The 61,512-nt window shown below is 38.5% G+C and overlaps 3 protein-coding genes and 2 long non-coding RNA genes across 6 annotated transcripts; 3 read left to right on the plus strand and 2 right to left on the minus strand.

Annotated features, from left to right (window-relative positions):
- Positions 1-27,930: 27,930 nt before the first annotated feature.
- On the minus strand, positions 27,931-30,265 carry LOC136340621 (putative inorganic phosphate cotransporter). The gene is made up of 9 exons (XM_066284841.1): positions 30,032-30,265; positions 29,837-29,976; positions 29,463-29,775; positions 29,182-29,411; positions 28,985-29,134; positions 28,800-28,932; positions 28,503-28,747; positions 28,316-28,448; positions 27,931-28,258 (listed from the first exon to the last, which is right to left on the minus strand). Exons 1-9 carry the CDS (start codon positions 30,102-30,104, stop codon positions 28,233-28,235), a joined length of 1,443 nt encoding a protein of 480 aa, XP_066140938.1. The 5' UTR covers positions 30,105-30,265; the 3' UTR covers positions 27,931-28,232.
- A 110-nt stretch (positions 30,266-30,375) lies between these two features.
- Positions 30,376-31,577, plus strand: LOC136340622 (uncharacterized). Of its 2 annotated transcripts, none has more exons than XR_010732335.1 (3): positions 30,376-30,516; positions 30,571-31,346; positions 31,408-31,577. It is a non-coding gene; the product is annotated as an uncharacterized lncRNA (long non-coding RNA). The 2 variants fall into 2 exon arrangements; XR_010732336.1 differs by lacking the exon at positions 30,376-30,516 and having other exon boundaries at positions 30,713-30,839; positions 30,892-31,346.
- Positions 31,578-32,837: 1,260 nt separating this feature from the next.
- On the plus strand, positions 32,838-34,840 carry LOC136340650 (putative inorganic phosphate cotransporter). Its single transcript, XM_066284875.1, has 8 exons — positions 32,838-33,002; positions 33,058-33,197; positions 33,254-33,569; positions 33,625-33,845; positions 33,898-34,047; positions 34,103-34,235; positions 34,289-34,533; positions 34,587-34,840. Exons 1-8 carry the CDS (start codon positions 32,933-32,935, stop codon positions 34,725-34,727), a joined length of 1,416 nt encoding a protein of 471 aa, XP_066140972.1. The 5' UTR covers positions 32,838-32,932; the 3' UTR covers positions 34,728-34,840.
- A 2,825-nt stretch (positions 34,841-37,665) lies between these two features.
- LOC136340631 (putative inorganic phosphate cotransporter) lies at positions 37,666-41,039 on the plus strand. The gene is made up of 9 exons (XM_066284854.1): positions 37,666-37,911; positions 38,278-38,417; positions 38,466-38,613; positions 38,670-38,837; positions 38,890-39,110; positions 39,505-39,654; positions 39,710-39,842; positions 39,894-40,138; positions 40,198-41,039. Exons 1-9 carry the CDS (start codon positions 37,800-37,802, stop codon positions 40,324-40,326), a joined length of 1,446 nt encoding a protein of 481 aa, XP_066140951.1. The 5' UTR covers positions 37,666-37,799; the 3' UTR covers positions 40,327-41,039.
- Positions 41,040-52,471: 11,432 nt separating this feature from the next.
- LOC136340927 (uncharacterized) lies at positions 52,472-60,382 on the minus strand. Its single transcript, XR_010732403.1, has 3 exons — positions 59,379-60,382; positions 59,183-59,326; positions 52,472-52,562 (listed from the first exon to the last, which is right to left on the minus strand). It is a non-coding gene; the product is annotated as an uncharacterized lncRNA (long non-coding RNA).
- Between the last annotated feature and the right edge of the window lie 1,130 nt (positions 60,383-61,512).

The raw sequence follows: 61,512 nt of genomic DNA on the forward strand, positions 1-61,512 counted from the left end.
CTTCCGTTTATCATGTATTCATTTGTTATGCATGTAAAAAGTTAGAGTGCGTTTATCACTGAATTTAGTTCTTTAATTTAAATATCTTGGAAAATGGAATAATTAAGTCTTTTAACTTACTCCCACCCTTGACACGTTTATACAGCACGTTGATTGGTCCCAGGCAAAACAATATCATTCCTTATTGCGCTTTACAAGTATTCCAGGTGGCACTGTAACTAAAGCGTTATTCTAGCACCTAAAACACCATTCTTATTCTCAAGAATAAGCCCACCGTTAAAACGTCTGAAAATGTATTTTACCTAAATGCCTAAATTAAGGGGCGCCTCAGAGCTTGACGTTATAATCGCGCATTTTAATGTGCCATTTCGAAACAAAACGAACAATAAAAAAAATCTTTATTTAAAAACAGAAAGCTCGAAACGAGAATATGGAAAGTTGAAAAATTTGCCCATGTACCGGCCAAGAAACTGTTGATTCGCAAAAGGAATCGAGCGGTCAAATTAAAATGAAAGAGGACGTTGGGCGATGCCGCGACGCGTGTTTCTACTTCCTGGCTTCATCGGGCATGGCTCCACATGAAGTAGAATCACACACGTCATGCCGCACATGTCAAGATATGCGCAACGTTCGGGTATTTAAAATTTTTTGCAGCCCAAAATCACGGCGGGTGTTCGTGGTGAAGTTGCTAACCTGAACTAACCGAAACACATTCCCCCTAAGTGGAAGAACATTCGGTGTTTTCACAGAAGGGCGACGCCCGGTGGTAGTTCCCGCCTTTTCCCCTCCCGTCCAGTCCATGCCACACTCACACGTTCTGTAGCTACTTTATACACACACATGCCCGATGAAGCTAATAATTGGAGGCGGTATTTATCTGAGCAACCTTTATTCCCTAAGTAACATCCCCTATTTCTATCCCCCCATCCCCCTCCATCTATCCCTGACCCGCCATTTGGTGTTTCTGGCCTTGTTAGAATAGTTTGTCTAATGGTATGTTGTTTTACCCATATGTTACATAAAGACAGTTGAAACGGAGGTTGAAATAATTTTAGGTTTGCTCAAAATGCTCTCCTAGGACGAACGGGGGGGAGGGAAAGCGGAATTTTCTCGTTTGTCCTGTTAAGCAAAGCGGATTTTCCATGTTCCAGTTATGATGGTTGTTTTCCCACTTTGTCTCCATTTATAGTAATCTTTTAGTGCCATTTTAGGGCATGCGCATGGAGGTTCCTTGGATGGGTTGTCGATTGTCTAGCAGTGGTCTACAGGTGAATTTGAGAATTCTTCTTGTAGCTTTGATGCTGACGTCTGTGTTTTCCTTCGTTCCTGATCTAAAAAGTTTTGCGCTTTTAGTCGCTACGATCCCGATGTTTTGTACTTTTTCGTTAAATTTAGGTTTTTCGTCTGTTGTTGCTCCCACGACGTAGTCTTTAGGTTCACTTAGATGTCCATCTGCGGTTATTCTCAGCGAGTTAGTTCTAATCTAAGGGTTCGATTGATGGCAGGAGCTGATTTTCCTCTGTTGAACCTCCGTCCGTAGGCCCATGCCATTGCGTTTAATTAAGAATAATAATGCCATTAAGCTGCTTTCAGCGACTTCGATGTTTGTCATGTCCTGTTTTTAATATAAATAGCCAATAAACCGAAAATGAACTTGCATGGAGGATTTTGGACGGAACTATGTCAGCGGTCCAATTAGCCAACTTTCGGGCTAAAGATATTCACCCTGTCTCTTAAGAAGAACGCACGACTAAATCAGTTTATCGGTACTAAATCTCATTTCGATTTGCACATCAAAAGAAAGTTATTATTATTAATATTTTCATAATTCTTTAACAAGAACGGTCGGTTTTAATTGGATGAAATACCACTGTACCAAATTTAATTACGTGCAACCTGTAAGGTTTTGCAGCTTCTTTATTGAATTTACAAAAAGAAGTTGCAGCTCCCTGTATCAATACCTGTAGAGCTGGGCAGTTAATAATTCGTCGACGTTAAATTTTGAATAACTTTCAGCTAAGCTTTGAATGAATAAAATAAAGGTCACATTTTATGTAAACTCTCTTTCATACTTGAGACGATTCAAAATGAAATTGAGGCAAATACCGAGCATTTTCCCAATTCGAGACTGCCCATTACTACAACGAGGTTATTTATGCCCATTAAATCGAAACATACAATAACAAGACGTTGCGTTTTAAACGATTCTCTCGGAAAACACATTGTTAGGAGGCCGCGATGCGTCTCGAATTTTAATCGGACCTCTCTGAAGGTGGCTCTCCTCCATTCACTTTTCGTTCATTCAGTGGTCTTCTAACGTAGATGTAACCGTATATTTTTTATGAGTTATGCTGCATAATTAAGCAATTTGATACGTGAGTACCATACCGGTGGTACCACTTACGCCCGCTTAAGCGGAAGCAGTTTAGAGGTCTCTGCTTACCACCGGTTCTGGGTCATCGTCGCGAGATAAATGAGTTTAAATTGAGGATTTGACTTGTCATCACACGGAAAATTTAATGGTACACAGAGTCGCAGAAAGTGTAATCTGTTTATTAATTGACAGCGTAATATCGCAGATCAGGAAAGTGAAAAATTAACATATCACGGAGGTTTCGGTGTTTTTGAGATAGTCACTTGTGGGATATAGGAAACTGGGTCAATCGCATATTTTGATCATCGAGTATTGATTTAATGTCATGAAGGAAGCCAATAATACGCAACGCAGCTGCAAAAATCTTGTTAATTGCCCCAAAAATTGCGTTTTACTAATTAGGCAGTGATGTAATCCGGCATAATAATTATTAATATAAATCCAACTATAATGTTGTTAATTACTGGTGATAAGATCGGTCGTTTAATTATCATTAAGTTGAGAAATTGCGTTCACATTGGATTAAGTTTCTTTGCAGGTCTCAAAGCACCTACTCAATGAGACTGTTCTACCTACGTGATCTTTTTATGCGAACTGAGAAAATGGTATCTCGTTGATCCATCACTTACAGGATGATTTGCCATAAGGGATACGCACGACGAGAGATGTAGTACTCCTGTTTATATTTGTTCACGCACCTATTACTGAAATCTTGAATTCGATCTGCACTCCCGGGAAATATCGAATCCCTGTTACTAGACCAGTTTTGTTACTAAAAAATCAAACTTAAAGGCATCGAAATTACGTTACATAATAGAGCAGTCCGAATTAACATAAAGTTTGGTATTAATAGCTTCCCGAGGAAGCTATAAAGTTACTTATTTATATAATAAAGGATCGCCAATATTATTAAGTATCAAGATTTAATGGGAAAAAATCGGCAATCGCAAAGGACAGCCCGCAGCTATGATATAATAACAATACCGACTGTTTACCCATGACGTCTTAATATATGGATAAATGGTTAATATAGTGCACTTGAGATTTGGTGTGCAGTCACGATGCCCAATAAAAAATGACTTGCACCTGATTTATCTCCTCTGTTGCATTGGTTCCCTCACTACCGCCCAGGGAAATTTTCCCATATAGAACACCCGTCACATCTTGACATCCTTCCCGAAAAGGAAGCCTGCTCCACTGTATTACGCACTTCCTGAAAACCATCAGCGGGTAATTACCGTGGGGTGCGACGTAGGAAAGGTGCTACATTTCCGAAATAGAATGACCCCTTTTCACGTTTTAAATGTGGCGAACAACAAACTCTTATATTAATTAAACCCATTTGATATTTTTAATATTCAATGCAAGCATCCTCGAAGACCAAGCTGCACATCTTGGATATGCCACGCGTCAAAGAGCAGGTGTTGAAAAGGACCACCTGAGCGATGGGCCATATGCTACCGAAGCATTGTCACGTTGAAATGTCGATAGATCTCAACCCTTTCTATTCTCCAGCAGTGCCAAAATAAGTGTAAAACTTACCACAAAAGGGTAAATAATGCCTGAGAATCGTGGGCGATTAAGGTTTTGTGGGAAAACCTTCGATTGAAGAAACCCATCGTTTATCGGAGTTCAAAGTGTCCGCTTTGATCTACGCTTTTGTTCAGTATCGCTCGCAAAGAACTTTCAGTATTAAAAGCGTGGGTTAAGACCCAGAAGGTAGGCTTCACAATCAAATTAATTGGCACTATTTCCATTAATTACACGCGGCTTTAATTTACGCGATATTTTACAAGCAAGTGTATTCTTGTTACCTCGGGGTATTCAGTTTCATTAATTATTTATGCAACTGTTCAAGCAACGCACTAATGGCAGGCAATATACGGGGCGAATTATTTAAAATTATCTATACCAATATCTTGAAATTGTACCGACAATGGAAACATCCAAAAACATATCTACCGTACATATACATACATTTATACATATATAATGAGGAAAATTTTTGGGGATATGAGGAACCCATTACTCTCTACGAAGGCACCCCAAGTAATTTTTTTAATGTCACGAGCACGGTTGCAACATGTCGTCGAAAAACATTTGCAATGGTGCCATAGTTTCTGGAATTTGGCTCTCAAATGTATCCGATAATGCCTTAAATGCAAAATCCATGAGTGAGACACCTAGACGTAAAATTGAATGATTTTCAATCAGGAATAAGTCCTACAACTGCTGATTAATTCATAGTTTTATTGTGACTAAATCGAAACGTTAGATTTGCCGTTCAATATTAATAATTTTTTATAATAGTTATTCGTTATTCCCTAATTAATTTATTTGTTAATTAATAATAATGTCAAATGTAAAACATTAGGTATTTTCATGTATCAATACTTGTAAACGTTTTTCTATGCAGTAAATCCTCCAATCGTGTTTACTATCTGGGTTTCACTTTACACTTCTTTTCGCAAATTTTCAATCGAGACGTGATTTTTTCAATTACACAACGAGTCGAAATCGCTTTTATTTACGGCCCCCAGGAACGTTGTTTTTTACCAACCACCGAATTTGCTCGCCAGCCATGTCCTGGAACGAACGTTAATCCTTCCTATGTTAGGACATGAATACAGAAATTTCATGAAACCGGGTCTGTGGCCCATAAAAAGGGCATCAACTTAGGATATTAGATGAGCTTACTCAAATCGAAGTTCTCGGACAATCGGCCCACAATCCATCATTGTCTGTCCGTCAAACATCTACTTTAACCGGACTATCAAGGACATCAGTTCCAAAAGTCCTAAAATTGCACAAATTTCATTCGTATAAAATCGAGCTTCATCAGGAATTGAAGGAAGCTTATGCAGACCGAGGAATTGGATATTGCGACGTGATGCAAGCTTTGAGTACCGACTCAGCCCCAATTACTGTTAAGCGTTTGCTTCAGTGAGAAGTGAGCATTTTACCTGAATGATACTCTCAATAAGCACGATTTTACACTTTGGAGTGATTCATACTCTCATATCATGAAAGAAGGAACCACTCAACATCCACAAAAACTGAATTTTTGGGCCGGATTCTTTGGGCATGGTCTCATGGGACCTTCATTTATTGACGGTAATTTTTAGACAGTACTATTTAACTATTGATAATCGATGAGCTAGAGAATCATTACGACGAAAGTGGCGAATTACAACTGGACGAAAACTTACTGAGATTTTAACAGGACGGAGTATCGCCACATTTTGCTTTTCCCGTTAGGAGTGGTTGGATAGGAGGAGAGGAGCGATAGAAGGGTCTCCTAAGTCTCCCGATCTTATGCCCTCGGACACTTCTGTGGGGGCAGTGGAAATCTGTAGTGGTCAAAACCCAACCAGAAACAGTTGAAGAGTTGAGACAACGAATTATTACTGGATGTCGTGTAATTCCTAAGGAAACTTTGCGTCGAGTGCGTGAGTATCCTTTGTGCACTTGAATGGGAAGTACGGAACATAAATTATGAAAAATTACAAATATTCTTATATATTTAACACGCCTCAGTGCTTTTCTCGTGAGTTTTGCATTTTAGACATTATCGCACACATTTAAAGGCAAAATTCCAGAAACTTTGGTATCATGGAAAGCTCATTGAAAATGCTTTCCGACGACATGTCACAACCATTTCCGTGCCATTGAAGAAATATTACTTGGAGTGGCCGGAGTGCATTTCGTAGACGGTAGCGGGTTCTTCATACCCTGAACCATCTTCCGCCCTCATATTATGGTAGACGTCCTTTAGGACTTTTCCACTGCGGGAGTTCCCAAACGAATAATTTATTGTCAAGGTTACTAGACGTTGCTCACGCCGCAATATAAGATTCACTTAAGCAGCAGGATCTCTTTTATTCCCATATGTCGACTGCGTTGAAGGCGCAGCAAACAGCAGCAGAACCTGGCATACGAAAGCCGAAACAATAAAATAATATCAATTTGTTATCTTTTCAGCCATAACTCAATCAAAAAGAAAGCAAAACGAGCGGCTTATTGTAAATTAGATCAGAGGAGGCAGATAGCCCATCTGGATTTGAATACGCCCAAAATGTTGGCAGAAATATAGCGGACACGTCTATCAACCGGAGGTCGATTTAAATAAAAGACGCCCGACTAAAGACACTGGACTATTTTGCATGTGTACTGTTGTTGAGCCCCAAATCTCCCACGTAGAGAAACGATAATCTCGAAATGCAAATGGCTGGCATGGATGCGTTTTCAATGAAATAACTCCACCCGAATTACATTGAAATGTCACATGAGAAGAGACGTCGGTCCACCGGGCGACAACTTGACGAATCCAAATAAAACGCCTTAAAACGTAGTGCCAACTGATTCCATGTATCTTTCACCACTCTCCAGCTCTGATGAATTTATGTGAGAAGAGACCTTATGTAAATTTTTGCTTCGAAAAGTGCCAACAACGCTGTTTTTTACTTTGTTTACGTCAATATGTTAATGAGCCGTGGGTAGACATCACGAGATTATTTTCCCAGTAGACTGCCTTAATTAGCGCTTGTGGGAAAATAGAGTATGCGACCAAATATATCTTCGTTAGATTTAAAGAAGATGTAAATTAATCTCGTTGCCAGGGATACCAAGGGCAGAGACAATAGAGACGGAAAACTAAACTAAATCACCGAATAGGTTCACTTTCAAAAATCATCGTTGTCCTTGTTCCGCATATAGATGTTTCCGTAAAGGCATCTGCGTTGAACAGTTGGAGCATTTTGCCAAGATAGCGCTGCGATCGGGATTCGGAAGTTCCATTTCAACATCATGTTATCTCTGTCTGATAATGACATTGATTGGTCGCTGGCTTCGGCTGATCTAACAAGTGACATTTGTCGTTTCCGCCTTCGCAATTTTGATTTTGATTTCGGAAAGCGTCCTTTTTATATTTTTTGTGTACGATGCCGCGGACTCTGTGCCTTGTTTGCGGATATAACGTTAACGATGTGAACAAATGTGGAGCAAAGGAAATAGAAGGTATTTGTAACTTATATTTTAAAACAGAACCAACATACTTGAAAGAACAAGGAAGCACGAAGAACCACAGTTAACTGTCAACAAGAATTGATCAAACTCTCGGTGAACTGTCCATTTTCATCGTTCTTCGGGAACATGCAGGAAATGATAGCTTCTTATATAGCTTCCATCTTAATGTGCCATATTCATCATTAAATCTTCAGCCTCCTCAAAATACTCCGAATCGGAAGCAATAACTTAAAATCGCTTGAAGCGCACATTGATTTAATTCAAACATCCTTTATAAAATATAGCGAACGTTGAGCATAAGTGGGACTTTTTTAACGATCTAAAGCTCAAAATCCTACCAGATAGAGGGAAATTACTGCTTTTTTTAGGAGGTAGAAGAATTTCTTTAAGCACCCTAAATTCAATTTCGCATAGGTTTCCATAAACATTTTGTCATTTGTACTTTACATGATTCTTGTTTCACTTTGTCGTTAGAATAAATGGCAAAAATGGCATTTTTATATCTAAGCATGATACATGATGTATATCATGACATATCAGGGGTTTTCCGCGAAAACACTCCAAAACTGACGATCAACTTGGGCATACATACACTGTGTGACATAGAAAAGAGAACACCCCGTATCAATCGTTTTGTTTAAATAATTTTTGGTATGCATGTGTCTTACGCTAAAACAAACACTTCATTAAAGAATTGAACACATTTAATCGTTAAAAACAAGAAGAAAACATTTGTCGATCCTCCGCGGTGCCTTATAGATTCCTGTATACGTCTAAGCATGGATCTAATGAGGTGATTGATGTCTTCTTGGGGGATCTCGTGCCAAGGTAACTGGACAGCATGACGTAGCACCGCAAGGGTTTGTGGATGATGGGGTAAATTATGCAACATTTTACCTACGAAGGTTTCCAGATAAGGCACGAGATGAGATTTCGGGACTTCTTAGATGTATCGTTGGGCTGTGATACCGTCTTTAATGAAAATTGAAGATGACCTGCCATCATAACCAATAGCATCCCAAACCATTACCCCCAACAATCTGATGGACATGCCTCTGTATTGTAAACTGAGGATCTCGTCTTTCACCCCGCCTCCTTCTTACTCTTGCCCGACCATCATGCTTACTCAAACAGAACCTGAGTTCGTCAGTAAACACGATATTGTCCCATTCCAAATTCCAATGTATCCGTTCTCTACATCACCGCAGTCGATTTTGTCGATGATTTAAGGTGCGAGGTAACACAAAATGGAGACGGTAGGAAATCAGTCCACAACTTTTTATCGGGCTATAAATGACCTTTCATACTGAGCAAACCATTGATCTGCCGGCGATCTCGGCAAGACGAACGTATCTCTTAGGGTCATAACTCGAAGGCGACAATTTTGGCATTCTGTAATTCTTCAGAATCGTCCAGTTTGGTCTTCTTGGAACCATGCCTGACAATATTTCGCTTTAGTGATTACACTACGGTTTCATTTACTGGCGATTTTTCTAAACGACCGAGCAGCCTCTCGTAGCCCCACAATTCGACCTCTCCCGAGCTCGCTCAATTGATGAAAATTTTGCTGCATTCTGCATCTAAACATATTTGATTTAAATTAAAAGCACTTTCTAAGCACTAAACATCAACGATTATTGTTGATATTTTATTGCAATTTTTATAGTAAAAAATTTTTTTTTCATTCCTGACAACTCCTAAATACATTGATAAATTTGTCTGAAAATTTGATCGTTTTTTGTTTCCATATACATATTAACAATTCTTCCTCCGTACGAAGTGAACGAAAATTCTACATCTCTCATTAATTTACGTGAGTATGAGAACGGAAGCCTTTTCAATGTGATGCTCGCAGTATCGTATTGCTTCCATATAGATTTATGGAAATTCGCAAATATCTTAAATGGAGACTGATCGAGTTTACGTCTTGATGTAGCCTTATCAAGTGAATTACAGGTTGAAAGTCCCACTAAAAACAAGTTTCACCAGGGCATGTTAAATTCTGCGACAAATTTTTCTCACATTTTGTGCGAAAGCCTGCGACCAATGGTGCATATCCCACATAACTGTCATAGCTCTGTGGAAACCACTAGCTGGCTTCCAATTAAGTGAATAATGCATCCTGTATGTGAAAGAAATAATGGTACTGCGCGTATGACAAAATTTTGATTAATGTCTCGTAGAGGGCTTTCGTTTGTGGGAATTTTAACGACGACGCGCGCAAAGGCGATTTTAGCTTGCTCGTATGCCGCTTATTATAGATAAAGTTCAAATGACGTTTTAATTGAGGCAATTGCCAGTGATCCCCGTTTCTGAAAATCAGCCATATAATTTATTTCCATAAGAATTGAAACTCTAAAAAATACTTTGGACGCTTTGCGGTGCACTTTTTACGTAAAACTAAACGCTTGCGCAGAGGGTAACTTTTAATTAATTAATTTGCAGTAAATTAGCGTTCACGCGATTGGAAAGGGTCCACGTTGCCCGAACTAAAACTAAACACGTACTTATTGGAGGAGCACCAGCGACTTTGAAACGTTCTCCATGCGGCCCCCCGGGCGAAACTTGATTCCAAGCTGAGATCGAACGTGAGAAGGGTGACTGCACAATTTTGGGCAGCTTTCTTATGTCTCAATCGAGAGGAAGATTCTCGAGAGCTATTTTTGCCTCAATTTCTCGATTTAAGTTCGAATCTAGTGCGCTCCTCTTTTTTGAAGTTGTCATGAACGAAAGTACAGCGTTTTTACAAGGTATTGCGACACGCTTATAACTCTCACAAACCTGACATTTTTTTTAAAACGCTTAAAAACGTCTAATTTCATTAAAAAAAAACGAATTTAATGCATTATTTTCGATTTACAAATTTTTCACACCTATGTAGCTGCCCCTAGAAACTTTTTACTTTCAAATGGAAAGGGACGCCTTGTGATATATCAAATGGAAGATAATCCGCAAAGGAATACAACCGTGTACTCGTTCCTTATGGAATAAAATTGCCAGATGCAAAATAAACTAACCCACCACTTTCATCGACAAAACTGAAACTCAATTTGAACTCCAGTGACAGTTTAGCAGTGACTCAATCGTTTCTCGAACTCTTTTAAGCACTTATCCAGTGTTGCTTCTGTTGTTAACTTTAATTCCGTTTGAATTGTAGCTCATAAATCGTCTAAATTTTGCCGTTTATTTTCGCAAACAGAGCCTTTTAAGTGAACTCACAAAAAAAGTCAACGAGCGTAAAATCTGGAGACCGTGGGGGCCATCTATCGCGCCGCCAGCTTCTCGGAAGCGAATGTTCTCGGGACTTTGTTCCCCATTTTCTCCAGGAAAACTTGCGACAATTGATAAAACCGTTTCGTTTAGCAATAAGTGCAAGTATGATCAAATTTTCGGTGACGTCAAATAAATAATCGCAAAATAATCGCAATGTATACAAGACGATGGTGAGTAATTAGTTACTTTGCATCGGTCTTGGTACTGAAGTGGATAAAATGTGATCGTTACATCGCAGCCTAATTTTAGGACATAACGAAGCAAAATTCGCAAGAATTTATACTCGACTCTGTGAATGTCCCTGTTATTTAGTTTCCATTAATAAAAATAATGTTGTTTTTTTTTTATTAATGATCTTTAATTCTGTACAATTTTGTTGACTTGAACTTGAAGATCTTCAATAATTTCTCGACAAAAATCCCTACCAAATTAATTCTCGCTTTAACGCAGTTATAATAACCGCGTAATCTATCATTTCTTATTACGTCTTACGTCCACGGCAGTGCTGTCAAAAGCAATACCTGGAAATAGTCTTGAAGCGAGCATATAACGGTGTAAAAAAAACCTTTAATGAGTGCAATTTTAATTGGAAGTAAACATCTTAAATGCTGTAATATTATAAGAAGAGGAGCAGTGCATTTTCGTAAGATTCATCCTTTTAAGGAGACAGTTCCGCTGGTCCTGGTCGGATTAGCACTTAATTTTAAAGCGGACTTTTTGGCGAACTCCGGTTCGCTTTATTTGGCTGCCCCTTGAAACAGGTGCCGGTAATGCTTTAATATTATCAGTTTTAATTTAAATTACTACAATAAAAAAACTGGGCCCGAAAAGTGGCTCGAAATCGATTAATATATCGAGTTACTTGGCACAAGATCTCCATAATAATAAGTGGCTCACTTGCATATCAAAATTAATACAGCCCCTACCGATATTAAGATAAAAGATCTGACACATACTTAGCATAAACATAAATTCCTTCACCCTCTGGGCAGCTCATGTGAATTCTTGAACAGGACAGGGCGAAATATTTCCTGTAATTTAGAAATTTTTATGTTCTTTTAATAACCCCAAACCCAAATTATATGTAAATTAGCGAAATGATGAACTGAAAAAAAATTAGTTTTAATAGCACGTTTTGTTTGTACAAGACGCCTAAGAGCTCCGCAATTAGTGGATGTTGGAAGCTCTTTTTAAAAGCAGCCATTGAGCAGCGGGCCTTCATTTGTTCTTTCCTTTAATATAATTTAATTTTGGGCCCCTTTAATGCGAACCCTCTTTAGATATTTGCAATATCATGGCATTGCTAATTTGACGGTTTGTTATGTTGCCTTAACATGCCACTGTGTTTATTTTTGATGTTCATTTGATGAGTGCTCGTTTAAAACATTATAAGTGATTTTTTGGGCCTTAACTTCTATCTCCCCAACGATTTACACAACAATTGATTAATTTATATGTTCACAACTTATAAATTCTCGTACCGTTTACGCAAATGAGATTTCCAACTTCTGGAAGGTCAGACGATCGAATGCTAAAAGGTGTTAAAATCATTAAAACCTTGAATACTTTTTCCAGTCAAGTTTTGTCACCTGCATTGTAGGAGATGTGACCGCAATGGTAATACTGAAATAAACTATTGCAAAAAAGTATAGTTCGTCTCAATGCCGATTTTCTTATCAAATAACGTTTTCGGTTTACGAATTGAAAGAGTCATAAATTATATATTCAATAAGACTTTATTTTTGTCAACTGAAGCAGAGATAAAACAATATTCATGTAAGATAATGAGTTACTATAGGCCCCTTGGTTAGCCACAGTTCTTCACGAGTTTTAGTGAAGCGACCACGCGTTTTACCCAACTATTTTCTGTGCTGCATACCGCCACCTGCATCTACGGGCAAACATCCAGGAATAGTTTCCTTCCCATTCCAGCCATCTTCTTTGTTTATTTTCCCTCCAACTTTCACCCCTAACCTGAACCAACCCCTTCCTCTATATTTTAATTAGCAAGAAAATTCCCATAGGTGTTTCCGTGGCAAGCCACAATCACGAGCACCCCCACATTCATCGCCCTAGCTTCCTGAAGTTAGACGGAATTCTCGTTCAGCTGAGGCGATTTGCTTTGCAACTGAAAAAAAAAAGATAAAAAACTTATCATATTAACCTTTCTATTGAATAATTCAGATAAAACTTATACCGGTGCAAGTTTCCATTTATTGCTAGAACTTTTTGTTTTAGGGCCAGTTTTCAATGTTCAGGCAGGAAGAGACAGCTGTTGGTCAACTGTGCCGCATAGCAGATGATGCGTTTTTCAAATTCAACTTAGACGCGCATGTATTCCTCGGTTTAATCCCTACCTGGAGTTAAACCCGAGATTGGACCAGGGAATAAAATTAAAAAAAAAAAAAGGGATATAGGTCAAATTCGATGTCTAAGCAACAGTTGATGTGTGAAACACCCCCGCAACGGACAGGGATACTTTCATTATTATCCGTGGTTTTAGGTATCAACGCTTAATCAGAGGCATTAACTAAACATTATGCGGGCGAAAATTAGAAAACTCTAACTATTTTCCACTGGTTTTCCCAGTGAAAATGCTGTGAGTTTGGCCTTCACGCAATTTTTTTTTTTTCTCGGTGTAAATTTAATATCGCTTTTTGTTCTTAACATTATTTTCCTCGCTCTTGTGCCGTCTGCTCCCTGTCGTTGACTTTCTGACGGCGGTTTCTTGAAGAAAGACGGACAGCAGCACTCGCAGAAGAAATGTGTTTCTCAAAATCACTCGGTTTTGCACTAATCTGAAATTTGGCCCGTTTCATCCAAAACTGCCGTACACTTTTGAAAAGACTAGACTACAGAATAAATTTACTCCCTTTTAAGGCTTAGCATTGTCTTGGAAAGAATAGGAAGAAATAGTATGGTTGCAGTTATAATATTTTTGATAAAGATCGAGATGCAATCTCCATTGAAAAAATGAACCAACCGTGCACTCCCACGAAATTTTTATTGACCCTAATATAATCTGATTACGGGTAAAAAACGATGACGGCTTTGTTGAGCCTTTCGTGGTGACGTGTATCAAACTGGGCATGAGAATTTGATAAATGTATTCTTTCAGCCTCAGTTCAGATCATAACTCTCTCGTGGTCTTATGAGTTCCAGAATTTATTAGTGAAAACATCTTATCACTTCGAAAACGCGCTTATTGTTTGCTCTTCAATCGAAAGAACATGTGCGTGTGATCGATTCGAGGGGGAGAATGAAAAATAACGGTTAGATAAGGGGCGGACATATACAGCATATGTCACACAAAAAAAAAGTATGCACAAAGTGTAACGGTCCGTATAATATGCAGGTAGCGGTACTGATTCAAATCGGTAGTATTGTTCACCCCCGTAGGTGCAAAGTGCTTCAAGCTGTTGAATCTGGGGCACCAGGGGTGGTTTCCATTAAAAAATTTATGAAGTTTAAAGACATTACCGAATTGTATTGTGTGGTTCTGCATCTCAGAACAAATAGAGTATCAAATACGGGGGGGATGCCGAAATCAAATCTAATGAAGGGACCTGAATGGTCGGAAATCGTCTGGAAGGCATGATATTCTTCAAAGTTCTGAAGAGGTTGCCACAACAAGCGTTAGTTAGAAAATCGATGGAAGTTCAATGACAAAATCAAAAAGCTTCTAAAGAAGGCAAAAAGGTGTCAGGACGTTGTCACGAAAATCTAGGAACGGGAAACTTCTATACACTTATTTATTATATTGTACCCCTGCGATCTGGCTCAGATGAGGGTGAACAACAGCATGGGGATCTGAGAAGCGGCGATAGATTCAAAATGGTTTAAATGAGTACGATTTTATAAATTAGTTTAGATACGTACCGCCGTATCTGTTCCCATATCGCATTTACTGAGGTAACTCACAGTTCTTATGAATTTTAGTGGTACCACACTCGCGCTCAATATTACAATAATATTTTGAAAAATCCTTGAAGAGACTTACTAGAACCTGTTACATCTTTGACCTCCCATCCTGTGTATGTTTTAAGTCCTATTTAAAGAACACAGTCGTGTGCAGCCCGAAGGCTGGGCCCTTGAAATTAGAGCTAAATATCTCAAAAACTCTAGGCAGTTCAAGACGGAAAATCGCAGAAAAATTTTAAACTTTAGCGTTCTACTTGACACGCAAATACATTACTCATCAGTAATACTCACTTTCCGGCGTATTCAATCGATATCAGTGTTACTACACATTCTACTGTAATCTGCATTGTGATGTCTCACAATCCAAAGAAACAGATCAGTGTTCCCGACGTCCTAATCTTCAAGGCTGTTGATCATGTCCATAACATCGAAAATTTGATAACTTTATACATCTTTATGTTTCCACCACATCTGATATCTCATTAAAACGGCTCGGGTCTTGAATGGACTTCCAGTATTTAATCTAAGAAACGTTTTTTGTCTGGCTGCTACCTTCGGGCTACTTGGCCATCAAGTATTTCGACACGCCCGTCATTTTTGGTTAGCAGTGAAGACCGCTTAGACTCGGTTTTAAAATTAATTAGGCTTAGGCAATTACGACTTGTTCTAATTAATTTCGTCTCGTTGTTTTATCAGGTCGGGATAAAACCATCCACACGAAACCCTCATAAAAGGAGTTGTCTTTGGGCAATAACCAAAACTCCGTATAAGGTTCCAGAAAGGGAGTTCGTGCTACCTCATATCAATACAATGGGACATACTTATGGAATGCGGCAAATATTTATTAATTGGAAGAAAATAACTTGTTATGAGTTTTATATGTCGTTGTTAGGGAGCAAGCAGAGAGACAAAACCGATCATTACTTCGGGCCATTTTCGGAAATGTATAACAGTACTCGGCTTATTAAAAGAACGACGTTTTCCTTTAATATTAACTGAGATAATTACGACTTGTTACCTCTTTAAGTTCAATTTGGCGACATTAAATCAAAAGGCTCGACTACAGAATATTTTACCGTGTAATTCTCGTTTGTACGGGTTTCGGTAAGCAAGACAAGGTGATTGCCACGTTAACTGAATATTTCACCAAAAATGAGGAAAATTACGTTGTTTCTGTCATTTACTACATTTATGATGCCTTTTAAGCAACTTTGTCGCAAGTGGATGACGAACTATTTGCGGCCATGAATTCGAATAAACTAATTAATTAAAATAACCAGTGAAGCAAGACTTCTTAACATGAGTAGCAAAACACAAAGATGGTCCCAGAGGTATTTGACCTGACGCATGGATGGAGATTTTTTGTTAAAAATTCGCCTATACGACAAAGACTTAACTCTAAAAAACTTACGTCCAAACGTCCTTCGTTAACAACTGCATCGGATGGCAGAGTTTAAATGCTGTCGTACGAGCCACCACGGATAACTCCGCAGTGGTCGACCCCATGACAGGCCAGATCCGACCGCTCCAGATATTTTAGTGAAATTTCACAAAACTGAACTCGAAGACCTTCGGCCAAAATTGCGCAAGTTGGCAAACGTAACAGATATTTCAAAAAGTACTGTACATCGAATTTCGTCCGAACAACTGGACGTGAGAAACCTCTCCGCAAAATGAAGAAGAACAGCGACGTGAGGGTGACTCAAGGGAGAGTTTTGCAACGATACTGTCGAGTTTTTGTCCCGATTCATAACCATGCGCGAATCATTTCACACCTGAGACCAAAGGGCACTCACGGTTTCAACGAAGGCGAAAACCGTTCTATCTTCAGGAAAAGTGATGGCGTCAGCGAGATAATTTTTATTGATTATTTCCCGAAAGAGAAAACGATAAAATATTGTAAAAATTTATTGCTGCGTTTGGGCGAGGATATTAAGAAAAAGCGATCGCATTTGGCGAAAGGGGGACTTTTGTTCGTGTGAAACTGAGATATGAAGTCGTGCACGTACTGAGAAGTTGAAGAGACGCAACTTAGCTTTTGAACCATCCTGTATGCAGAATTCAGCTCAGCAAAGAGAGATATTTGTCCCGAAGTTGACGCTCTGAAAGAACTCCGGGTATTCTCATACATCATTATTTAGTGTTTTTTTGGATAAACCCTGACATCGAAACGCGAAGTATTCATGTATTACATTACGGACTTCCCAAACACGCCTAGAAAACTTCCTGTTTTCTGCGCTGTTGATGAACCAGAATGCGTTCTCATGGCATGGTGTAACGACCGCCTCAAACTATCGCGAACATTTTTTAACGTCCGGAAGGAATTTTGTAAAATTGTTGCATGAACTTGCGCAAAGAACTAGTAAAAACCTAAATTTTATTAAGTTCAAAGGGATATTCTCGAAATTCTGGGATTCCGAACGTGCCACCATACACTCCACGACGAACGTCCCATTGCACACTTTCAAAAATTAGCTACTAAATGGCTATTAGGACACCAGCTTAATGGAAGCATAAATTAGGCCCCTGGGGCGATGTCATTACCATAAACCTGAGTAAATCTTCAGTTAGAGACCCACATATTCTCATATTTTTTTACTTGCACTTTCAGTTCTTTGCCCAGACGTAATAATTGCTTCCAGCAGACGACCCGCAGCATTAAGCCAACTAACCCAGAGCGCCAGCAAGCTCAGATACCTATTTATCTATTTTTCATTTCTTGTATTTCTTAAAAGTTATTATAGGGGCATACGTTTAGTTTTGCAGATGCTCATAGCAGCTGTTACAAGGACACTAGCTTGTACTTATAAATTTCATATACATAAGCCGGTCGATAACAGAAAAACAGAGCCACATCTCCATCACTGTCATTCAGAAGTTTTTGTTATTTAATTTCGGTACTTTCATTAATTTTTAAATGGGCGTACCGAATTGGTAAATGCGAGATGCCCCAATCGGTACATACGTGCTTTATGGAGCCGGTTTACTGAAGGTGCCGCTAAAATAATAGCGGCCAAACATGCCCCCGAACTATCGCCGAGATTAACACCCACCGTATTAATTCGGACAGGTCCATGGGAAAGTACGATGGACTGCATTTGCATGAGTTGTTTATTATGTCTGAGCAGGAAGAACCAGCAGGAATGTTGAACAACAGTGAGGAGAGGTAGCAGTGGTGTCCGTAAGAGTTGAAGAAGCGAGTAGCTGGTGGTTCTCAGAACCTGCAGACAACGTATGAAAATACCTATTATTACGGATGGTTTGGCCCGAATCTGAAATCGACACAAATACCGGAAAATTTTGTAAATGGATCCCGTTCTCTGTGTCATTGCCTCCTTTGAGCCATATACAGGATGTCGTTTAAGTGCGCGGCCAACTTTCGCGGAGTGATTCTGGGACGAAAAGTTTAGGTAAACAGAGGCCTGACAATGCTTTGTTTCCAAGATACCGGGCGTCAAACTTTTCCCAAAAAACATTTTTTCGTAAAAATTTCAATAATCCTTTAGTCGATTTCATTGAAATTTGGCAATGTTGTTTATGGTTATTGTTGTCATTCCTGCGCCACTGACTTTTTAAAACTATTTATATTTTTTCGCGTTAAGCACAGTCATGGCCACCCGGATCACCAGATTTAAATCCCTTAGACTTTTTCTTTTGGGTGCACGCAAAGTCCTTCATTTGTAGAATCTCCGGTCGACACTGAAAAAGAATTAATCCGACGGTTACAGGAATTATGTAATCAAATAAGACATACGCCGGGAATATTTCAAAGTGTTTACACTCAACTCTGTGTACAGGGTGTCCCAGAAACATTCCGAACGCCGTAGGGTTCGGGTTGGTTCAGGGTGCGTGTGTCTCTTTCCCCTCCCAATTACGTACAAATAGCTAAAGTTCTTTTAAGTGAACAGAATTTGACTCTAAAAAACTGAAGTGATATGGGAAGGGTCTGGTTTCAGTAACATCAAATTGATTAACGTTTCAGCAAAATCAACAACAAATCGAGATGAAATTAATTCGAATTTGACTATATGAATTTGAAGCAACTTACCAGGCGAGCTTCACCGTGTTCTGAATACCCCTAACAAGTTTCGTCCTCGATAGTTGCAAAAAAACTTTGAAAAGCGTCTTTTTGTGACACTGGAATCAGCTGACTAAAATTTCTTATTAGTTGTAAATGAACTCACATTTTGACCTCACATAAACAGAGTGCGTTTCTGACCTTGAGCTCTGTGAGTTCCTTTTTAGGAAACGTCAAGTAAAACAAACAAGTTTCATCTGCAAATGTGATTTTATTCCCTCGGAATAGCGAAACAACCTATATAAAGTGTAATTTTAACTCATCGAAATGTTACTTGATGAAATTTCCCGTTGAACCGAGATAATATCAATAGTCCGCTCCAACATATGCGCATAAATGGAAAGCAGATGAACATACCGGATGGTTTTAATCAACATAAGCGCCGTAGGAGTGGAAATACAACACCCTGTATTTGTTAAACTTGTCTCTCTCCGAACATCACCGCAGATTCTTCTACGTCAAACAGGTCGTCAATGTGGGTAATGGAACCTCAAGGCCGCGATATCGTGTTGGCAGTCACTCGGTCATAGATCTGGGTATCTGGGTGTCCACACGGGGAATCCGCACGAGCCCATCCACCTAGTCGAAGTATTTTTAGAAGATGCGGGCGCCCTCACCGTATACTGTCTAGATAATGGCAAATATCCTTTTTATTAGGTATTTCTTGTTAATGGCGCATACCGCTAATTACAGCGAAAATGTGGCGAGTGCTCTGCTAAAGGGCTATTTTTCAATTCTCCCGACCATTAGATTTAATCAGCCGATCATCTGAAACTATTACTTTACTCAGCTACGTATAAAGATTGAGATTAAGTTCTTACTGAACGATGACATTCGAACAACAGACAATGGAACCCCTTTGACGATTAATCTTCTTAAAAAACAGAAGCATCGTGTCCTTGGCTTGTCCATGGGGGTAGTTCTTGTCGCTTGTCACACTGTATTTTATTAATTCGTTTTAACCAGAAATCGTCGTCGGATATCAACTTCAGGCTGAATTATTCTCAGTAAATAGTCTGGGTGCCAAGGAGCTGCAACGCTATAATATATTAATCGAAATCATGCGATATACCCATCCATGGACTATAAAAATCGACCTGAGAAGAGCAACGAAATACGTCAACCCCTTCTGTGAGTAGAAAGGGTTTGTATCACGGAGGGACAAAACCGACCCGCAGCGTGGGAGTTTTTCCTGTCCCATACAATTTATGGTCGAAATTTACCAAACAGGACCATAAAGGAGACATGTTTACGGAAACGACATATGAAATATTATAATATCGTTTTTGCGGAAGTCTAGAATACAAAAAACCTCACTTCTGGGTGGCAGGGGCCAAATGGCTCAATTTAAATTCGGTTTTTGTTTTGTTAAATATGTCGCAAAGGAGGTCAACGCTCAGGAGATTTATTTGCATTTGCTTTAATCGTTTCGTAGTTACATCACAAGAAGTTTAAACGCCTTAAGAGGTTCCACCCTCGCTTTTCACCTGTTGTTGCTCATTTGAATTGCAGATGTCTGCACAACGGGTATAATAACGTTTGGGGGCTTTTAGTACGAGAAATCGGATCATGATTCTCCTATTATTGCTGTGACATTATGTGAGCGCTCTGCTCAACGTGCGAATGCTCCGTACCCACGATACTTCTGAAGCGTTTTAGGGTATCTTGTAAGAGTACATGTATTTTCGCACCTCCGTATTTTTCATATTGGCGAGCTCTTCTGGCCTGAAACCCTGTACAATTTTCTTTCTTTTTTCCTCTGGAAATATTTTTATTTTCACTGGGTACTATGCCTCACTACGTTTATTGGAATTTACTCCAACGACACTCAGAATGCAGCAAGGGCGTTTGAGACTTCACGTCCATTGCTTCATTAAATATAAGTAGGTAATATGTTTGCATACATAATGTTTACGGTTAGATACTTTAACAGCATCTTGGATTAATGTTTATCTGAAGTGATCGATAATGCATCGTTATCTAAGTGGCGTGGATATTCTATCAACAAGGTGACTGTCTTTCTATTAAATGCGTTCATTTGTATGGAAAATAAGCAACGTTAGGTTACTTCAGGTTAGGTTCAGTTAGCATTTGAAGCGAAAGTTCTGTTATTATATCAACTAATTTCTAGAGTTGGAAATGCACTGAACAGGACTGGCCTTGAGGATTTTTCAAAAGTGCATTTGTCAATTTCTTTTATTGATGATTTTACGTACTTTACCTCGGAACCTCTTAGAACAATTATCTTAAAAAGACATCACTAAAATTAATAATCTTGATGACGTTTACAAGCTTGCATTGACCAGGCTGCAATCCATTTATTAGGTCAGGTTGAGAGACGAAGTCGTTTGACGCCTCTTTTCGCGATATCGAGAAGGTGCCTCAACCGACATTTTCAAGGCTCAGCGCACCAACTGATCCAGGTCCAGTATGGGACCTAGATAAAACTGGGTAGAAGTGCAACACTTGAATTTTTTTCTTTTTTTGTCGAAGTCGAGTGGTTAGGTATCTGCCGTTCCTTATTTTCAAATTTTGAGTGCCGGTATTTCGGAAATCAGCGAAGCAATTCCCTCACCGAATCCTTCGATCAATCGTCTGAGTGACCCCCGTAATCCTATTTAAACGGGGTTATACCGCCTCTTTTAGTTTCTAAAATAATCATTTTTGCGATTTTTTAAAGTTCCTAACCACGACAGATACTTGCCCTCATTATAGGATGCTTTCGCTAGGTTAGACCGGAAAATACGCAGCTCGAAAACTTGTCAAGTACGAGGTGTAAATAGCTACTTTTTCGCCGCCACCGAACCAGGGAATTTTGTTTCCTTCGATCTGGTGCGCCCCTTCGTTGTTCGCGAACACCTCCATGATTCAAATTGCGTTTGCTCTGAGGTAACTAACAAACCCTGCGATTTGGGCCCTGTCCATATGTAATTCTGCATAGCTTCTGCCAATTCTGAAAAAAATGCCACTAAATACAATATAATGATGTAGTAAAATCCACACAAAGCTTCGCCACGCCAGTTATTACCCGAGTATCTTGACCAACCTCAAAGTTAATCCCACGCCGAATTATCCCAAAAAAGTACCCGAAACTTTCGTTTATCATTTTTTCAATTTGCTCCCATTTCCCTTTTTAATATAAAATAATAACCAGGAGCCAAAAATTCGACAGGGCAAGGTCAGCCAGTGAAGTACAAAGTAGTCGACGCTGAAACAAAAATTTCAGAATGGGCTTGTGGGGCCCGATCCATTAATCTAAATTTTGCCATATCACTGTTTGTTTTAAAAATGTATTTTTAATTTTTGGGGAGGAAATTGAATCTGAAATTCGGGTGTAATAGAAAAACACTAAAAAGCATGCCTAATTCCCAAAAATGCAAATCATTTCACGCACCCGAAATGCATGTGTATGGTACTTTAGGTACCCACGCTGTGATTTTATCCTACAGGAGATTTCTATCAACAAATATTTACTACTTCAGAATTTCTATGCTGAAATACCGAGATTATAGTTGATCCGATTTTGAACGAAAATAATATATTGTTTGCGTACCTCATACCATGCCGAACCCGCTCGATACCTTTGGTGCATCAGTATTGTCCCCGTTTCTAAAGCTGCGGGTCTGAATGGATCATAAATTCAATAACCCTTTCTTTCGAGTGATATTCTCAAAAATCGAAATGACATTTTCTGGTTTTGTCCAAATTTTGTAAAGAGTACTAATAATAGGCCCGAAACGCCTTAGTTTATCGGCAGAGATTCCCCTCCACCTAGAGATATTTATATTTAGGAAGGAAATGCTATAAGTTGTTTTTGTTTCAAATTTGTCCTCCCAAAATCCGGCGAGGCCCCATTTTACGTAACACGAAATTTCAGAAAAGCCTTCCTGTCCCCTGCCCGAAACTTCACTTATTCACAGTCAAATCCTATTTACTCACAATAAGCCCTAAAATGCGGTTAGCCAAAGATTTCGGTAATCTCTTAGGTAAACATAAAAGCATGTACCGGCCCGGTAAGAGGTTTTTTTGTAATTATGTACAAAGGCGTTATTTTCTTTAAGAGATGGACCGCTTTGTGGTTGCAAAGAATTTTTTTCTGCCTGGCGAACTTTTGAAGAACGTCCGAAAGACGCTCATAATTTCTAGAGAAAAGGAAAGTAATTCCAGTTTTGAAAGGCAGTGAAAAGAAGTCAGATGCAGTTAACAAAGCTCAATAACCGAAAGGACTCAAAGCAAATATTGACTTTAATTATGTAGGCATGAATCCTGCATTAAAATCCTTTTAATGCCTAACCGATTATATGTCGAGTAGCAATTTCTTTCATCTCAATGCGCTAAAGATTCATAAATCCAATATTTTTTTTATAGATCGAATCGTAAACGTCTTAAAAGCTTATATCGCTAATCCACTTTTGATATATTTATCGAGGGCAATCTCTTAATATTTTAGTATCTCCTTTGTTTGAGGGATCAACCGGAGGTTGTAGGTACAAAGAGATATTTTATTTTACTTCATACCTGAAGGAATACGAAAAAGGATAATGGATCTTGGTCGAGCTCAGAATCTCTCTATTCCGTTAGGTTCCCACGGGGCAAGCTAGTTCTGATTAAATGCAAGGTGCTCGTGTAAACTGCCCCTCGATAATTTCGGCTAGCGCACATTCAAAGAACTGCGTCTTGCGCGATATACCGAGTGTCCAAGCTTCGCCTTGACGTCGGAGATTAACGTGGGAAATCGATTTGTGTTTTTTCTGCACCTACGCGGATTATTCGTTCGAAAAAATTTTATGCGGAGGTCATAGCGCTCGAGGTCGGCCATCATTCGTAAGTTAGTTTAATCCCACTTACGTTTAACTTATTAACATTAGTTCGGAGGTAACTCACTGGAAAGCGCAGCCCTCACTTTAAACAGACACTCGATAGCTCGGCTGACGCAGGGTGTCCCAGAAACGAGGCAGATTTGAATTTGGGGGCGCCAGAGGGCGGAAACTAAAGCGATGCACGGGAGCGTGCGAGGGAAACGTGCCTTACACAAAAAACCCTGGTTTTCTTTCCGGAGGATGTGTGAGGGCGTGCTTTCTGACTTGTAAAATTTAATAGATTCTAAATTACCGGCTGAAAAGCATGTTTAGCTGACCCCTCCGGTTTTTACGCCCCACCACTCTATAACACTTTTCTTATAGCAATTTTTCTCAAACACTCTGCATATTCTTCTACGTTCGATATTTTCCTATCCAAATAAGGAGACGAGAGCAAACGTAAAGGCTGAAATTAGTAATTTACTTCGCTGTCACTGATGGCCCAGGGAAGCCCCCAGGATGCACATTTTTTGACATTGAGGAGTTGTAGCGCCAGAAAATTTGACACAAGTTCACCTCCAACCTGGGTTTCGTGTAAAATGGTACACGATAAATTTTATGAATAAATCGGATTTGAAGTCAAGCTGGTGCCAAGTTTTTTGGTGCCTCTGCCCGTGATTATGGCATTTGTGCAAGTGCCCTTCGATTCTGCACCTTCTGAATTAACCCAAGATAACACATAATTGCACTATATGCTTTCTCAGCCGTATGTAACATATGTACATATTTTTATGCCGCTCTAAGACCTATCTAGTTCTGTAAATAAATCTCACAGAGGCACGCGTCTTGCTGTACCTGAACTACTGAAATGCTGAGATAAAATTCGCAGGTAGTCAGAACATCCCTAATCAAAAACTTGTCTAAACTGCATTTACTCTTGGAGTACCCCTAAGTGTACTCAATTTTGCTCAATTGCCTCGATAAGATCTACAAGCTGAAATTTGCGAAAGCTCTTTAGTAAATCTTTGTATCGGCTTCGCTTTGAATGTTGCCGATACCTTGCAGGGTGCTTAGATACTTTAAGTAAGTACCTTTCCTTGTTTGCCTTGATCAAGCATTGTCTTCGTGTTATTCTTGCGAGAGGATCATTGTTTTGACATGTTTAAAATTGTAGATTCATGATAAGTTTGGAAAAAGGGTGCCGATTTAAAGGTACGTGTCTGCACGTCAGGCAAACTTAGATTAGTTTCACTGTAATCTCATGTGAACTAGCCAAACTCATTTTTGCTCCTGAAATAACATCGCTAAATATTATTCAAATGCAACAATTGTAATGTCTCAGAAAAATACGACTATCGAATTTGAGTACTCTGGAGCACGACAAGAAGTCAAGAAAGAAGAGCAGTTGGAGGATATACAGAGCCAGGTAAATCAAAGCTAATTTGCCGATTCTGTTTCCATACCGCATGCAGTACCATTATTCGGAGTAAAGAACCTCCAAGTAATTCTGCACTTCCTCTTAGGCTTCATAGCTTACACCTTTCGTGTAAGCTTATCTCCCGGTATTCTTGCGAGGGTCGTGCAACGGAATTGCTCAGACTACTGGAACCATTGCTCCACTTGTAGTGAAGCTAATATGTAGTGTCAAATGCGAGAAGTACTGAAATCAGCATGAAAATAGATGTATGTATTTGAGTCAAATGATTTTAGACTGATCCTCCTCAATTGAGGACTGTGTTTTTCATCAGAGCAGACCTGAATTTTACCACATTAATGTCTTCGGCTCGGGAAAGGTGCCACCATGGAATGAAAACACAGACTTAAATCTGAATGCTTTAGCACTGGTATGAAAAATAAAATGTCTGGTTTAGTAAAAGTGCTACGGTGTTTTATTGCCTGCTTCACGTGACAAGAGTGAGATTTCTCTTAAAAATCGTGTTTCTGGTAGCGCCCAACGTAGTATAAGGCAATCGATCACCCCGAACCATAGCGTACAATTTATAAACGGCATTAATAAAGTCGTACATCGGTACCACCACAGAGAACCACTCGCACTAAAAACCTTAACACGTAACAAATTTGTATTTTATTCATGAACCTTTCTTATACGTATTTGATACCGACTGTTAAGCAGCGTGGTGCTTTTGAACCTCGTAGATTCTCCCGGATATTTATTCCATTTTTTTTTTGGTTTTGTTGCACTACTGGTCGCCTTCTGTGGGAAACGGTAACTGTTTACCTCAATTAAAATATCAGGTAGAATTGTAAATAAACTGGACAAACAAACTTCAAAAGGTCCGTTTCGATAAAACACGTGCCTCGGCTTCAAGACAATTTAAAAAAAGTGCCAAAAAGATGCCGACCACACACTTCCGACACTAATTGAATTAGCACGGTGACTGTAGACTACGGCAGACGTGTTAACATGTAACGTCTATGTTTCCCATCGGAATTTGGACAGCTATTTAAACATAGCTAATGTGGAATTTAAGTATCCATTAGTAAGTTTGAAGAAGCTTAAATAATATTCCTATTCAGCAAGATGAAATTGAAAATTAATAATATCCAGTTAGGGAGCCTATCAGCAACTGAATTCATTCCAACTGTCCGGGGCAAGGCGGGGAATACTTCAGTGAGTTTGTCCGCACCGCGTCCTGCCGAATTTTAAGAGTCTTTCAATATATAACAGACTTTGATGATTTAGTAGAGAAACCTAGGGAGAGTCCATTCGTGGAGTGTGAATGGATTCGAACTAGGGACCCTTCTACCTTATAAATATAAAATAAAGAATTATGACACGAAAAGTTTCCATTAAGATTCTAAAAGTCTTTATTGACTTCCGATGGAATTTATCAAAGTTAAGCGAATAACTTGTGTTACTTCCTAAGTTTTCTCTTAAAAATTTCACTCAAGCTTTAGCTTACCGGAACACGTCTCCAGCTCCTTATAAGCATCCAGATCGTTGTCCATCTTCCAGCCATTCAATAAATATACAGGATGTTTATTAAGTACTTGTGCCAACTTTAATGAGTGAATCTTTGACTAATTTTAAGATGAAAAGTTTATGTGAACATGGAACCGGATCGCTTTGGTTGGTGAGATACAGGGCTTAAAAAAAAATTGTTTTATATTTTGATTATATTTTTATTCAGTGACATGCCAGTTTGACAGAATTCGGAATACTGGAAGTATCGGTGATGAGAAACTCAAATGTTTGCTTAGTTTTTGTTTAACGCTAGAGGGCGCCACAGGTACAGTGTTGTACCTGGGTTTGGATACTCTTAGTATTTACTGTATACACTGTATGTGCCGCCCTCTAACATTAAACAAAAACTAAATAAATATTTGAATTCTCATCACCGATATTCTGTGTATCTAAAATTTCGTCAAATTTACATGTTATTGAATAAAAACACAACCAAAATACCAAACAATATTTTTTTGAAGCTCGGTATTTCTAGAACCAAGCCGATGCAGATCCACATTCATTAGAACTTTTTTTATCTTAAAATTAGTCGAAGATTAAATCTTTAAAGTTTATACGAATACTTAATAAACACCATGTATATTGCATGGGTAATTGGTAACTTGTAAGGCGAAATGTGAGATTTCTGTCTCGTTACCTTTTTAACTCACATTCCTGGATTTGGGCAAATAGCTTTGATGGGTGCAGATTTGAGTTCAGCGTGCTTTCGTCACTTCTTCATCCTACCTCTATTCCCCTTGCGTTCCTCAGTAACTTTTCAGCCGTATTTTGCTTTGGAACGCGGCTCAAGTTAATAAGGATTTTTATCTACTTTATCGTGAATTTGATTTGCAGTTTGAGACTGACGCTGACGGGACACGCAAAAGTTCCTCATTTAAGATATTCAGGTTACCAGTTCAAGTCGCTAGTCGGAAAATGTTGGAAGAAAGTAGAGCAGCGAACCAGAAGATCAGAGTTAAAATAAGTTAAAAACCTGAAACTATCGAATTGTGGAAGATCAATTTACAAGAAAGTAACATTGAAATCAGCAAGAGAGATAATAAAATATAAAGATGAAAATAATACATTTTGAAACATAGGTATTTTGTCAGTGCTTAGAGATATGATATCAACGGACACCTTCGTGTATCACGTCATAACATTGTAGATTCACGAAACAAATTTAAAGATTGAATTTGAAGAATCACCTCACGAGAATTCGGAAATTTCTATCAGCCTTCTTAATGAAAATAGTTATATTGTTGGAGCATCTACTCCTAGCCTAGAAATGATTAGGTTTTTACATAACAAATAGAGCTTTCTCTATTAAAATCACCACCATCAGAAGTTCCAATTTAATTTCCCTAATGCCTCAATTTATATAACCCATCCGTTTCAAAAAACCCTTCGAAGGAATGTTGCTCTTAAGGGTAAACTTTTATCAAACCGAACTAATTGCAATGGCTCCTGAAGAAATCGACTCAATAAAATGCACTTCTGAAAAAAAACTGCTTATCTTTGAGCCGCACCTCTAAAATTAAAAAAACATGTTAAAAGCATACATGAAATGAAGTTGTGTGGCTGATTAGGAGAAAAATATAAAATTTAAGGCTGGTAAGGCACAGATAGCGGTTGTAGTCAAATGTTGGGCCATAAGTTAAGGTCAGTTTGTCTTCCTATCTGTCAACAATCGGCCTAACAGCGCGGCAGAGACCTCATTTTTAACAGGTTTTTTCTTACTCTTCATGATAACTAATTTACTTTGGACAGATAAAGCAATTCGGCAATAAATAAATTTTATTGTGGGATATTTTTCTTGTTACCTGAAAATAAGTTCGTGGAATAAAGGAAAGAATGTACAGATCAAAATAAGAACATACCACTCCCTGAATGATCTGCCAAGTCGTTCCAGCTTTGCACTTCCCCAGATCCAAATGCAATGAAAATAATTGCCGTAATAACAGCTACCGTGGCTGCAACCAAGAAAACTACCACCCACTGATGAGAATTAGTCTATAACCACAACTTTCCACAGTTACGTAATATTTGCTTCTCGCCTGCACTAACCTGATCCTTGACGATTAACTGAGTAACTAACGGTGATAAAACTGCAGCTATGTGAGCCAAACCATTGGTCAACCCCATAAGAGCCCCTGCATACTTAGGTGATAGATCTATGTGGTTTATCGACCAGCCAGACATGCAGGATGCTAAAATCCCAACGGCAAGAACCAGTAAAATGACTGACTCCTTGACACGATTAGTATCAACGAATGAAAGGGCTATGAGACAAACGGCACATCCAAAAAGCCCTACAGCAGAGTATAAAGTTCTAGTGAATCAGTTATAAGAGGACTGAATCACCTATGGAGTTGAATATTTTCCTGGCGGTGCCTACAGGTACTAAACCTCTGTTGATGAGGAAGTCGGAACTGAAGCTAAACACAAAGCTGAGGGCCCATAGAACGAAGAATGGAAGGGCTGAAAGCAGACCATTCTGGAAAAGGGAAACTTTGGATGTATTGTAGCTGGGCTTTTTTTGTGCTAACATATCCCAAGTTGAACCTCATGACGTGGCTCATGTAGCTGGGAATCTGGCTCAGGAACGTCGAGGTACAATAAATGTAGCCACTTTGAGTAATTAGCAAAGCCCATACTGGTACGGAGGATAAGACTTGAGCCCAGGGAATTTTGAGGTGCTAAAAATTAATTTTAATTAGAGCTGGAACTGTTGGAGCGAATTTACCAATTGGCTATTCTCCTTCTCTCCTTCTCCCAAACTATGCTCAATATAGCACCTCTCCACATCACTAATAGTGGGGTGTTCTCCAGGACTGTTAAATCCGAAGAACCAAAATGTGATACACCAAAGGGCACTTAGTCCTCCGTAGAGATAGAAAACCAGAGGCCAGCCAAACCAACTTTCGGATACAACTCCTGCCACCAACATCCCTACAACAATGCCCAGGGGCACCCCTAAAACCCCACCAAAAGTAACGCTTACAAAACTATATTAACGCAATATACCCCCAAAGGCAAAAGCGCCCAGGCGGCTTCTCTCCTCTTTGGGAACCCATCGCCCTAACTGATGTGTAAGTGAAGGAAATAAAAAACCTTGGCAAAAGCCTTGAAGAGCCCTACTAATGCATATTCCAATAAATCCAAAATGCGCAACGGTGAATGGAATCAAAACTCCTAAAAGAGTTTGTACTGCCATCGCTCCAATCAGGAAAGTTTTAGCTCCATAGCGAGTTGCCGCATATCCTGCGAAGACTTGGGGCCAGACATAGCCCCAGAAAAAAGCAGAGAGGATGGTACCTTTGCTCTGCAATTCATATATCTGCACAAGGAATTTGTTAAACGTTATATTTATAGCCTTATGGTCGTGAAAATAATCTTACTGGAACATTGGGGTTGATGGTCACAGATCGATCAGTCATTGCAACTATGGTTACCGAGAGCGTTACGTTGAACCCTAGAGCTGTGAATACCATAGTGAACAGTAGAAACACTTGTAAGTGTCTGACTCCAAATACTGGGGCTGGAACGAAAGGTTTTTCCTTTAAATGGAGGCTTTGGCATTTTAAATCGCTTACCTTTTGCATTTTGGGTGTGTTGGATTACCGGGGAATAATACAAATTCCTGCTTTGGAAGCCCATCAAACCCATATTTTTCTGTTAAAAACTTCTGGCTGAGTTAGATACAACCGAAATTTGTCGAGTCAGGGTAATCCGTAATATGGATAAATAAATTATACAAACCTTGATAGTTAGCTTTACTTTAGGATTAAAACATTACTGCAAGTGCGTTTCATTATGTCAACGTTCCATTAAAGAAGGCAAATTACAAAAAAGGTCTATTAACGCATTATAAATATGTAATATTTTTTTACATCATCTTTAGTATCACTTCGTGACTGAAAGTCTCTGGAACTCGAGAAAACGAAAATAAGCCCCGTTGCAGTTTCCACTGCAGGTATTGCAACAAAGGAAGCGCTGCACGCCACTGCACCGGGACAATCTGAAACTGAAACATAATTCATTTGCATCCATCACAAACGATGAAATCCTGAGCTGGACTGTAAGTAGGAAATGTTCGACACAATAAGTTCACAAAGTTCCTTAATCCTATCAGAAAAGACTTAAATTATCATTTTACGCCTGCTCGTCACGGTCCTGTCGTTGGTACTGCTGGGTCTCCCTAGGCCTGACCAAACGAACCAGGCAGCATTTCTCCTGATAATAGCAGTAGGATCCAATGTCGCTACCATTGCGAGATGAAGAGTGAACCACACGGATCTTTCTCCAAAGCACGCGGGAACCTTGATGGATTTATGTAATGGGTTGTCTCGGGGAACTGGGGCCCTCGCGCCTATTTTTGAGCAATTCGTTGTCCCTAATGAGGTGTACTTGAAATAGTATTATTTTTACGAGAGAGCTATTTCCCTAATTTTAGATAAATTCTCCGCATTGGCGCACTGTATTCCTCCTTACTGCGGGAATAAATGTCGTAACTTAATCTTTTTACGACTTATTAGGGTCTGCGGAAGTGCAGTCATAAAATGAGAATGAAAGTGACGATAAGCAGGATATTTGAGATGGAAAATGTAAATTAATGATTTTGATCGTCTGGGAAATATTTTCCTTACCAAATGTTAACAGCTTTTGTTAAATAACCGCATATCATGCCCTTCAAAGGTGCTAACACGAATTGAAATTTACATTGTTTAATTAAGTATTTAATGGATAAAGAATTGTACTATGTAATTTAGATATCAACCGTGATATTAGACATGAAATATATGTAAGATTTTAAACTACATGTAGTAACCGATAAAAATGCGTGCTGTGTTTGATTTACATGATTCTCCTTTAACTCAGCTGTACTAATTGTCCCATTAAAGGCGTTCGGTATGTACTAGTACTACAATAATACCTTAAAGGCGTTTAAAATACTTGTAGATTATGCTAGATGGAAGAAACCATAATAAAAGAAAAGACCAGGAAAGGACGTAGGCCCAAAAGGCTTCTAAAGTTCGTTTGCAAAAAACTTGGAATTCTGTATTCTCAGCACGAAGGATTTATGCCGATTTTTTACTCATGAAATGTGCGTCAGGTGAAATAAACGTGATGAAAAACTGACCCCCGCAAATTCGTGTTAATATATTTCATAAACACCTATACATTTTCACTGAGTAATATTACTCGAGCAGTAGCTAAAGGCACCTAATGTAGTATTAGTATTGCAGTATGGCGATGTAGGAATTTCCAAATCAACAAAAAAAAAAATTCTCAAACTCGAAAATGGGTTTCGAGCAGCAATTTGTCCAGGAAAATAGTCCTGGACGTAATATCACTAATCTTTAAAGTTTTAAAACTCGAAAATCGGGAATATTTTGATATCGAATCGAAGACAAAGACACGCATAACGGCATGCCGAAATACTCCTACATTATGGAAGAAATGTGAAAAAAAAATGTTTGAACCGAGATTATTCCTTATAAAATTCTTCCTGGCGACATATGAAGCTTTTTAAGTTGGGCAGCTGCAGCTGCGAAATAATCCTGAAATATGAAAAAGTGGCAATTGTGGCCCGCCTCATGAAAATATATCAAAATTGCTAAAATTTTTGTGCTAATATACGGACAAATATGTTACTAGAATATAGAAAAAGTTTCAGGGTAGTCAGGAAAGAGATATATCGTTTCCCCGCCATTAACAAATTCCTCATAGAGAAACGCACTACGGTAACATTAACTGGAATGGAAACGAACAAAAGGAAAAATGTTGAACTTCTCGATAATTCTCTGCGCTAAAATAAATATTTTTCCAACTGCTTTTTGTTTAAAAAAAAAATGAGTTGGAAGTGTGACGAGTTCAATCTTCAACAGCATAATCATCTCTCATCAATCTCATCTCATCAATCAAGTATCGCAATTCATTGTCAAAATTAAAAAAAATACTGCGCTTAAATTTTTCCCAACTCAGACTAAAATTGCGGCAAAAATACAAGCTGAAAATCGTCACGAAAGCAGCACACGACAATAGCATTTTCCATTTTTCCACTAGAACGAAAATTTGTTTCAATAGGCCAATGGTACTCTTTCGTAGTTCGCCATTGCCACTTGACGCACCCACAATCTACACGCTTAGTATTGTTCATATTGAGATAATATTTAATTTATTACTCTGCACATGGATTTTGATGTAGTCTAGGAGATAATTTCGCCTAATAAAAAATACTTTAATAATTGTTATAGTTTTACGCTTTTCTTTGCATCTGCTGAATCGGTATCATACTGTTGATGTGCTCAACTGAGAAATATTCGAAATAAGATTGTTGAACATGTTACTCCACATAAGCGCTCCTGGTCTACACGAGAATGCAAGAAGCATGCAAACGTTAGAGAAAGAATAACACGGATGATATCAGAACTTATAAAAGAAGTAAATGCCCGACGTTTTGATTTTCCAACATCAGCTTGACTGGCGCCAACATGGTCCAATCTGAAAGTCTTAAGAAAGACATTCTCTATAGCGCAGTAGACGATAAACTCATAGAACATGGTAACTTGTTCTCCCTTTCTCTTCAATTTCAACTCAAAATGCACCTCCATTTTAGTACCTAAAATTGGAAAACGTCACCTGCAATGCCTAGTGTTATTCCTGATAACGTTTATAGCTTACGGATTTCGAGTAAATCTCTCCGTGGCTATTGTAGCCATGACTGATCCAACTGCCAACGAAAATTCTGACATACAAGTAAGTAGCTCATAGGCACCAATCTTCCTTAAACTGCTCCAAGTTTGTTTCTCCAGACGTACCCCCATTGGACTCACAAAGGCGCCATCCTCTCCGCTTTCTTTTGGGGCTACATTTGGCCCCAAGTCTTCGCAGGTTACGCAGCGAACCGATTCGGAGCTAAATGGTTCCTGGTAGGTACCATGAGCCTTCAATCCATTGTAGGCTTTTGCACTCCACACATAGCAGCTCATTTGGGAGAAATTGGAGTTATGTTAGGGAGGGCCGTTCAGGGTTTTTGCCAAGGATTTCTATTTCCTAGCTTAACCCATTTACTCAGTCAATGGGTTCCTCATGAAGAGAGAGCTAGAATGACAGGTTTTGTTTATGGAGGTATGTCATGAGATTTTTTTCACACTTAATGGGCTTGAATGATATTAATCCTTAGCCGTCCCATTTGGTACATTGTGTGCAATGTTGGTATCAGGTGCGATAGCTGGTTCGTCACATGGATGGCCGATGATTTTCTACATGTATGGGTCTCTGGGAATTTTAGTAAGTGTCCTATTTGCTATTGTTGGGTACAATAGTCCAGCTGTGGACCCTACAATAAGTGAGGCAGAGAAACAATACATTGAGAGAAGCTTGGGGCACACCGATGAGAAACCTGTAAGTTACTAATGCAGGACTGAATATTTGCTCTTATAATTAGCGTTTATAGTCTCATAAAGTGCCATGGAAGGGCATATTGACATCCAAGCCTGTGTGGTCCTTGCTCGTAACCCAATGTGGATTTGTCTACGGTTTCTGGATTCTACTTACGCAGATTCCTACTTACATGAAATTTGTGCTAAACTTCAACATCAAGGATGTGAGAGTTAACATTTTCGTTAAATTTAAAACCTGAAACTTAATTGTTCTTTCAGAACAGCCTTTTGTCCTCTCTTCCATATCTCGTACTGTTCATCTTATCATTTCCTCTAAGTTTTCTGTCAGACTTTATCATTAACAAAAAGTATGTAAGCCAAACGACTTCACGCAAGCTCTTCAGCTCCGTTGGTATTATTATATACGATCAGACCACCAATTCAATCTCATCACATTTTTTCTAGGTATCGTAACCACCTCCATAGCCTTATTCATGATGGGCTATGTGAAACCTGACGAATCAACCAAAGCCATTTGGCTTTTGATTGCTGCAATCAGCTTAAGCGCATTTTGCAACTTCGGGTGGCCTTTGAACCATATGGACTTGTCTCCCAACCATGCTGGAACTTTGATGGGTCTCTGCAATGGGATATCAAATATCTTTTCAGGTATCGCGCCACTGACTGTGCAGTTGCTCGTAAAGGATGAGGTCAGATAATCGTTAGCTAATTACGTGGAACTGATGACGTATGGAAATTTTAGCGAGATCCCGTTCAATGGAGGATAATATTTTTCTTGGCAGCGGGGGTGCAAATAGTATCAGGGATGATTTTCAATGTATATGGGTCTGCAGAAGTCCAGCCTTGGAACGAAGATGACCGTAAAAAAGAAGACAAAGAATAGATGTTTAAGCTACAGGGAGTAAATTTATAAAAATCTGTGATAATTAAAGTTTTAATAATGCAAATACTTTTTACACAATTTATGATGTTAATAAACTTTATTGATTGCTTCAACTACTGTGGATTTTTAAAATTTTATATCAAAACTGTTCAGGTCGCCACTCTTGCACCAAACACGTGAATTTCAGATAATACGAGGGTCAGCATGGTGGACACACAGAACGAGCTTTATCGACCCGTTAAAGCTGCCCAAAATGACCAAACACCTCTGGTAAGAGTTCCTCATTGTCAAGTTGTCCTACTTATATGACGATGGTACCGACCTTCAGATTTAGAGTAATCCTCACTGTAGCTATTATAACAATCACCACGTACATGCTAGGTGCAAGTTTAGTATTCCGTAAGGTAGATTTCCAATATGGGTCCACATTCATAACTGGACTCTAAATTTCAAGTAGGTACCATTCTATCAGTCTTTTTCTGGGGTTACATCCTCCCACCACTCTTCCCAGTCCATGATGGAGGTTCGTGGTTGTGATGTTTTGAGGACATTTTTCGTTAAATAAATGTATACGAAAACGCCTTTTAAATATTTTAATTATTCATCGGTTTGCTTCATTATTATTTACATTAACAGAGAGTTGTTAGCTGTGTTACGACATCGAGCAGAGATGCAATGGCGAGATTGTAAACCGACTAAGGCATTACTGCAAGAGTGAACTAATTCCAGCGTTTTATCTTGACCTCCCCGTGGTGTTAACAGGACGCATTATCTTATATCTGAATATACTTTGCCTTGAATATTTTCTTTATGTACCTAACGGCCAGGATACAAGAATAAATTTTCGTGATGTGCGGTTCCGTTTTTCATAATTTTCTGCTGTTAAGGTCCTTAAAATGTACGATGTTCAAGAGATTAATAAGGTCTAATCTGGATGAGCTAAACCTGGAAAAGAATCAACTCTCCGATTCTGCAGTATCTGCTGACCATTCTCAGCTTCGTAATAGAGGCTGCAAAATACAACATCATGTGTATTAACACGCCTACATATTATCTTAATTTGTTTTACTAAGATCAAGTGAGGTGAAAGTGGAGGATATGATGATCAGTGTATGTATTACCTATACAGACTTAACATAGTTCCATTTCGTAAAGTACAGGATAAACAACGTTCGAGTCTAAATCTCCATAAAAAAAATATGATGCACTGTAAAAGTTACAGGGTGTTAAATTGTTACTTTTCTACTGTTTTTTTCCTCCAAAATTTCCACCAATAATCCAAGACGAGAGAGGCTTAGCAGGAAATTCAAGAGATTCTCACCAATTGAGGCTTATCTTCTCGATAACCTCATATATTATGATATGGGTGGCTGTGACGTTCACCTTCCTTAGTTCTGAGAAAGTGCAGCGTTGAAATGAGAATTCTGATACTCAAGAAAAAAAATACAAAAGTTGGATTTAAAAAAAAATTATAATTTTCCCTCACAAACGATGTGAGCTGGAAGCGAAGCTTTTAAGGCCGAAATCATCCAATGGTGCGAAGAACAGCAAGGATGGATTTCATCATCGGATTAGACAGTTCATTAATAAACTTGAATTTTAATTTCATACACTCTATTTGAAATTTTAGAAGTTACGATAATCCTGAAACTTAAAAATAGACCTTTTAGGGTATAAAATCATCCCTGGTATCAAGATTACAATCCACCGGAAAAAGGGTTTTGTGTCGTAAATCCGACAATGGCCCTTTATCGTTCGAAGTGACACTATCACTCAAGAGACATCTCACAGTGCCATATTCCATCAAGGCATATCTAGCATACATATGAATGAAAAATGAGCATGAAAGAATTTCTTACGCTTCTCTAGATTCCTCATGATATTTAGGCGAAAAAAGTATGGATTATTGAAAAGGGTTTGAACGGATAGATGAAGGGTTGACCGTGTTATTTGCGTGACTAGTCAAAGGTACCGCCTAGGGACAATGAGGATTGTACTCGATGTTTGAAACTCGAGTTTATGCTGTGGAGTACCTTGCTGCTCTTAGCAGTGATTGCTCTTTTAAATATAATATAGGATAAATGGCAGACAGCCCTCCTGTACATATTACAGTCATATATAAAGATCTAAGCTGCCTCAACATAAAAAAAACAATGTACATAGAGGACTAAAAATTCCGCACAAATTCGTTAAAAATTGAGGGAAATGCTATTTCTTATGAAAATGCTGCAACACGTCAAATATCATTTTTATTTGAGAATTTTTGTGATGTAACAGACATGTATACAAGGTTACCCATGTAGTAGATAAATTTTACTATTTTCTTTCTTTCTTATGGATCTCCACGTATGTTATGACGTTTTTGAGTTTTTTTGATCTCTGCATTGATCAACCCCATAAAAAGGTCTATAGGGGTGAGGTCAGGTGATTTAGCAGGCCACGCTGATTGTAAATGTTTCACTGTTGAATTTCGGCATGGATACGTTATGTGAAATGCGTTCAGAATTTCTCAAAGACATCAGAAACCTCGTAATATACATTGAGTTCCATAGGAAAGAAATTATAAAGTATATTTGTCTGGTTACATGGATGACCGCGTATACATGTCTGTTAAGTCAAAAAATTCACATCTAAAAACATAATTTGATGTGTTCCAGCATTTTCATGAAAAATATTTCCTTTAATTTTTAACGAATTTATACACGACTTTTGGTCCTTTATGTTTATGTTACGTAAAATATAAATTTTGATATATTATATTTGATATTAATCAAATATATCATAATCCATATAAAAGAGTAAACAGTTTACCATTGATATGATGTTTTCAATATTGTTTAGGTAACTAATGCCAGTAATTGTGTCAGAGAAGGAGGGGGGAAACTCGAGACACTTTCTATGCTATTGTCTTGTATTTAAACAAGATTTTATAGACTTCTCAAGTCGTCGTATTTGCATCTACACCTCTTTCTCAACCGAAAAACCAGGAATTAGATATACGTATACTTTTGCGCTCAAAAGAGCGTAAGATAGCTGAACAAATGCATCTCAATTGAATCATCATAGAAATCAATGGCGGGGCAGGAGGACAGACCCGAGAGTCAAGGGTTGTTTGCGGCTGTGAGCATTGATACAAAGCAGAAAGTTGAAAAGCAGTATTTTGAAGAAGAATGTCCAGAAACCGGTAAGAAACTCCTTTAAGTAATAATACTTTATTAGATATTCGCAACATCTTTCTGACTTTTCACGAAGTGTCCGAGGTAAAACTCCGCGTCCGCTTATCTGGACATCTTTTAGGTTTTTGAAAAAAATGTCGAAAGCAAAATTTTATTTTTTCAAATAGAGCTCTCTGTTTATGTTACTGACCACGATTTGTACATATAAACTTTACTAACAAAAAAAAAAGAAGAAAAATCCTTAGGTTGGACTCCTAAGGCTGAAATTCATTATAACCTCAGAATGTTTTTGAGATACCTTCACAAATATTAAAAAACCTCCACCTGTGTAATAATATGTATAATAATTGCCACAGTGTGTACGTACATTGCAGCTCCAAGAATAGGCACCCGCCATCTTCAAATACTCCTCTACTTTCTAGTGGGCTTTATCGGGTTCGGCTTCAGAGTCGTGCTCTCTGTGGGTATCGTTGCCATGATGGATCCTAAGACCAACAACAACCCGGCCATACTTGTAAGTGCTTAAATTCCCATTACCTCTGTGACTTAAAACATCTTCCAGACTTACCCAGAATGGACCGATAAAAACGTGATTCTATCTGCCTTCTTTTGGGGCTACATAATTCCTCAAGTCTTTGCCGGTTGGGCGGCTAGCAGATTTGGTGCTAAATGGTTCCTTGTGATCACCTTCACTATAAACTCAATTGTAGGCAAGTTCATTTATTAACCAAAGGGTTTTGCCATTTGTCTCTGTGACGAATTTCAGGCTTCTTCATCCCTTTCACTGCTAGACTTTTGGGATCCAAAGGAGTGATGTTAAGTAGGGCCATCCAAGGTTTTTGCCAAGGCTTCATTTTTCCTTCTCTTACCCACTTGCTGAGTCAATGGGTTCCTTCAGAGGAAAGATCAATTCTAGGGACTATCGTCTATGCTTGTATGTCCAGTTTGGAATATCTGTAAAACTAGTATACCATAGTATTGCTTAGCTGGCCCCTGTGGAACAATCTTAGCAATGTTCATAACAGGAATGATTTCCGCTAGTTGGTACGGATGGCCAATGGCATTCTACCTCTATGGGGTTTTGGGGATCTGTTGGTGCGTAGCCATGGTATGTCTGGGATATGACAGTCCAGCTCTACATCCTTCTATATCTACGGCTGAGAGATTATATATTGAGAAAAGTTTAGGACATACTAATAAAAAGACGGTAAGCAGTGATCATGTGGTATAAATTGCTCACGGAAATAGCAGGCACACCTAAATGATTCATCAATTTTTCAAGCTCGTATTTTTGAAGATACTTAACAAAATTTTGTGAATCTAAAAGCTTTTAAAAGTATTAATTTTAGCACCTAAAATGAAAGGTACTAAATGCAAACTTTACGGTACCTACGTTTTATTTCACCCTACACACCATTAAATATGTTTCTTGTAAGAAAGGTCGATATCGATCCTGATTCTTGGATAAATGATATTTTAGAATCTTTTTTGTTTATTAAAGTAATTTCAAAGGTAGAAGAGGTAAGAAATCTTAAAATTAGTAAGTTTAGCTGTCCATATTTTCCGTGCAAAAGTTAGTAAACATAGCAATGTTTTTGCAGAAATATCCAACACCATGGAAGGCAATTTTCTCTTCAGGGCCTGTATGGGCCTTGTTTATCACTCAGACTGGAAATAACTATTGCTTTTGGACTCTGTTGACTCAAATACCTTCGTATATGAACTATGTGATGAATTTTAATATTAAAGAAGTAAGCTTCTACCGCCAATCTTTTTCACTAGATGATAAATTTTTGTAATATCCAGAACAGTGTTCTGTCAGCTCTTCCGTACCTAACTCTATGGATTTTGAGCTTTGGCGTGGGCTTTGCTTCCGACTTCATCATCAACAGGGGATTTCTCACTAGGACAACATCCAGGAAAATTTTTAATTCTTTAGGTAATTCTCACAATTTTGTCGCATCTTTAACACTGCACTCTTCAATTTCAGGTCTGTTTATCCCAGCAGTAGCCTTGGTCCTGTTGGGATACACAGGAGCTGACCAAGCGACTCAAGCAGTGGCGCTTCTGATAATAGCAGTAGGGTCCAATGCTTTCCACTATTCCGGTTTCAGCGTAAACCACATTGATCTCTCTCCCAATCACGCAGGTACCGTCATGGGGCTTTGTAATGGGTTCTCGCAGATCACTGGAGTTGTGGCTCCTCTTGTTGTGCAATTTTTCGTCACGAACGAGGTAAGTGCCAAATATTCACCAGATATTTTATATCTGACATTTGAATGATATTTTTCAAGACTGATCCATCCCAATGGAGGATCATTTTCTTCATAACGGCAGCGTTCAACATATTAACAGCTACTGCGTTTGACATCTTCGGATCCGGGAAGGTGCAGCCGTGGAACGAGCCTGAAGTGAAGAATTAGTAAAAATCAGATCTTGGGTTACTTAGAGTGATAAATAGCCATTCTTTGTCGTCGTGTTCAATAATAATTATAGCATACGTAATAATGCCCCATTTCAGCGAAAAAAAGGAACCATCTGCCCTAACCCATATTTCATTCAATTGGTACGGGTGCCATTAAAGTATTGCGTTTTCTCACACCACCTGTTGTTTGGCATATACGGGGAACCCGTAAGTTTCTAATAAAAGTGCGCCAAGCACGCGTCTGCACTCTTTTGTCTGGGTGTCTGTTTGCGAGATACCGAATTTTTTAATTCAATAGGGTGGCATCAAATTACAATTCGCCGTATGAGACAAGCCGTTGTTTGACCTACTTGTGATTCAATTTTGACCTAATTTTGCTTTTGAGCTGAATGAAGGCGTTGATAATGCGTTGAACTGTTCTAGTCATACTTAATAATCCGATGTATCGATATTACAATTTATTTCATTTGCGGCCCTTATGCTTCCAGCAAGATTTATAAATGTTCGATGTCGCTTGAACCGCAGGACGGTCCACGAATTGCGGACGCCCATGTCCCATAATTTAAATTTAGGTATATTCTAACCAGCATTAGTTCCAACGTAATGTATTCTTGAAGGTCAATTCACTGCTGGCCTTCACTGCCATACTGCTGATCCTCTACATAAATATTTTATGTCGATAAATTCAGAAATTAAAGCCGTTTTAACAAATTTATGAGACTTCTTCCCGCTTGTACGTTTATCCCATTTAAAATATTCAGATGCAGTTTTAAGTTATTTCGCTAATACGTCTATTTTCCTATGAAGGGACAAAGGTTGAACTTCTCTTGGGTGCTAATGAACTAATTTGAGTAATTAGCTATGCGGCAAATCACCCATTTATATAGCAGCGCGTTCGTTTGACCATTTATTGTCCATTTAGCTGGACGTCTTGTGTTCCGAAGACAAAGGACACAGTGTACCAGGAATTCTTTAGCTGCAATTATTGACACTACCAGTAATTTGAAAGATGGTAGAGTCAAAAATAATGAAGGACATTAATCTTATCGTGGACCAGCATCACCTGAAATTGGAAGAAAATCTGAAAAGCAATCAAAAGCTAAATTATGTGGTGCGAGAAAGGCTGGATGGGAGATTACAACACGTCAACTCATGATAATGCGACAAAGGCAGTGTGTAAAAATTCCAGATTTTTGTACAGAAAAAGACAATAACTTCGTTGGGTTTTACTGAATACAAACAACATGACATCAGCAAAATAGGAAATACTTAATGATGCAGGAAACGTATGCACGCATTATCGAAACATCAGCAAAATAACCCCTAAATCTAAAATAATACCGAACTTGGGGCTGTGAATAGGTATACGTGAGAAACCAGGGAATGCCCATTCTCAACGGCAATTATCAACACGAATTTAAAAATTGCCTCGAATTCTCAACTTTCAATTAATATCTCATCAGTTTTTAGGTCACATGAGGGACCTATTATTGTACCATAATAATTATAATCTGTATTTTTTCATGCACTCATATGAAGGGGAAGATAAGGATGTTTGTGGTATATTCCGGATATTCACAACGGCACTTCCACCCTCGTGAAATCTCTGAAAGAGACATTTGATACGCGCCTTATTTCCTACCTCTCCTGTAGTTTTGGGATCAAATATTTGCCCTTCAATTAAACCTTTCTAAAACGCTCTACTTTTGAAGGTCCTTTAAGCAAACAATGGTAGTCATCTAGGAAAATAGTCTTAGACTTTACAATGTTATTCTGTAATGCCCGAAAATAAGGCCGGTGCTGGTACCAGAACTTATAATTTTTGTTACACAACTAATCGGATTTCTTCAAAGGCAATTTTCAGGTAAAGCTCCATTAAACTGCTTGACCGTGGCCGGAGCTCTTTACCTAATTTTATTCAAAAACATCGGCAAACATGTATAATGCCGCAAATAAGGGTGCGGATATAAGGTTTCAAAGGGGTGCCTTTTGGACCATACCACTATTGGCACGTTTTGCGTAAGGGTTGGAATAATCATTTGGAAACGTTCACGGTCTAGAGGGTTTACATAATACTTTGGCACATGGGCACTCGCCCAACAAATCAACCGGAAAATATTCCTCGAGTATTTTTGTGGTTGTCTTTACGTCCTTCCCCGAAAAAGCTGAGTAGAAACTTAACCCCTTTACATTTTTCAGGTATACGTTTAATGGATCAACTTCTTAACACCCCGGTGTTCCAATTTTCGGACCATAATTTAACTAGTTCACTGGGTAATAAAAACTGTAGCTCATCACTCTCACACAGAAAGTCTGTAGGGGTGCCCCACCACCCATCGACAAAGTTTTATAATTTAAAAAAAACCTCCTGTCTTTGATACTGCATGAACAATAGGTCTTGTATACTTAGCGGTCTCTGCTAATGATGCAAAGGGGCTTTAAATTATTTTTAGCATACTGGGGGTCCAATTTTTTGACTGCTTTATTAAGAACTGAATATAGACTGACAGAATAATTGGCTTCGTTATAGGGTCCTTTGCGAAGAAGATGACATTGTAGTGTGGTAAGCGTTATTTATATTCAATACCTTAAGGTAAATATAGGTTTTTAAATTTTTAAAAGAAATTGACCCGTGCAGTTGGCACCTCAGCGTGAAGAAAGCCGATCATGCTAATTATTTTTTTACGATTTCGTTCCTAATACACCCGACTCCGTAACGAACGACGTAACTAATAGCTGCTAATGAATACATGCGAGTGTTATTAACCCCATGAACTGACTTTTGAGGATAGAGAGTACCTCCTCTTCAGCAGTTCTCAAGAGTAAATGCACCGAAAGGCGTCGGAACATTGCAGTGAAAGTGGACGGAGCTCCCAGCAATTTGGTACCACTGGTTCCGAACCCGTCTTATTGATTTACAACTGGGCGCTTATTATGCAGTAAAGCACCGCTTATGCTTTGAACTGCTTCTAGAGGCGTGTTATTAAACACTGAACGATATTTTAATATGTCTTCTGTAGAGCAGATGGATGGGCTAAAGTGTGTCAGGGGGAGGCGTTGATGTGCAAATTAAGGCATGTTATTAAGAGCTGTTACTTTGTCATGGGAGTGAAATAGATAGTATCATTCGGCTCTAAATTTCGACCATTTCAAGTCGATTTTTCATGAGCAATTTCACGAGCTATCTAGCAGCTGACGAAACTAACTTCCAGCAAATCCACGTCCGCACATACACTAAAACTCGAGCAGACAGAAGCAGATTATCTATGGATTGGCGTGTTTCTTCATTTCCTTCGAACGTTGTTCGTTGTGCATGTGCCTTTTGAAGATGTACCGCGAACTGCGTCCCCATTCTAGTTAAACGGGAATAAACTCTTCGGGGAAATAAAAGTTTCTATTTCCGACCATCTTCCATAAATAAACAGCCGACAATGTCTCGACTTTAATTGCCTGAAGATGTATCAGAAAACAGGTAACCGATTCCTGGCAATGAAACTGAACGCGAAACGAACCCGAAGACTTCAAATAAGCAGTTTAATAAACCAAAATGAGTTTTTATAGAGGACCACGGTACCGTGTATGGGACCAGAAACTGGAACGTGGCATCGAGAAATAATTATTATAGACCGTTATCTGGAATCTTAATAGGCAATTTGACACCTACAAATATAAATCCATTATCGACCGAAGGGTTGCGAGGCGCAAATAATGAGTTCATTTTGAAGTAAAACAAATTTGGTTGTCCTTTTTTTCACTGAACACGATTTCTCAACTATCGATAACCATCAGGCTTGAATAAGAACAAAACGATCCTGCGTGTCAATTAAGAGAGCCCCGAACTTTGAAATGCGATCTTCTTGTATAATGAGGAAACACGAATTTTAACTTATTTCTAATTCAATTTATTTCTCTTCTGGTTTTGAGTTTTAATGGAGCTCCACACTCCGTAGACCAGCAGACATAAATTCGGCGCAATACTGGGGCACAAGCAAATGAACACACCCGCCAACCGCGTGATTTAGTGACCGACCAACTGATTATCTTGGCCAACCAACGCCTCCAACCCTGCAGGCGCCGCCAATTGTTTAAAACAAACATCACTGTTGTTACTCGTTATTTTAATAACTCGTTCAGGTCCAGTCGACTGCCGCCGGCCACCGGTCGCACAAAACCCGATTTATCTGCTTAAAGTTTCATTTATATATTAAGCGTTTGATTCTGATATGATTTTTTCTACCAGCTACACTGAAAGAACAGGACACAGGCCCCGACACCACATCAAATATAGCGGTTTTCTAAATTTTTGTTTGATCTCATAGATTCCGAGATTAGTTGACATTGGACCCCGTTCGGCAGCCAGAGGCCGACTCAAAGAGAAATAGCTCAATGTACGAAATGAAAGTGACTTGGCCACAAAGGCTTTTCCGCAATAAAGGAGCACTTTTCTCCATCTTTGAAGTTGGCGAAGTAAGTCGCTCTCATGTTATATCGAGAATACCCTTGTTTCGCTGAAGAGAGTCGTGATAGCAATGACATAGATTATGATATGGATGCGAGATTGTCGGGTATGATTAATCCCATAGTAGAATGGAGGATTGATTGTTCGCGAAGGACCGTTTAGGTCTGTAACTTTTTGCGTTTATGCAGAAGTTTAGGGAGAATAGAACTGTCCAAGCAAATCTGCTTTGCAATTGTCCCGTTGATTGCGATTAATTGCGCGCCACTGCGTAAATGTAATAGTTATGAATTTAAATCAACCCTACAGTTATGGACAAAAGCATGGAATATTTTAAATCCATCACAGTTTTATGCGAAAGTAATTTTTTATTAAAAAATAAGCAAATTGTGCAAAAACCCAAGGATATATTTAATGATATTATAAACAAAAATAAATAAGTCAATTTCTACTTATATATAAAAAAAAAACGATATACTTTGTGACACATCCTTTCGAGTCGATATCAACCTGACATCGACGATGCATAGAATCGATTAAGCTTTCCCAAATCGAAATAGGAATCTTCACCCGTTCTTCCTGCGGGGCTTCCCGCACCTCATCCCGATTGGCCACGCGCCTGTCTCGAATTTTTTGTTTTAAGTTTTCTCGAAGATGCTCAATGGGGGTGAAATCCAGCGAGTGAGGCGGTCACTCTAACGCGGGGATGTTATTAACATTCGGCCAATTTTTTACTAATCTGGATGAATGCTTAGGGTCGTTGCGCTGCTGGAAACGCCGACATAGAGGCATACCTTCGTCGCCAAATGGTTGCACGTGGTCTTCAAGGATGGCTTTGTAGTAAAACCGAGTCCGAATTCCCTCAATTTTGACCAATGGTCGGATTGAGAAACACATCCCTGCGCCATTATGCTGCCACCGCCATATTTCACGGTTAGTTTTTGATAGTGAACATTGTTATCGTAGTGCCGACATCTGGAAATATTTCTCCACACGGGGACATTCCAATATTTGAGGAATACTGTTATCTGTCCTTGTGTGGCCGTAAGAGATTTTTTTAACGCTTTTCGACGTCAATACTTTAGGACGCACATGATATATTCCGTCATTCATTTTAAAATCGTTAAAAAGCCCATCAGAATATTTTCAAATTTCCCTTGAGGTCCGACCTCGCATCGCGTCGCATCGGCTGAGTCGCACTCAGGACTGGAACTTTTCTTTCCGTGTAGCTGCTCAGGGGGAAATGGAATAGCCTCAAATATGTGATTAATTGCAGAAGAAGCAAAAATTAATACGCGCTGCTCTCGTGATTAAGAAATAAAGCCACTCTTTGTTTTTATTTGGGCAGTATTGGTTTTCGTGAGCTTTTACAGATTTCGATCGGCCGTTATTTGCTCTGCGTAATTTATTGCCCCTGTTCTGCTGGGTTTTGCGCCCCCAGCATTGTCTTAATTACAAGAGGATTTAGACCCCGTCACATGCATCTTTCAGCCCCAAAACTACTTTAAAGCATCATCACTTAGGCATCCTCAGACTTGTCGCAGGGCTTGCGACCGCTCCCTTTTTCACACCACGGCAAAATTAGCACCCTAATTGAACCATGCGAAAGGAGCCCATTACAAATAGATGGGTATAATCTTTTCGTCATTAGTCAACCAAAGTTTTTGGTTTTATCGGATTATTTAACACCAACTAGTGATCTAATTCGTTCCAATTTACACTGGGCCTCTAGTTACGGTCGAAGTAGCTTATTAGGGAGCGGTAACACAGAAATTTGCGCTAAAGTTTAGGGTTCAAAGCGCACGGCTTGAAGATGGCCAAATTATGGGTTGGAACCCTCGTTAACTGGGCGCCTTGTCTAGTTAGGTTCGCTGATTTATTGGCGCGAACAGAAACTACCAATTGAACACTCTCGAGCGGATCTTGAGCCTTTCTGACCTCGTGTGGAACGGCAGATATTTGGCGCAAATAATAAGTTGCGTGAAACTAGAAGATAAATAACAAGTGGTCAATCGAAAAGTAATAAATAACTTTAATAAGTTTAAAGCGGAACGGTCAATTGAAAAAATCTCCATAAACTTCCAAGTGACGAGGTGCCCTGGAGGTGCCAACAAATAAGAGCGCTCTACAGTGTGGGCGTATGGATTTATTACCCTGGGGAAAGAGGGATTTTACATAGTTTTAGCGAGATTAGGACCAATTTATGCGGTTAACTGCCGAAACGATCATGAATAACTAACTGCGTTCTGGAGAAGTGAAACTTACATCTTGTTGAAAAGGTCGTTCTAAACGAGTGGTCACTCGGTGGAGTCGCACCTTTAGTGGCTGGAGGCGCTTGATCTAGTCCTATACCATGCCAATTATCAGTAGGTGCCTTCCTTCGATCATCGCTCTTTGTGTTCTCATATTTGTTCGATGAGATAGAAAATTTGAATAATGAAGCTTAGAGATTCCGGATTCGGTAGAGGAAGAAGTTTCCAGTTTCTTTGTGTTTCCAGACATCAACATTTGGACTCGATAACAGCTCCTTGAATGATAATGATAATCTTGAAGTTAACCGTTGTGAACCCACAATAACATGAATGTTTCTCCTAAAACTCTTCAAATGTTCTTCTTTAATTTCTATACGTTCACAATTAGCATCTTTTGTTTATTACACATATACAGCGTCACCACAGATATTTCATACACATGCAGATTTGACCTCACTGGCCTTTTTATGTGGGGTTTCTGAAACTAAACGCTTGTATATAAACGAAGACCGTTTTGCGATGTCGATCATGCTGAGAGAACTATTCGAGAATACACTTTAGGTACGCAAACCTTCAAGAATTCAAACAAGGAGGTTTTTAAAAGGACAGCACTTTGTACTGAACTCGATGGAAAGCACACAGAACATATAAATTCATGATTATCCATAGTTCACTATTATGTACGTACATAGTGTTGGCGAATATTAAAGCAACCTTCAAAAATAATAATTTTCAATTATTTATTTCTTTTTTTAACTAATTAATACTCATGCAAACAAATACTTTGATAAGCTATGATTATTTTTACAAAGTTGCTGACCGGTCCGAACACCGCGCAAGCGCAGACATTCAAAGAAATAAAAAAATTAAAATCAGCTGAGAAAATTAAAAATTGGAATATCGGTAGAAAGTAAAGAACTGAGAAAGTTTTATTTTGTGGTTTTTCAAAAATTTCACAAATAATTGTTTTCGAATATTAAAAAAAAAAAAAAATTGCAATTTGACAGTCGCAGATATTCATTTGTTTTTCCAATTTGCGTGCGGTTTCTCATGATTTGTGAAGGGCGACCCGAGGGCAGAGTCAAAATTTACCCAAATTCGTAAGATAATAAATTTGTCACATATTAAAGACTTTATGGGCGACCTTGTATATTATCTTTTTTATGTAAGCGAAGCTTAAAAGTTGCATTAATCGGAAGGCACGAATTAACTTGTCTATGCAATCAAGCACTTGTGTCAAATACCAGTAAACCCGTGTAAAAATCTTGCTCTCAGAGTAAATGTTACCGTAGAAATAATATCAAATCAAGTCGAGCGTGTATTTTCTACTGTAAATACGTAGTTTGATTTTCAAGTCAAATCGAGTCAAAAATGTCTTTAAAAATTTTTAAATCCTTGGTCGACACGCATTCCCATGAGTTCCAACGCAGAAACTCAAGCTGACCTCATTTCCGCATTGAGCGATTTCAACCCTGTTTTGCGTACCTCGGCACCACCTCGGTGCCCCTGGGAAAATAACTGCCCTCTCTTTGCTGACATGTAAGAGACCAATTACGGACATATTGAACTAATAACAACTCACATGTATTTTGCGCCTCCTCACACATAAAAATGAGAACTTCCCCATTATGCGAGCAAAACGGGCGTGTTACTGGCCATGGTCAGTTGGCTACAACTTCCAGATTTGGGTTTTAAATTAAAGCCAATTGTGTTCGAAAGTTGATTGTAGTTCACTTTTATGCGAATATTTTGAACGGGATTCAACCGTGCCAGTCATCTAAAACGATTTCATGCACGAAGATCACGAGTCCAATATTATGGAGGATTAAAAGGCTGTAAAATCACTGAAATTTTACGACTTTCCATGCTAATCAACGATATGTTTGCACTTTGTTAATTTAATCCGATTTAACAATTCTATGTCCGCCATAGAATGGCTGAATTTATTGGTTGTATTATTGTAACACTGTCGGCATCTCTTCTTGTACTCCAGGGAGCAAGATTAACGAAGTGGCTCTAACAAATCAAAAATTTTATGGTCACATCCCTAATTTCAGTTTTCCGATTCAAATTACCCAGACGAGATGCTTATCTGCGGCTTTTAGGCCACTCGTCAACAAAAAATCACTACACGGCGATTCCATGCATAATAATATAATCCTCTTTACACGAGGTATTAAAATTAAGGCAATTTACAAGAATTACCTTAGTAATGGGCACTTAGGGGTAGCTACATTGCAGCTCAAGTGGCCGGAAATAATTTTTGATGCAACTTTTTTCCCAAAAAGCCTCCTAATGAGTCATAAATATAGTGAATTAAGTGGTAGATCTAAAGGTTATGTATGAGGAAAAGTCAAAGGGACCGAACGCTTCGGCTTCCTTTTACACCTGGTTAAGCACTAAACCGACTACTGTGAAACGAATACGATGATAATGTGCAAAAGAAATGCAGACTCATTTGGGAATATAATTATCAATAATAAGATTGTGATTTGTATGTGTCATTGCCAATACAATATACATATCTCATAACCTTATTACAGACGTGTGGGAATTAAGCTTTAAAAATTGGTCTCAACAAAGGCCTTTATTCCGATGATGAGGATAAAATATGGTCTTGTCTCGTGGTCATCCATAACACTTCTTGTATTATTAAGCTGTTTTGTAGCTGTATAAATTCTTATGATACTGTATCAAAACACGTATGAAATTGCAAGTGAGAGGAATAATTATTATCTTGATCAAATGGGTAGTCTCACGCAGATGATTCGATCTGCGGTTGTGGTCGGGTTTAGTTGCATAATAATTGATGCTTATAGTACCACCACAGGTACTATGAATTAGTCCCAGATAGTGGGCAAAATTGACGCCGCAGTTTTCATTGATCCTGGTTATTCTGTCATTAAGGCCGTAAATGTCTCGGAATTGGGGTGGGGCGTTTACGTTTGCGGTATTTCTACGATTTTGTCATCAAAAGGGGATTACGCAACTCCGGGAAGCTTTGGAGCAGGTATAATATCTGCTCATTTTTTTTTTATTTCACTTCTTATTTTTCTTCTATTGCGAGAAGACTGATTTAGCCTTGTGAACGACTTTCAAAATTGCCTTTTCCGGAACTAAAATTGAACAAATCAGCCCGAGGTAGGGAGTAATAATTGATATTTCTCTCTAGGCAGTGTAGTAAGATTTGTTTGCAGGACTCTTCACGTTCGCCATCTTCAGGAAATAAATTACTTCCTGAAAACCTTACTTGTAAGGTCGCCCAATGGGACAAACTGCAGCCACATATCGTTTCTACGGAAATATCGCAATTTTCGGGTTGATTCGATGGCATATTTGATACGGGAGAAACGCAAATCTTTCCAGTTTCTCTGTGCTCTACCGACAGAAGCAGGAATTAAAAAAATACGAAAATGCGATTTAATGCCTTTATGATAGTTCGAAATGCACATTTGAAATGGCCCGAAAACGTATCTAAATGCCGGACAAGTCGATTTTGAGAAAATTCAGGAACCAACAACCTCTCAAGATAAACGTCCAGTTTATGTTACATGGACACACACGTCTGCCACCGCAGTGCCTTTAAAAAATAAATAATGGACTTCCATTTTGTGCGTTCACACCTCATTTTATTATTTAAAATCAGCACTTTCTGTAATGAACTCGTAATTTAAGTTCGTTAACATATTATACCGAGATCAGGTGTGCATGTTTTAAAAGGTCAAAAGAAAATGCTCTTAATTAAAGTTTTACCTCGATAATTGCAACAAGTGAAACGATAAATCAGTTTCGAAGATTTCAAAACACCAAAGCATGCCCAAATCAATTAGGGTTGCCACACAGGCACCTGATAAAAATCCGCAAAAACACAAAAATCATATTTAGAACCCATTAGACCGTGTTCAAAGTGTCACAGCCAAACAATAAGATCAAGATCCCTTCCCTAGACGCCTTAAAATCGATTTTGGAGGTGGTAATTGTCTGGTTAGCAGATAAGATATTCCCAAAACAACACCTTTGGTAACCAAGCCACCATCTTAATTAATAGAGCCCACAATAGTGAGATACGGCGCCATATGAAGATATCACCTTGTCAAAAACAGTGATAACGAAAAGACCACGATTTCACACTATCAATGGCAAACCGTAATTTAAGTGTGAAGTTAATGGAAGGTAAAGATTAGGATTGTCCAAATACTTAAAAAGTCTTTAAAGCAATCGTAAAACCTTTGCAAGATAAACTTTGAAGTATGATCAGGTGAGTTGATTCTAAGCCCAATTAAGATAATTGCTAAGATTACCTAAAGGGTTGGGAAATCTTACCAAAAACCGTTTTCTAGACATTCGACCACTTTTTTGTTAATTGCCCCTCGTAGTGCAAGTATTTATAGACCCCCAATTAAATATTTCCTTCTTTGTAGTTAAATGAAATGACAAGCCAGTATTAGAGCTGCCGCAAGGGGTAGGTGTTAAGGAATAGTTATAATTAAATTTTAACACATCGGGTGTAAAAATTAGAGGTTGGAAAGCTGCCCAATGTTTAATTATCTAGGCGAAAGCCGCCTTAATAATTGAAAATATCCATAGGGATATGAAACACGACGATTGTCACCTATTTTCTCGCCATCAACCTGGGCAGATAGAGACATCAGAGAAATTATCGTGACACGCACAAAGGACATTTTTCAGCCTAATTTGCAATGGTCAGGCGTCATTTATATAATATAGCCACATTAAAGTTCTATAAAGGTTAAGAGAAAATGGGATGTTTCTAGAGAATGCAGAACACACACGTTGAGGGAAAAGAAGCCTTGTTTCGATATTAGATCGATGTACATATAAAAAATTTTCATATGCGATTATTAACTCTCCTCACCCTTAACCTCTATCCGGACCAAACTCCTGGCAAAAGAAATTCATTAAAATAACACCATCACCTCGTACCCATCAAACGATTTGAAAATGTATCGCAAATTTGAGGTTTTTTACTAATATTTTTGGCAAGGTCTCGCTTGCCCCATGACAAATGGAATTTTTAGAATATTTCTGAAAGTCGAAGATGGGCGGCCACTGCCACAGATTAATCCGACGTGTCGCTCAGTGATACGCTTAAGAGACTTTAAAAATTACGAAAAGAAAAAATTACCTTCAACTGCCAGAAAAAGGCGCTCAAAACATCATGTGGGAGGCCGTTTTGATGGATAGAAACGATGATTGGACCACCTGAGAAGAAGAGAAATGGAAGAATTAATTGAAAATTGTTTTAGAACTTAGAGGTTGAATTAGTAGACCGAGAGAGGCGGAGGGCAGAAAGGAACTATCCAAGCAGCTCCTGCACAACTCTGTTGTCTAACATAATACCTCTATGCTATGCTCCAGTCGCCACAGAAAGGAGTTCCTAGATTTCCACTTCTAAAATTCTTCTTCGAGACCAAGCCGGGGCCCCAGAACTAATGTCCTTTTTGCTTCTGGACGTTCAACGTCAAAGCGTGGCTGCCTTCTAAAGTGTAAAACTGGTACGGGAATCTGAAAGCATAATTTAAAGCTTTTTGCTGCATACACCAATCACAAACTTTTTCAAGAAAAATGTTAAACGTCTCTGCGTTTTTGAGAGTATAAAGTTATGCTTTTTCCATTGTTCACCAATGCCGTTTGTCGCGTCACATTGCCCGTGCGCCCAGTGGTACTGAGCTTCCCCCATTGTACATCTTCTCTAAAATCTCCGATTACACGTGACTGCAAAGAATTATCATTGTTATTGAAGAAGAAAACTTCCGTATTTTGAGTTTCGAGCCCTTGATGACCACGAAATGCTACATTTCTGCGAATTTTATGTTCCCAAAGTAGCCGCGGAATTCCTCAAAGAACTTAAAAACGTCATAATATACATGAACTTTCACAAGAAAAAAAAATGAAAAGATACATTTATCTACCACTTCTGACGGATTTATGCGAGAATTTTGGTCCTGGAAGTATCGTAACACGTCGTAAAGATTTCATCGGCAACTTCGCTATGCTGCACACCATATGAACAATGTCAGCCTAGCCCGCAAAACCTAATTAAACGTAAATATAGCAAAAGAAATGCTGAACTCATCGAAGGCAGATAGGAGTAATTGAGACCCTTTTTTAAGTACAGCCTGAATTGGATATGAAAGCATTTTTAATTGATTAACTGAAATCGGCCTCGATATGCCACTAAAGAATAATTAACATTGAAAAAAAGCGCAATTTTGAAAATGCAGGTATCATAAGTTTGGATTACGCTAATTTAGAGTCTCTAAAGCATCCAAATCATGAATCCAAAAAGAGGCAGTTTCCCAGCTCCAAAACCAGTTATACGTAATCAAAATCCATTTGAAACTTTTAATTATCTGCCGAGCCGGAATGGGTATCAGGAACTGTTATCTCAGAGTTAATGCAAAAGGCATCAGCATACGTAATCTCTGTATTGAAAGGAGAAGGTGAATTTATTTGAAGCCACGAGGCATTATTAAGTTGAAAAATACACCTAATTTAATACGCAAGTGTGACCGCCATTATCGGGAAGTATAATGATCATTAAAAGCGTATGTATAACGACGGACATCAGAATGATGTCCAAAAGATGAATTAAATATCTCCGTAGGTATGTCTTTTCATTATTCGTCACCGCCCGACGAGGAACATTGGCAGGATTCATGGAAATTTGCACTTATTTAAAATTCTTTAAACCTGAACTCTCCTTAGAAGTAATCCCGTATAACAATTTTATTAGCAGAACATGAACACAGCAGGTAGATGCATTATTCATGGGAACAATAAATAGGGTTTTAAATGGTGACAAACCATGAAATATATCAAATACGTATTTCATTTAAAAGGTAATGGATAAATAATGGATAAGAGGCACAGTACGGTTTAAAATTTTTTTTAAACGCTCTCCGTAGAATATAAAATGCTGTCTATATAACATAGACAGCTGCAGTCACAACTCAATTGCCTATATTGCGATAGAGTCATCATCGTTTCAAATCTGAGTCACGAGGGATCCGAAAGAAACACAAGGAACTGTTTCTGCATCAATATTGTTAGAAAAAATTCTATTTCTGTACTTTGTAAGGCATATGTAATACAAACACATTAAATTTCACATTACCACATTTCCACTTAACATTCAACTTTTACAGTAAGCCGTCCGAAGGGGAGCCAATTTTCTTGACAATTCAATCTGACCAGAACAAGAATGATTTCTTCAATGGTATTTAAACTCAATAAACGTAAAATCTCACGTAGTTTATCGCCAAACTTAACTTTAAATAATCTTAATTATGGCATTCGAAAATATTTAAAATCGACATGCGCGGACTCCCCTAAACTTGAATCCTCCGTAACATCTTTGTTTTTTAGAATTTTCAGTCGTAAAATAATTGGACTACTGTCAGTTCAAAAAAGAGAATTCGCTGTTTTTGGATGCACTTTAAGCTGATATAAATTTATGTCATATGATGCAAATGCTACAAGTTCCGAGATCGACATACCCATTAATATGAAAGATGGAAACTCGTTCTGAATCCTTGAAGGAAGTGAAAGTTCTGAGTTTTGGAATATTTTGAAAAATTTTGAAAGCGCCTCGTCAAAGTAGGTATGTAATTAACATGATTTAAGTTAGTTCGGTAATACTCAAGAGAAACCAAGGCTCAAGCATCTTTTTACCGGCAGATTCCAGCAGAAATTAAAAAAAAACGGGAACAATGAAAAGGAAATTCTTTAAAGTTGCGCGATGGTTTTTTGAAAGAGAACTCATAACTCAAATTCTTTCGCTATTTAATAGTTTAAGCACTGAATTAAGCATATTTACAGCCTCTTTATGTGTCGTATATATCATGTACATAAATCAGACCAACCAACATCATACTATACATACAGGGTGTGCCTTAGGGAGTTGACACAATCCGTTTATGGAAAATTGCAAGTCAATACATATTTTTAAATTGGTGTTTTTGTTGTATTTTTATTAAAGAAACTTGCCAGTGCAAAAGAATAAAAGAATCAATCAAAATAAACATTAAGCAAGTTGGTCGTGTAAAGGAGCGTTGATGTATCGGTTACCTAGACGGTGGACAGCAGTTTATAGTTTATTCAATTTACTCAAAAAATATTAATTTCTTAATTCTATTAACAAAAAAAGACTTTTTTGAATTTAAACATTCTAAGTTTCGATAATTTTCTTCAAAAATTTTTTCAAACATATTTTTAATTACTTAATGTTTGCAAAAAATTGTTAATTTTCCAGCAATTTAAAATTTATTTCATTAATTTATGCAAAATAATTTCGTAGATAATTGAGTTTTAGTAAAGTTCTGCGGCATCGAAAAGGTAGTAAAAATCAAAATAAATTCCAAAGGGCTGAGAATCGGTACTATATTGCATTATGACACTTACGTATGTTTTCAACAAAAAATCGATTTTCATTACAGACACTGCCATGTTCCACTTAGAAAAATGAAGCAATGAGCAGTTTCTGGTTTAACCGGAAGTCACATCAGGTTGAAGATGTTTCTACACCGACAGGTTTTTCCCCCGAAATAAAAAACACAAATTTCAAAAATACATTGAACTTCTAATTTTCCATGTAGGGATTGTGTCTGCTCCCAAAAGGAGAACCCTGTATATGTACGTATACGGATAACTAAAGACAACACATAGCAAGTTTTAACGTTTAAAATCTTAAGCTGCAAATGCACCTTGAATGTTGCAACGTAATAAGATAATTGCTCAGCAAAGGTGCATAATCTGAAACCTTTACTTAAAGCCATTAAAGATCTCTAATTAAACATGGAGAGTCTCGTTTTGGCTTATTTTTGTCCATTAGACGGAGGTAGGTTGAGGTTACTTTACTCCAAGGCCCTTACGCCGATGTTTAAAAGTTTAATATTCTATCAAATAAAAGATTGGTATTAGGATCGGATATTGTGAGTTAATACGTTAATTGCTTTTTGTACCCGTTAAGGAGTTTTCTAAATGAACATCTTTAGGTTTGCCCCGTTTTTTTTTTTCGTGGATTTTTTCGAGGGTTTAATTATTCAAAAAAGGAGAAATGCTGCCATTCAATCTGCCACTCTTCGAAAACACCTTTTCGCAACATTTCTTCAGACAATAATCAAAGAACCTGAGCTAAAAAAGACAATGAGGCAAGAAAATTAGACAAATTGCCCCTAATGCCGACGCAGTCCATCACTAGCGGAGCTCCCGAAATCTCCACAACCCTTTTATTTTTAATAGGCATCACTTTGAGCCGATTCCAACAACCTTCGGTTCATTTACCCTTAAAAAAAAGACAAAAACACCCTGTAATTCGCGTGTCGGGAACACGCGCAAGGTTTTCGAAAACGGGCCCGGTAATGTATAACCATTATGAGAATTTTAATTCCCCTTGCTCTGCTCTAAAATTATGCAAATGGTTTCTAATACGTAATTATATAGAATTAAGGTTGGTTTAGGTGTATGAAATATGAAAGGATATAGGCCGTAATATTAAACCAAAACTAATTTATAGATGGGCCATAAAAATGGAACTGGTTGCCAATACAAGCAGGTAATGGTATTGCGTAGATTAGGTGTTTTAGCATGTAATTTGTTTACCTTTGATACAATTTTAGTCGTTGAATAGCCTTAACAGTGGTACCGTGTGTTCGGCCCTGTGTACCTACTCGATATTTTTAAACTAGCTAAGCAAATATCCACCCACACTTTATGGTAAATATACAGACAGATGTCAAGAAGTTTTTGCGCGATTTGCTGTAGTATACTGGTAGGCACATGGAATTGGGCCTTAACACCGAAGAATCAAATCAATCACAAAATCAAATCGAAAGAGGGAAAGCAGAAATAAAGAGTGTACATAATTTAAAGATCAAGGTAATATATTTTATAGGAACATTTTATTCTTAAAATTATGTCATTATATAATATAAGTATATAAACATTAACGTGGTAGTTTTTGAGATATCCAATTTATATAAACCTTAATTTTTTTATATGCGCCTAGATGTAAAAGTCTCTATTTGAAAAAAAAAATGATAAAGGCTTGTTTGGCAGTTCATCAGGCATCTTTAAATACATATATGATCACTATATATAAAGGATAGAGAACACCCCATTCAAGTAAAATTCAATTAAATACGTCGACGAATATAAACGAAACCCAATACACCATACTGAACACTTCAGAAGACGAATGGTGTATACGAGGAAGAGCAGTATTCTACCGAGAATTGGTGTCCTCATTGGAAACATTATATTTTAAGCAAAACACAGATGCCCTTTCTTTGGTTCAAAGGGTTATTCCATTTGGGACAGATGTAGGAAATGCGACCTTACGACACTATTGGCATCTGTCTATAATATTTGCGAATAAGGGGAGATTTCCGATCCGCAAAGGGCATATGTTTTTGTACCTTTCAACAACGAAAAATCGTCACATCACAGTTTTGGGGTAACTTCGTCAATAAACGATGAAAATTCATGAACCTCGGGTTCTTAACGAAGACTTGTCTGGCAACGATGAGGCATCGTCCGTCCCTTGAGATTGAAAATGAGGCGGTCTAAGAAATTAAACGCAAGAGTCCAACATCCATGCCGGACATTATCAATGTCTCGACCACAGAGATCGTCAGATAGGGTAAGAAACACTTACGAAGAAAAATAAATAAAACTGAAAATTTTGAGAAGAAAATGTAAAGAAATTGACAATCTTGATCTGGAAATGAAATCAATGCAAGAGATTCCAAAATCTTGAAAAGCACCATTAGATAAACGGCGCGATGTCAAGAACCCTCAACGAAGGAAGCCCAAGACCAAATTCAAAGGCCCTCCGATGAGAAGAATTCAAAAAAGTAGCATTTCTTTCCGACATCAATTTTGAGTCTAAAATTCGAACTGTTGAATTCCAACTTACAGGATGTTCACACCAGATAGTAAACGCCAAAAAGTAGATTTCTCTCTCTACCACTCGATAACGCCCTTATTGATCATTTATGGCACAGTTTTCATAACCTGCTCACACAAAATCAATACATAATCCACTCAAGCTGTGCCTTTTAACTTGTCTTGTGTGTTTTGCCAAAAAACCACACCCACACCCTTTTCTTAACCGCACAGCAAACATTCCTTTCAACACTTTGTTAACTCAAGAACCTTCCGAAATGGTACCCGGCGCCACACATCGACGTGGGGTGTCCCAAAGGAGAACCGTCCTTAGGAAATTATATCAAAACGTTGTTTTCGGCCCATTTATTTCTGAAGACTTCAAACTGTGACTACCAAATACCACATACACGTTTTAGTAATATTAAATATACAGTTTATATGGTTCCTGTTGATGGTACCAATTAGTTTTCTCCGTTAAGTGCTTTTTAATATGTTCCCAGGAGGGAAGTTTATGCGTTTTCTTATTGGATGTTCAGTTTCTATGTTTATGTAATGACGTTTGCATATACAGGGGTTTCAATTAGACGGATTCGAAATGGCGTACTGATTGAAAGTAATGTGACCCTGTATGTGCAGTCATTGAAAAAGGAAGAAAGGAGTCATTGAAATGAGGAAGGCTTCGCATATAAATTACGCGAAAAAAATAAATTGGGCAGATGTTTCGTGTGCTACACATTGCCGCCAGTAGAAAGTGGTACTTCGGTACGCACATTCAACGTCTTAGGATTTTTATTATCGTGTTCCACGTATGATTAATTGTATCGGACTTAATGTATTTAGCTCAAATATTCTGCAAGGTGTCACCGAATAACAACATCCAATTATTTAGCTTTTTATTCCGTACCATATATACCCCGTGTAACTGAACAACTGCCGAATCTTCTATCGGTATGTGATATTTTGAATTTCACCCTTTATTTATACAAAGGGTAATATGATACCTAGTGGCATGTGCCAAAGTTTCTCGAAAACACCAGTTGCTCTTGGAAAGTCACACCTTGCGCAGATGGTAGAGTAACTCTTTCAAATATCGCACGACAAACCTCCTTTGTAACTTGAATAACTATGACGTGAATGGAATAATGAACACGAGGTATTACGGAAAATATATGTAAAATAATGCATGTTCAATTTTATGTCAAAGTTCTATCAAGCCTGAATTAACTTCAACCAACCTGAACTTTTTTCCGGTCACGATGAAGATCTTCAAAAGACACCTGGCCTGGTGTTCTGGCGGCTGGGTAGTGTGGGACTCACTCAAGTACATACCCACTAAAAAATTCGAGATGAATGAACCTCCTCCGTATCCGGGGTTGTTCCTGTAAAATGTAACATCAGAGTCGGAGAAGACTGCGAGTACTTACCGTCAACCTCACTCGTCTTCTGCTAGTCGACTTGGCACTCTCCTCATCTGGTATAATTTCATAACATCTATTGTTTCTTTTGGGTCATCTCAGTCCTGTTGTACTCCTTTTCGCCCTTCATATAGTCCAGAAGGTTTTCCTGATGGCTTCTCGCTTCCCCATGCTCTATTTGTCCCCTATCAATTTACGGAGCAACGCCACTCTTCCTCCTCTCACCGACTTTGTTTACGTCTCTCTGGTCACGTGGCATAATGTTACCAATCCTGATCTATGCATCAGTCATAAGTTCTTTACTTTTTCCTCCCGCAATGAAAACTGTTTCTGCACGATTGAGTTTTCCTCCTAAGATTCTTTCCTCTGCGTTGCAACATTCATACCTTTTCGTGTATGGCTGTCTTTGACTGCTTGGTCAGTCAATCGTTTCATCTTGACCTTGACCTTCTATGGCCTTTCCTATTGTGTTCGCCTCAATGGCCGGTTTTTGGGTGTTGCAATAGGTCAATGCCTTGAGAGGCCTGTATCCAGACACTCCCCGGTTTTACTTATTGAACATCAATCCTTCGGCCTTCCGCTTCTGTTGCCTCGTTCTCCCTCCTCCGGGGGTTGGTTAGCCAGATTCGGGCGGGAAGTTATCCAGGGGTCACCACGTGGATGTGCGTATAGGACTTTCACCCCCAAAACTAACGTGAACTATGCCAAACTAACCTAAACTACCTCGAGAATACAACTGAACAGCAATGCTTCTAATCTGAAACAGATCGATTGAAAATTGTGGAGGAGTATTTCTAAATAAACTGTTAGTGAAATCGACACGTCAACGGTAGATTCTGTATGTATTTCTTGAGAGCTTCAGGAGAAGCTTTTCTTGGCCAAGTTTTGGCAAATTCAAAGTAACGTGAGTGAAATCAAACGAATCTGTACATATTATGATGATCCCAAATGGACTTGCTAAGCATCCGATGAGCTTTCAATCAACTTGCGGTATCCGGATAATCCATATAGTTCTCTATCTCTATAGTTCAGGTTAATTAATGCACATTGGGTCTTTAGACACCTCGCAAAACGAAACACAGATCGATTTACGGTAAATTTGGAATTTCTTCACGCCGCTAAGAGGAGCTTCCAACATACCCATCAAAATATGTTGGGAAAATCGAAGCTTTATAGCTCTCGAAGCTGCTGGTTAAATACAAATTACAACCACTTTTTTTAATAGAATATTACCGCACAAACTGCATCATTTAGGTGACTTATCATTTGTGAATCAAAACATAATTCTCGATTTGGATTTATTGCCAGATCAATCAGATACGCTTCTGCAACGATTCAGACTTACCGTGTATAAATTAGCGGGGTATATTCTTTTTCGAAGATGATGATTCAGTAATTGCACGTTTTCTTTGTCGATTTTTATCATGATCCTTGTGGGATCTCTAATCGAGTTTTTTCTAACAATAAGATAAAATTCGCCATGTATTGCAATAACCCTTCGGACATATGTGGTCGATTCGCGACGGTACCGGCAAAAAAGTACCATGGGTTTTTGGCACCTGCTTAGGGGAAACGATTCTCTCGAATTGGATCATTCGACTTTAAAACATTTAAAATTAAGTTGGCTGTAAGTCAATATTTATAACGGCAGGTGCTTTCTTACGTCACTGTTTAAGTGTAACGGACAAATCAGATTATTACAGTGTTTTTCATCAGTTTTGGGCCCTCAGTGATGGTCCTTTATACATCTATGCTCTAGCGGCTTCTTGGTGTCGACAAATTGTTCACAAAACAACCATCTCCCCAGTAATATCGATACCATTAACGGTGGCACTCGGAAGTGAGTATATGGGTTTAACCCGCCAAAATAAATGATGGGACAACATTTAACTCAGACCCATAATGCATTCTTGTTGTTCTTAAAGATAGTTATTAAACGGCTGAAAATTCTTAAGTTCGATTTAATTGTATCGTGCGATAATGGTATGCGAAATGTACGTTAGTACTTTCAATAACAAATTGTAAGGCGCAAAAGTAGGTGCGATAAGAATTGGTGGTATCGTTAAAATGGCTGTACCGGCGGGGAATGATACATTTTTCGAGAGGAGATCCATATTTCAATGCTACGCAATACATTCTTCTTGAAAGAA

Source organism: Euwallacea fornicatus, chromosome 8, assembly GCF_040115645.1.
Source record: "Euwallacea fornicatus isolate EFF26 chromosome 8, ASM4011564v1, whole genome shotgun sequence".
NCBI classification, from domain to species: Eukaryota; Metazoa; Arthropoda; class Insecta; order Coleoptera; family Curculionidae; genus Euwallacea; species Euwallacea fornicatus.

Coding starts and splice junctions, on each gene's coding strand:
- LOC136340621 (XM_066284841.1), bottom strand. CDS start 30,104: ATGGGTTTGATGGGCTTCCAAAGCAGGAATTTGTATTATTCCCCGGTA. Junction 28,933..28,984: donor TGAGGTTCAACTTGGGATAT/GTTAGCACAAAA, acceptor TCCCTTTTCCAG/AATGGTCTGCTTTCAGCCCT. Junction 28,449..28,502: donor AGTTAATCGTCAAGGATCAG/GTTAGTGCAGGC, acceptor TTGTGGTTATAG/ACTAATTCTCATCAGTGGGT.
- LOC136340650 (XM_066284875.1), top strand. CDS start 32,933: ATGGTCCAATCTGAAAGTCTTAAGAAAGACATTCTCTATAGCGCAGTA. Junction 33,846..33,897: donor GGCACACCGATGAGAAACCT/GTAAGTTACTAA, acceptor TAGCGTTTATAG/TCTCATAAAGTGCCATGGAA. Junction 34,534..34,586: donor AGTTGCTCGTAAAGGATGAG/GTCAGATAATCG, acceptor TGGAAATTTTAG/CGAGATCCCGTTCAATGGAG.
- LOC136340631 (XM_066284854.1), top strand. CDS start 37,800: ATGGCGGGGCAGGAGGACAGACCCGAGAGTCAAGGGTTGTTTGCGGCT. Junction 38,418..38,465: donor ACAACAACCCGGCCATACTT/GTAAGTGCTTAA, acceptor AACATCTTCCAG/ACTTACCCAGAATGGACCGA. Junction 38,838..38,889: donor AGGGACTATCGTCTATGCTT/GTATGTCCAGTT, acceptor AGTATTGCTTAG/CTGGCCCCTGTGGAACAATC.